Genomic DNA, 72089 nt, shown 5'->3' with positions numbered 1-72089 from the left:
GAGTCAAAGTCTGCTTTTCTGAAGTCCAGGGTCTGTATTCTGCTGCTCTCCTTTCTTCCTTTTGTCCGGATCCTGACCTCGACCATTTCATGGTCATTGCTGCCCAGGTTGCCACCCACTTCTTCTTCCCCTATCAAGTCTTCCCTATTTGTGAGCAGTAGGTCAAGAGGAGCATTGGTTGGTTCATCCAGCACTTGCACCAGGAAGTTGTCCCCAACAGTCTCCAAAAAATTTCTGGATTGTCTGTGCACTGCTATATTGCTCTCCCAGCAGATATCAGGGTGATTGAAGTCCCCCATGAGCACCAGGGCCTGTGATCTGGAAACTTCTGTTCATTGTCCAAAGAAAGCCTTGCCTACCTCCTCCTCCTGGTCTGGTGGTCTATAGCAGATGCCCACCACAACATCACCCTTGTTGCTCTCGCCTCTAAACTTAACCCAAAGACTTTCAACAGGCTTTTCTCCAGTTTCATACTGGAGCTTTGAGCAGTCATACCGCTCCCTTACATACAGTGCAACTCCCCCTCCTTTTCTACCCCGCCTGTCCTTCCTGAACAGTTTATACCCATCCATGATAGTGCTCCAGTCATGTGAGTTACCCCACCAAGTCTCTGTTATTCTAATCACATCATAGTTCCTTGACTGTGCCAGGACTTCCAATTCTTCCCGCTTGTTTCCAGGCTTCTTGCGTTCATGTACAGACACCTAAGATAACTAGCCGATTGCCCTACTTTCTCACTATGAATCAGGAGCCCGCCCCCCCGTTGCACCCTCCTCCTTGTGTTTCCTCCCGGTATCCCACTTCCCCACTTACCTCAGGGCTTAGATCTCCATCCCCCGGTGAACCTAGTTTAAATCCCTCCTCACTAGCTTAGCAAGCCTGCCTGCAAAGATGCTCTTCCCTCTCTTCATTAGGTGGATCCCATTTCTTCCTAGCAATCTTTCTTCCTGGAACAACATCCCGTGGTTGAAGAATCCAAAGCCCTCTCTCTGATACCATCTGCATAACCATGCATTTACTCCACAATTCAATGGTCCCCACCTGGGCCTTTTCCTTCAACAGGGAGGATGGACGAGCACATGACTTGTGCCTCAAACTTCTTTATCCTTCTTCCCAGAGCCACATGGTCTGCAGTGACCTGCTCAAGGTCATTCTTGGCAGTATCATTGGTGCCCACATGGAGAAGTAGGAAGGGGTAGTGGTAGCTTACAACAACTCCAGCTATGTCTCCACTGGGCAGAGACTGTTCTACATAAACCGCGGCTTCCACCCCTTTCTCCACCTGGCCACACCTGTTAACTCTGCCAATCCCATAGCCGTTGACTGGGTGAGGCAGATCCGTGAGGTTCGAGAAGAACTCAAGGTCCATCTGGACAAGGCCAAAGAACAATACAAACAATACCCTGACCACCGGCGCCAGGAAGGCCTGGCATTCACCATCAGGCAAAAGGTGTGATGTGACTCTCAGCCCAAAACCTCCGCGCCAATCGGCCATGTCAACTGGACCACTGATACCTTGGGCCATATTCCATAAGCCAGGTAATCAATTCAGTGACCATGAATCTTCAGTTACCTGGATCCCGCAAAACGCACCCAGTGTTTCATGTATCCTTGCGAAAACCCTACATCGACAACCCTTTTGCTCACCAAGCTCAACCACCTCTCCCTCCAGTGTGGAGCCAAGAATACAATGAGTACAAGGTCCATGAGATACTGGACTCAAAAATCCTACTTGGCTCCCTCATAGACTGGAAGGGCTCTGGCCCAGAGGAATGATCCTGAGAGTCTCTGTCCAAAGTCCATGCCCCTGACCTCATGGCAGCATTCCATGAGGCCATTCTGACAAACCAGGGCTGGCAGATGGGCACCCTTGGGTGGTGGTTACAGAGGGACCCAGGGATGTAGAACCAAGGCTGGCAGGGCTGCCAGGCAGCTAGCATCTTTGTACTGCCACCCAGCAGCAGCTGGGACTAGTTTGTGCTCCCCTGCCTGTGACCGGCTGTGGACACAGACCATGGGTCCCGCCTCAAGGATTCCAACAGGGAGCCGCCTCCTGGCTCCTGATTGGCTCGCCATCCTATATAAACCCAAGGGGCATTGCAGGAAGTGTCCAGACAATGGTGTGGATCTCCTGTAGCTCCCACGATGGTTCCTTCTCCCTACTCCTGGCTTCAACCTCAGCTTGATTTTGGACTTTACCTCCTGACCGGGACCTTGAAACCTGACTCTGACCCTGGGTATAGCCCCTGGCCTGGAACCTGGCAGCGCACTTCTCCGCTACTCCCAGACTCAGGTTTGACCTTGCTCTGACCCTTGCTCCTGACTGCCCTTGTTAGGGTCCTGACAGACAGGTAATTTGGATAGGGAATTGGAAAGCCAGTGAGCCATGGTCATGCAGTCAAAGGAGGAGACTCTGGGAGTTCAAGTGTTGGCAGCAGTGTGTCTGGCATTGCACTTGGCAAACACGACTCTTTGGAGTGCAGAGCAGGGGGCAGTTCAGACCCACGGCAGCAGCCGTCGGGTCCATAAAGGGAAAACAGACTGTATCTATTCAATATGCTGTGGACACACCAGAGTGGGTCCCGGAAGTAGCAGAAGCTTATCAGGAGGCATAGGCTATTTCTAAACCGGACTGTGGTTGAATGGTTACCCAGATAATACTAGAAGGGAGGATCCCCCCACTCCAAAGACAATAGCCAGTATGTAAGAAATCTATAGGGCCAATATAGGAGGTCTTAGAGGCACTGTTGGAACAGGGATTGATAAAGCGGATCTGTCCTCCGTGTGTAATTCTCCAGCACAGCCAGTGAAAAAGACAGCAGGTGGGTGGAGATTAAACTACCTAGTGATATAAAGGGTAACAAGCAAGCATTTTACAAATACATGAGAAGAAACAGGAAGACCAAGGACAGGGTAGGCCCATTACTCATGAGGATGGAAAGACAGTAACAGAAAATGCAACAGTGACCGTAATGTTAAATGGCTTTTTTTTTGTTTCAGGTTTCATCAAAAAGCTAGCAGCGACTGGATGACTAACACTGCAAATGAGGCTAAAATAGGAAAAAAACAAGTAGAGAATTACTTAGACAAGTTAGATGGCTTCCAGTCAGCAGGGCCGGATGAAATACATCCTAGAATACTCAAGGAGCTGGCTGAAAAGATCTGTGAGCCATTAGTGATTATCTTCGAGAACTCATGGAGGACGGGACAGATCCCAGAGGACTGGAAAAGGGTAAATATAGCGCTTGTCTATAAAAAGAGAATAAGGACAACCCAGAGAATTATAGCCCCGTCAGCTTAACTTTGGTACCTGGTAAGATAATGTAGCAAATAATCAAACCATCAATTTGTAAGCACCTAGAAAAAAATAAGGTGATAAGTAACAGTCAACATGGATTTGTCAAGAACAAATCATGTCAAACCAACCTAATATGCTTCTTTGACAGGGTAACAAGCCTTGTGGATAGCATGGAAGCAGTGATATACCTGTGTGATGTACCTCAACTTTAGTAAGCCTTTTGATACAGTCTCATATGACCTTCTCATTAACCTATAAGAAAAATTATTTGGACAGAGCAGTGGGGTTCTCAACTTATTTATCATTGTGGACAACATATGCCCACCCCAGGCATTGTGGGCCACCTGCCCACCCCGGATCCCCACCATGCAGGGCCCAGTGGCTGCCTGCCCCGGACCCCTGCTGCATGGCTGCCCCGGATCCTGGATCCCTGTCACATGGGGCTGGCCAGCTGCCTGCCCTGGATCCCTGCTGCATGGCTGCCCTGGATCCCGGATCCCTGACATGCAGGGCTGGCTGGCTGCCTGCCCTGGACTCCTGCTGTATGGCTGCCCTGGATCCTGGATCCCTGCCACACGGAGCTGGCCGGCTGCCTGCCCCGAACCCCTGCTGCATGGCTGCCCTGGATCCCAGATCCCAGACACAGGGGGCCGGCCAGCTGCCCCGGATCTTGTGGGGCTGGGTGGCAGCCCCAGACCCTGGAGCTTGAGGGACCGGGCAGCAGCCCTGGACTCAGGACCTCCAACCCTGTGGAGCCAGCCGTCTGTCTCAACCCTGGACGCCCGCCGCGTGGGGCGGGCCAGCAGCCCTGCTGCCACTGCACTGGGCGGCAAAGCAGCCCGGACCCCACCATGCGGACAGCCGGGAACCCAGACCACACCATGGGGGCTGGCCTTTAGCACACAGCTGAGCTGCAGGGCTGCAGCTCTGTGCTAATTGGCCTGCACGCAGCTCACAGTCCGCAGGTTGAGAACCACTGGGACAGAGAGTACATTTATAAGGTTTGAAGATGATACCGAGCTGGGAGGAGTTGCAAGGGCTTTGGAGGACAGGATTAGAATTCAAAATGATCTGGAAAAACTGGAGAAATGGTCTGAATTAAATTCAATGAGCACAAATGCAAAGTATTCCGCTTAGGAAGGAATAATCATTCCAGGGGCAGTGGTCACCTGGGGGCATTGGCAATCATTGCAAGCTAAGGCAGAGCGATTGCAGAGCATTCAACAGCAGGATTCAGCATTAATCATAGAATCATAGAATACCAGGGTTGGAAGGGACCTCAGGAGATCATCTAGTCCAACCCCCTGCTCAAAGCAGGACCAATCCCCAACTAAATCATCCCAGCCAGGACTTTGTCAAGCCTGACCTTAAAAACCTCGAAGGAAGGAGATTCCACCACCTCCCTAGATAACGCATTCCAGTGTTTCACCACCCTCCTAGTGAAAAAGTGTTTCCTAATATCCAACCTAGACCTCCCCCACTGCAACTTGAGACCATTACTCCTCGTTCTGTCATCTGCTACTACTGAGAATAGTCTAGATCCATCCTCTTTGGAACCCCCTTTCAGGTAGTTGAAGGCTGCTATCAAATCCCCCCTCATTCTTCTCTTCCGCAGACTAAATAATCCCACTTCCCTCAGCCTCTCCTCATAAGTCATGTGCTCCAAACCCCTAATCATTTTTGTTCCCCTCCGCTGGACTCTTTCCAATTTTTCCACATCCTTCTTGTAGCGTGGGGCCCAAAACTGGACACAGTACTCCAGATGAGGCCTCACCAGTGCTGAATAGAGGGGAATGGTCATGTCCCTCGATCTGCTGGCAATGCTCCTACTTATACAGCCCAAAATACCGTTAGCCTTCTTGGTAACATGGGTACACTGTTGACTCACATCCAGCTTCTCGTCCACTGTCCTTTTCTGCAGAACTGCTGCCGAGCCATTCGGTCCCTAGCCTGTAGCAGTGCATGGGATTCTTCCATCCTCAGAGCAGAACTCTGCACTTGTCCTTGTTGAACCTCATCAGTTTTCTTTTGGCCCAATCCTCTAATTTGTCTAGGTCCCTCTGTATCCTATCTACCTCTCCTCCCAGTTTAGTGTCATCTGCAGTTAGTTCCACTATGGAAGTAAGCTCAAGCCTGGGAGTAAAGGCGGATGGCCCAGCGTTAGTAACAGAGCAAGGGCTCTCGTGTGTGAAGTCAGGAGCTAGTTTAGTTTGGATAGTGCCAAGGGATATGCAAAAGGAACTCTTGGCATGGGTACATGCATTAACTAGGGGTGGTCATTCTAAACAGAAGGGAGCCCAGGGAAGTTTGGTAAAAATAGGACAGTGGCTCAAATGGGAATAGGATTTGAATGAACATCTTAATTCTTGCCTTGTTTGTGCTACATATGATCCAGCAAATAGAAAATGCAGAGGGGCACTCATGAGACAGGCTCCCAAGGACCCTGGGAAGAGATCCAGATGGATTACACTGGGGAACTACCCCTAACATCCCAAGGGAACAAATACATACTAGTTGTAGTGGACTCCTCCTCACACTGGGTGGAGGCATTTTCAACTCAGGTTACACTGACGAGAGCTAAACAATTGGTGTATGATTTGTTCAGTCGGGGGGTGGTTCTTAAGGTGATTGATTCAGACAATGGTAGTGGATTTGTTGGCTCAGTGGTTAAGAAAATATGGACACTGTTGGACATAGAAAAGAAACTCCACATTACTTATCATCCCAAAGCAGCGGGATGGAAAGTGGAAAGAACGAACAGAGCCATTCAAAGTGAACTCAGCAAGGGAGTAAACTGCCTGGGTAGTAACTGGGATGAAATATCGCCATCATTCTTAATGCCCACCAGAGCTAGTGAATGTGGATCGGGGGGTTTCCGTATACGAGGCCTTGAAGGGGAGACCAATGAAACTATGAATATGATTAACCCTGTACCAGGCCATCTGGCTGCGGAAGCCTGGTTGGAGGCCCAGATAAAGGACTTGCAGAAGCAGATTTTACAGGTGCTCAAGCGTGTGGTGGCAATGGAGGAGACAGACGTTCAGAAGACCAAGGCGAGGTAGGTATTGTAGGGTAATCAGGCCAAGTCACTTGTGTGTTCCTAGAGTTCAAAGGAGATGCTAATGGTATTGTTTTTACTTAGCTATAACCTGTTGATTGCTATTGCGTTACATGATGTATGTCCCTGTAATTAGATAATTCTAAATCCAAGTGTATGTTAGTGCTAAAACGAGAAGATGTTTGATGTGTAAACATCATGAAAACTAATGAAAGATTGTTGTTTGCTGGTACATTACATTTACATTGTATACACCCCTGTAATTACATTTACATTGTGAATACCCATTCCTGTAACTAAAAATTACCCATCAAGCACGATTGGAGCCCTAGAAATGCAAATGAAGAAAAGTGCAAACTTCAAAGCAAATGGCCGTGGAGTGAGTAAAAACACTTATCAGATTGTTTTCAGGAGAAGAAGCTATAAGTACTGATTCAAAGGAAGATCCTTTATCTCTGACTGTTTGGACTCTAACAGGGAAGATATCAAATGCAAAGTGGTGGTCCCCAGGAACATCTGAGTTCCCTGAAAAGACACTTGGGAAACTGGCTGATTACTGCATCAACAGCTAGGACTTATAAATTTTGTCTCACCTGTTAATGTATTTTACCTGCTTTAACTTCTCAATAACTCTCATTTCTTTTTCTTAGCTAATCTTTAGTTAGTTTACTAGAGAATTGGCTGCTTTTAGTGTGAGATCCAGAGTATCAACTTGATCTGGGATAAGTGACTGATCCTTTGGGATGGGGAGGAACCTGCTGAGGTGTGATTTTTGGTTTGTATAACCTTTTATCACAAAGTCTGGATTGTTTGAGTGGCAAGATATATTGGAGCGTCTATGAGGACTGTCTGTGACTCCATGGTAAGACTGGAACAGTGATCCAGGAGTTCACATTTGTTACTGGCTTGGTGAAATCTTATAATAGAATCAACCACCAGCTTGGGGTGTCTGCCCTGAGATTGGCACTTGTAGTTGTGAGCTACTCCAGACGGTGTGACAGAGGGCATGGAGATGACCCCAGGTTCAGACACACTCCAGTCAGTAAAAAGAAAAGGAGGACTTGTGGCATCTTAGAGGCTAACCAATTTATTTGAGCATGAGCTTTCGTGAGCTACAGCTCACTTCATCGGATGCATACCGTGGAAACTGCAGAAGACATTATATACACACAGAGACCATGAAACAATACCTCCTCCCAGCCCACTGTCCTGCTGGTAATAGCTTATCTAAAGTGATCATCAAGTTGGGCCATTTCCAGCACAAATCCAGGTTTTCTCACCCTCCGCCGCCCCCCCCCCCACACAAACTCACTCTCCTGCTGGTAATAGCCCATCCAAAGTGATTCACAAAACCACTGCAGAAGCACATCAGATCCAGCTGTAGAGTGAGAATAGAGGGAAAGATGATCTACAAACCACCGTCCCGGGCTAAATGAAATCGATCCACCTTTGCGGGAAATTTCTCTCATTTGGTCACTTGGGTAGCATGTGCAGCAATTTAGAGAACTACATGGGGCGTGTTTGGATGGTATCCGTGGGCCAAAATGGACAACTGGAGAAGAGGCTGTCTGGTTTGAGAGTTTATGGGCATAGCAAAAGAGACTTTGAAATTCTTTGGTATATAAATAAAATATGCGGGTTTTTTTAAGGCATAACCATTGTGCTGCAGTAGGGCCAGGATGGTTGGTGGACATATAGGTACATACAACCCAACTCTTTTGGTACAAATAACAAATGATATGCAACATCCCATGCCCCAGCCTACACTCATAGAATCATAGAAGATTAGGGTTGGAAGAGACCTCAGGAGGTCAGCTAGTCCAACTCCCGCTCACAGCAGGACCAACACCACCTAAATCAACTATGGTACCTCTATCATTGAGCCCCTCCCACCTTCCAAAATTATGCTTTCTCTGTGTCCAGTGACCACTCCATAGCCAGAAATTAGTTTTATTTTATACACCTCACTCATGGAACAGTGGGAGAAGATGTAAGGTGGTTATGCCTCTGACTTATTTTGGATTTTACAAAATACAGATTGCCCAGGACCTGCCTGCCCTGCATAAGAAATGATTTACTAATAATATTAAATCCCAGATCAGATTCTGGCAGAATCTGGTGGGAGGTATACAGCCAGGGTTTACAAGTACTAGGAAGAAAAGAGATACTTTGGCAACTATATTGAGTGGAGCAGGAGTTGGGGTTTCACTGTGCAATTCTGCGGATGCTGAGGGGTTGAATCTTAGAATTAACTCTTTAGTCAATGGTTTTGGAAACGCAATTGGAAAAGGAGGCGGAAGCAGTAGCCTAATGCTGCAGCAGCAGGTACTGACTCTTAGCACTGTGCACGCCATTGCACCAGCTTTGAAAAGGGTGACTATATCTGTAAATACTGTGATTTGTTTTCATGTTTTTCAAGCAATTGCTTGCAGCATCAATGATACTAAACTTGTTACTCGTTTAACTCAGGGGACAGAAGAAATTAAGTGGTGGGAGCTGGTCGAGACTGTTAAACAGCACACTGATCTGGACCACACTAGTGGAAAAGGGAATTTATAATATCAGGGAAGAACATTTGCAGTCTGCAAGACTAGAAGGTCCTGAGCCGTGGGCTCCACACACAATTAATAATGAGACTGTGCCGGTCATGCCTGTTATTCTCAGATGGACAGTGAGTCCTAGCGAATTAGTGTATGTTCACAGTATGAGCACTTTTGAGACTGGAACATATAAACAACACGATCCTAGTGATAACCTGGCAGCAAGGACGGCGTAGAGGTAAATACTGCATGTTGCCAAAGAAACCAGCATAGATGGTTCTGTAAATGCATCTATCTCAGAAGGAAGTAGGGCCCAGCTAGTCACCAAGGAGAGCATGAAGGAGGTGGTAAGGCTCAGTGATACCATGTGTGCGGTGGGTTACCGGTGCTTTTCAGTTGGGGCAACGCCATGTCAGGGGAACCTGGATGTGTTTTGCCTAAACCTCACCTCTCCGGCTCAGACTGGGACCCATGCCCCATGGCCAAGTGCACGGAATGAGGAGAATGTGAGGGAGGAAGTGATGGCCAACTCTGAATGGGAAACATTAGTGACTAATCCCTTTGATCCCAGAGTTTCCTTGTCCATAAGCACATCCGATTTAGTAAAGAGAAACATAGAGAAATTGCTGCCCATTACCCAGCTGGGAGCTGAGCACCAACAAATGGGGGACAATGCTGCACAGGCTGTGGCCAGACGCTGGTGGGCAGCCCCAGAGGAGGTGAGCTTGCACCCCCTGGTGCATGCTTTAAATTTAATTGGAATGGGAGTTCAAATGCTGACAACGATTGTGGTCATGGGGATGTGTAGCTGGATGATAAAATAGAAAAAGCAAGCACGGAAAGAGAGAAATATGATGTGAATGAAACGAATGCTAATTTAAGAGAATATGGCAAGTAGTGGAATGTAGGGCTGTCTTAGCAGGCCCAAGTTAAGACAAGACAAGATTCTGCCATAATCTGATCTGGGATTTAATATATTAGTAAACCATTTCTTATGCAGGGCCAGGCAGGTCCCAGGCAATCTGTATTTTGATTCTACCCCAAATCAAAAATAAGTCAGGGGTGTGGCCACCTTACATCTTCTCCCACTGTTCCATGAGTGAGGTGTATAAAAAAATACTATTTTCTGGCTATGGGGTGGTCACTGGACCCAGAGGAAGAGCATAATTTTTGGAGGTGGGAGGGGTTCAATGATAGAGGTACTCATTGTAGGCTGGGGCATGGGATGGTGCATATCATTTGTTCTTTGTCACCAAAAGAGATGGATTTTATGTACCTATATGCCCTAACCTGTCAAGCAATTGGTCCCTGTGCAATCTGCAAAATAGCTGGTTTTTACATGCAAGAAGTATAGATGTTAGTAGCTAGGAAAGATGTATATAAACAGTGCAGTGTCTGACATGAATTGGAATTGTGGTATCACCCTGCACCTGACCCCCCTGTGTCTGGGCCTGGCCAGCATGGGCAAAGAGCTGATACCCGCTTAATAAAGCAGCCTGCCTGATAAGCTGGAGTCAAGCAGAGGTTTTTTTGGATCCCAAAGGACTGGATGAAGTGGATGAGGTGCTCTGGAGAAGCAGAGTGGAAAAGGGTCTGAGAGGGAATCCAGCAGTGGGTGGAAAGTGCTAAGTATGGTTATTAATAGGGAAGGCCCTGGAATTCTAGAGACTGGTTGAACATTTCTGGCAGAAGATTCTCCATCTCTGCAACATTCTGCAGGACTTTCCCTCAAAGGTTCATTGAGTTTCCACAGTAACTGGGTAGATTTTTCTGGGGATAGCCCTTGGCAGAGTCATACATAGCATAAGCAGGGATGGCGTAATGTTCCTCCAGACGGCTCTGCTAGTGCCCCCTGCTCTTTCCTGGCAGCAGCCCTTGTCAGTCCAGTCCAGTCTGCAATACAGGGTATCCCTACCCCAACTCCCAGTTCTGCCAATGCTCCTGCAACTCTTTCCCCACCTCTAGCAGTCCGATGTTGAGCCCCCCCTGAGCAGTCTGGCTGTGCCTCTGTGTATGAATAGTGTATGCTCCAGGTAAATATCCACTAGGAGAACCACAGAACTGCTCCTGCTTGTGACTTACAGCAAGTACTGGTAAGCTGTGAATGTAGAACCTGGGTCTGCATATCCGATGGCCATAGGCTTCTGGGAAATGCACTGAAAATCCTGAGGCAAGTTTGAGCAGCATGAGAGAGGCAGGTGGGTGGCTGTTTCACCCACAGCTCTGACAGTGACTGCATCTGCATTTTCAAGGCTCTCGCTAGATTGTACTTGCCTTTGTGGAAGCAAGCCCATTCGAAAAAGGCTTTTGACTAATGATTTGGTTAGCCAATATGGGTGGAGCAAAACTATAATGAAAAAGAAAAGAAGCGGGGGGGGGGGGGGCCGGGACCTGATGATGATCTTATTCATGCAGTCGTAAATCAACATTAATTCCTCTGAAGTTAATGCCGTGTCAATAGAACTGGTTGGAAAATGGGGATTTTTTTTCCCCCCGTGTGGAAAATTTCAATGAAAACAAAACATTTTTTTGTTTGGGGCAAAATTTCCAGTAGAAAATGTGACTGTTTAATCAAAAAAACCCAAAGGTTTTTAATTTTGGCAACCCAAAACTACAGTTTTCCGGGCAAAACTGCCAGAATAATAACAATTAGAATATTTAGTCTTCAGCCAAACATTTTCAGTCGTCCAATGAAAGAGTTTGTGGTGTTGAAAAGCCAAGTTTCTGTCAAATTTGACCAGCCCTAAGCCTCAAAGTAGTATAAAAGTAGAATCAAATCTGCATATTCTTGATACTGGGCAGTAGGACGTTATTATTTATTGGAATAGTACCGAGGGGCACCAATTCAGGATCAGGGCCCTGTTGTGCCAGTCACAGTATATACACCCACATACAGTATAAAGACAATCCCTGCCCCAAAATGTGGAACCTTCCATAATGCAATTTTCACCTTTCAACTTGGCTGAACAAAAAAAAATCCAACAGCAAAAGTGATGTGAAAACTGCAACAATTTTGAGACTTTGCATTTAGAAGATCAGTTCAGAGGAAGAACCCTTTTCTCCCTGAACGAGTACACGAGTCTCCTGCTTTGGTGCAAAAGCCCAGTTTGTGAAACTGCACAAAAAACCAAAATGATCCGAAACAACAGTGGGAGACTTGTCCCACCAAGAATGCATGGCCATTTGCTTGACATTTGGCAAGCCGTTGCTAGGCAGGAAAAGCTGATTTCCTAGGATATTTCCTTGATGCTTGTCTAGGAAATTTAAGAGCACAGCTGAGCAACCATTCATAATTCCAGAGCTTTGTGCTTCAGCCTCAATTCCTTAAGAGGGCCAGTGCAGGATTCTGTGGACACTGGTGCCCTGACACAGCTACAAATACTATATAGTTTGTTACTGATCTAACGCTACTGGCTGAGCACCATCCAAATATTTATCCTTGTGAGGTAGGGAAGGTTTATTATGCCGCTTGTGCAGATAGGGAAATAGAGGTACAGCGGCATCCAAGGAGTTTGTGTCAGAGTTGCAGATGAATGTAGATGTCGTGTTACCCTAGTCCAGTGTTTTAACCACTAGGCAATTCTTCCCTTCGCCAACTCGTACTGGTGTCTTCTTATGGAACACTGGATGTATATGAGGCAGAAGACGGTCTCCTGCAGCAGCTTGCTAGGGATGTCTTCTGATTGGTGGAAAAAAAGCGTATTCAGAATTCCTCTTGGTTTATTTGGCCCTGTGTACTTGTAGATGAGAGACTTTCAACAAGCTAAACACACGATCATGAGAGCGGACATCCACCTGGCCTTGGGCTATGCTGCTGCCAGATATGATACTAGACCTCATTGCTAAGAGAAAGTGTGAGCAGCTTTACTGACACCATCCCGCTATAACACAATCTAATGGCTGGACGCTGAAGCTAGACAAATTCAGACCAGAAATAAGTGCTAGAGAGCTTATTCCTTCACTCTCCCACTTCCCTGGTCCTTCTCGCATGAACAGAGAGATACAATACCCGAAGTCCGAAGGTGCAAACAATTCGATGTTTATTGGGGTGAACTTCCAGCAAGCTTAAATACAAGTTCCCTTTTCCTTATTTTCGAATCCCAACTTACTTCCTGTTTGCCCCTAATTTATATAGTAATATTCTTAGCTATACCTTAACCAATCATTCTACTGAAATTTAACTAACCAATCCTAACATATTGTAACATGATTAGCTAACCAATTATATCCCACCACCTTAATTAGTTTACACCCAGCAAAATTAATTATACAGCAGACAGGAACAATCACAGAACCAGACAGAGACCATGCCAATAAACAATAGCAAAGTGGGAACTATAATGACAAAACAATACAGAAGTGAGGATTTCACAACTACATCTATAAAGACATAAGAGTTTCCCAGCTGTGTCTATTGATAAGTGAGTTCTTACCAGACAGAAAACTATCAACCGCAATTTCCTTTTACATCTGTAAGCAGTGTCAGGATGAGCTCCACCCTGACATCTGGTGGTGAGGTGTGGCAAGTTGTGGAAAAGAACTTCAGGGGCAGATCTCATTTGCATAGGCACACCCACCACGCCTAGAATGAGACCATAGCTGCCCAAATGGTCACTTTGGCCGCTGTGGGATCCCCAGTGTCTCTGTTATTGGGGCAGGAAGAATAAATTGTTATTACCCTGATTATGGGAACTGTGCTTGGAACTGTACGTGGCCTTTTGTTACGATGGAGGGATTCACCATCATCTAAGTAGCACTCGCTAGGCAAGGGTCATGGGTTCCAAAACTGTGTGAATGGAGAGAGGCTGGGGACAAGTATTAATACTTGGTGGCATGGGCCCCTTGGTGAGGGCCTTACATGCTGATTGTACTTCCTCCTCTCTCCACTGTGGAATATCAGAGCTAATTTTGATTTCATTAGAAGTCTAGTTATAGGCTGCTGAGCTCACTTTGGGCTGACAGTGCACCAGCACTGGGGCTCCCCTACTATAAGCTGAATTCACCTAAGAGCTGAAATCACTGAGTGTTGTGTTAAGTAGTGGGGGAGCCTGAAGATATATTGTGGAGCAGTTTGCGGGACGGCTGGTGAAGCAGTTCGACGCGGAGCAGTGTGTGGATGGCAGGAGCTGCTTGTGGGCCGTGGAGCTGAGTGAAGGAGTTCGTGGGGCGGCTGGCGGAGCGGAGCGCAGCTGAGCGAAGGAGTTCGTGGGGCGGCTGGTGGAGCGGAGCGCAGCTGAGCGAAGGAGTTCGTGGGGCGGCTGGTGGAGCGGAGTGCAGCTGCGCGAAGGAGTTTTGTGGGGTGGCTGGCGGAGCGGAGCGCCGCTATGGAGCTATGGGGCGGTCAGCTTCAGATCACGTAAGGTGCCTCTTACCCCCGTCCCATTTCCACCCAGGTTGGGAGGTAAAGCTCCGCCGATAAACTTTCGAACTCTGGGGCTGCCCTGACCAGGGACAGAGACTTTTGGGGCATTGGACTTTTGGGGTTGCTGGACTCAAGAACCAAAGGGAAAAGGGCATGCCCCAATTTGCCTGGGGTGGGGTTGTTTTTGCTCATGGGTTGTGTTATGAATCCGGTTGGTGGTGTTTCCCCAACATAATGCCACATTGTTTCTCTCTGTTATTAAAAGACTTTTGCTACACTCAGACTATGTGCTTGCGAGAGGGGAAGTATTGCCTCTTGGAGGCGCCCAGCGGGGGTGGTATATATTTGTCCCAGGTCACTGGGTGGGGGCTCGAGCCGGTTTGCATTGTGTTATTGGAATGGAACCCCTAGATATTGAACCCGGCCCTTGTTGCTGCCAACTCTGACGGGCAGAAGGGTTACACATCTTCTAGGCCCTTCCCTTTCTCTGGAGGTGATAGGCACTATCAGGACAGGGTTGTATTCCTAACAGCCCAATAGCACCTTCTTTCAATGTGACTACTTTGGAATGTGAGGAGGGGACCGGTCGCTTCCCAGCTTATGGCTGCCTCTGTCGCTTCGCCAAAGGCCTTAGCCTAAGAACAGGGCCTCAGACTGTCACAGTAAGAGAAGGCCCTTACACTGGCAGACAGTGATTTTGATTCTTTCTTTTATACCTCTAACTAGCCAAGTGATAAGAATACACCTAAATTCTTAAAGTACAGGCCTTTACAGACAGGCCTGAATATCTATATCCTAACACTCCACCCCTTTTTTTTTCTTTTTCTTTTGGGATCCTCCTGCCCAGGTATCCCTGGAAAAGCATAGGACATATGGCGACACATTTCCTGATAGGGCCAGGCATCAAGGTGGAAGGTGTCGATGCTCCATCTGTCCCACTGCCCCTTGTGTAGTATTGTGCCCTGCACCTTCTCTCGTACGGGCATACCACACCTGTTCCAGTTAGTGTTCCAGACTTCCCAGTATAGTGGGCCCGAGAAGGTTGGGTCCGGGTTGTCTAGTACACTTGGGGGGGGGGGCCTTACTACATTACTTATAGGTTATAATTAGTGGCTGTTCTCTAGGGGGTTGTGCCCCCCTTGATCGTTTCCATATGCAATGTAACACACATATAGTTAACAATACACCAGCTGCCATGATAATCCACAGCAACACCGAGAGTCCTGACCACTGCAGTATGGTCCGACATCCTGGCCACCACCAAAAACACTGCTTCTCCTCCTCTGATAAGGTTAAAATTTTGTCAGCGCCATCCCACCACCTTAATTAGTTTACACCCAGCAAAATTAATTATACAGCAGACAGAAACAATCACAGAACCAGACAGAGACCATGCCAATAAACAATAGCAAAGTGGGAACTATAATGACAAAACAATACAGAAGTCAGGATTTCACAACTACATCTATAAAGACATAAGAGTTTCCCATCCTGTAGTGTGTATTGTAAGTGTGTCCAACTGTTGGCGCGTGCAGCAAGTTGCTCTTGTAATCTTTGTGTGCTTTTGTTCATATTGTGTGTCCATTGAATATCCACAGTGAAATTTGGTATTGTCCAAACCAATTCAACTACTTGGTACGGTATGGGGTAGTAGGTGCTGGTTCGATTGTTTACAACGATTAGGTCCACTGATCCATTGGTGCACCACAGTCCAGGTGGCAGTGTATAGAAGTTCATAATTTTGTCATGCACTGGAAGGATTTTGCCTCCTAGTGTTATATTGCAGGATTGCATACATTCCCCACAGAATACACTGTTCCCCATACACATTACCCCTAAATGCCCCCCCTTTGCAATAGGCCATTGATCCTGCTCCTCCATAGTCATAGGAGAGGGGCACATCCATATTCCTCCTCTGGATATACAACTGCTTAATGTGATGACGGTCCAATTTACCCCATTCCACCACCACCCCACCTATTCCCTAGTGGCTCCCAATGTGCTCCCCCTTCCCTACTTACTCCCATAAGGCTCAAGGGAACCACCTTATTTGCATTTCCTTCCCATGGTATCATAGTAACAATTACACAAGAACTGTCCCCACAGGTCGGAGATGTTATTTTCCAGGTAGATGGGTATGTTTTTGCAATTGTGGATAAATATGGGCTAGCCTCCTGATTTAATACTGAAGGCCATTGTTCTGACCAAGCATCTCTCATAATATCCATTAACATTATTAACTGAGCATTTTGAATACTTATGCACACTTCTCCCCATGTTAGTCTTCTACAGCCATCCTCTACCCATGTCACCAGGTCCCCTGCCCAATGAGTTAACTGTAAGTTTACCTCTACTGCTGTCCTCCACCCTGTGGCAACTGCTGATAGATGCTGTGCCATTAATTCATTAATCTGTTGTTGAAATTTCACATTTTGGCTTACTAATTGTTTGGTTACCCACTCGTCCCCCAGATTCCATGTACCCAGCATAGTGTTCCCAGCTGCCCACAATCCCCTTTTCCGACGACGATTCCAGGTGTGTCCCCTCACCCATGCATTGAATTGTTGTTTCAATCCTTTTATGTACATACTACCATTAGGATGGATTTGGTCCACCCACCATTCCTTGGGGCGTCCCACCCATGTAATAGAGTGAAAGGGCACGTTAAAAAGTGCTGGCTGCACCTGCTCCCACAATGGCTCCCAGACATTTGCTCGTCGGGGAATATTCTTGGCTCCAGGCTGTGGCCACTTTAAATTTGGATTCTTCCAACTTGGCATCCATATCACCTGTAGGGTTACATTCTGTAAAATGGTTAACTCATCGTACACCCAGCGTCCCAAAGGGGATTTTACGCCTAATGTAATATGTACATAACAATCACACCTTCGGGGATTATCTTCCATGGAAGTACCATTGTGGTTACATATGGTAACATCACACCCTCAATGTGGGGCCCTATTTTCCCAAAAGGGTTCATTTGCTCCAGAAGACCCGAGGGTTATATTCTTTGGACTCTCCGTAACAAACCACATAGCTGGGTAACTGTGTTTTCCACTATCGTTAATCATGGCAGCACCCAGGGAGTACCATGCGATATTTCCTGATAAATTTGATATTCTCCACCTGGTTGGGATTCCCCCATCTAATCCATAAACCATATACTGACACTGCCAATTCCTGTTGGAGTATTAGTGGTACATCTTTCTATGGGGAGATTCTCATAGTCTTCATTAGCTTTATTACCACAGGTTGCATGTGTAGCCGTCCATGTGTTTCCTCCTTTTGACACTTCACATCGTGGGATCTGAATAGAATTTGTAAATGTGACAATTGTGATTAGCACTAGTAATTGTTCCATCCAGGACCAGGGAATTTTCATCCTTTTCTCCTTTTTGAATTAACCTGTAATACACACATAACAAAATTTACACGTCCCCTTTCCCAATCCCCTGTTTGTATCTTTTTATTTGCGTGCAGTGGACCCACTCCCGTCCTCCATTCTCTGTACCCAGTAATAGCATAACATTACCGGTCCCTCAGTTGTTAAGACACACCAAATCCCTTCCATTAGTTCCACCTTTGGCATATGCCTGTCCGTAAGTTTCATGATGCCTTCCAGTCCTGGGTCAGATTCCTGCAACTCTCGAATTCGCCCTCCCCGATCTGTATCCACCCCGCTTCTTGTGATCCCGGCTATAGGCACACTCTCTTCTGGCTCCCAGGGCCATGGGGGTGCCTCTGTTGCAGCCCGCTTGGCCTCTACATGGGCTAGATTATTGCCTTTGCTTAGAGGTCCTGTTTTCTTGGGTGCCTTTACCTTTACCACACTGATCCGTGTAAAACAGTGACTCAGCCCCTCCACTCGCTTCCACCAGGTAGCATGCTTGATTGTGGAGCCGTCTGTTGCCCTGACATGATTATCCGCCCACCATCTCAGCATTAATGTGGCCCCACGAAATACATCATCTGAATCTACCACCACCCAACATTCTGGCTCAAATTTGGGATCCACTTCATTTAAAGCTGTTAGCAAGGCTGCCAGTTCTGCCTCCTGAGCTGACCTTGCTTCTAGTGAGAAACCAATGGTGCTGACTGTCTCATTGCCTCCGATTCCCACAACAGCTAAGCCTGCAGTTTTCCGTCCCCCTTGATACCTACAACTTCCATCCAAAAACCATACCAGTGTCCCCTCCTTTACCTGATTGGGGTTAGCCGCTCAAAACACCTGATGTTGGGTTTTACCTGGGCTGGCTTCACATTGGTGTGGGGTGCCAGCCAGATGTAATCCAGCTACCCAGACTATGGGTTCCTTTAATACCTCTGCTTTAATGTTTTCTGCCTGTAGAGCCAGCAACCATTTAGCAATACGCTGCCCACTCACTTGTCCCTGTAAGACAGCGTGCATGTTTAACAGCCGCAGGGGGTCAGGATGAGATTGGACTATTACTTTCTGCATTCCCGGAAGGTATTTAAATTTCCCTACCCCCCAGTAGGAGCACAACAGCACCTTTTCACACCATCCATACTTCAATTCCACAGCACTCAAAAGTCGAGAGGCAAAGGCCACAGGTCGGTCCTTTGCTCCATACTCCTGTGTTAATGCACAACCAATGGTAGTGTCCAATACCAAAGGATACAGATAAAAGAATTTCTTAACAATGAGGGCAATTAACCATTGGAGCAACTTACCAAGAGTCGTGGTGGATTCTCCATCACTGACCATTTTTAAATCAAGACAGGATGTTTTTGTAAAAGATCCACTTTAGTTCAAGCAGGAATTATTTCAGGGAATTTTTCTGGCCTGTGTTCTACAGACTAAATGATCACAGTGGTCCCTTCTGGCCTTAGAATCTACGGATCTATGAAAATATCCAGCATTGCTCTCCATCTAAGGCCAGATCGATATTAGAAAAGTTTGCCATTATAATGTCAGTTAGAGGTGTTTTCTCATGACATTTTAATACCAGCAAAGGCCCTAATGCAATTATACTGTGACCACTTTTCTAGTATAGACTAGATGGCAGTGTAGATACTTTAATATTTCCAAAGTCTTGGCTCAACATGGCACTGGATCTCATGTAAACCTGGAGCCTTCAGGATCTGTTTCTCCTTCAGTTGTTCCAAAGTCCTGGTGTGGGACATGGAGAGGATCTTTACAATGGATGGATGCTGGGAGAGGGGAATGTGGTGGTACATCACTGATTTATTTTCATATTACTAAGTTAAATTAAAATCAAAAGCAACTCCTTGCAACTAAATAGAGCAAAACAGGCCCCTGATCTAATCAGCTCTTTTGACAGGAATTAAATGCCAATCTATTTTAAAATGCCTTTTGCTGAGGGCTTAATGAGGGCAACCCGGGAAAATCAATTGGTTGTGTGATTTGGAATTTCAGAACATAAACAATAAATGCTAATTAGAAACATTCTTATTAACGGCGTAAACTTTTCCGATAGTTTATAGACATGTAATTAAAGTTTGATGAAGCTGCTTTAGCAATTTAGGGCCTGATGGCAGCAGTACATGGCTCTGACCTTTGGGAAACCCTCTGTCTATATGGCCCTTTCACATAAGAATATACGAATGGCCCTACTGGGTCAGACCAAAGGTCCATCTAGCCCAGTATCCTGTCTACTGACAGTGTCCAATGCCAGGTGCCCCAGAGGGAATGAACAGAACAGGTAATCATCAAGTGATCCATCCCCTGTCGCTCATTCATGTGGGAGAATGACTCCTGGATGAGTCCATGAGGATGCAGCTGGTTGGAGGAACTCTGTGCCCTGAGCTTAAATTGTTTCATGGAGAAGCTGGGTATAGGGAGCTGTTGAGAATCCTGGAAAGTGGGAACTTCACTGCAACAGTGGGAACAGAGCTCAGATCTTCCTAGTCCAAAATCATAGGCCCCTTTCATTTGAGCTAAAGGAGAATCACTGCTAGCATTATAGGGCCTATGACACATAGGCGAGCAGTGCTGCTTCTATCCAGTTGAGGGCAGTGGTGCATATATGTATGAGCCAGCTCATTCCTGTCTTAGGGACTATTATCATAATAGCTGAGCAGACCACTGCACCCCTGTGATGCAACGAAATTCTACGGCTCAGAGGCACTTGCCCAAGGTTATGGCAGAATATCTGGCATGGCATAGGAAACTGAATCTGGGTCTCCTGAATCCTAGACGAGCACCATGATCCATTCTTCCTATCGACTCTAACTCTAGGATGAGCAAACCACAGAGCTGGCCAACATTTTTCAAACGTTTTTTCAACATCGGGAATTTTCCTGATTTTTTGGTTTTGTTTTTGGTGACTTTGCCAGGTGTTTTGATAAACAGAAACATGAAAAGCCGAATCATTTTTTTCAGCCATCAAATTTTCGGTTTATCATTTTTACTTTGGTTCCCCTATTTCTCTCCCACCCCATGAGACAGAGCAATGGGCAGCAACTGCTGATCCAGAGCTCTGACTACTGCAGCTTCTAACAGCTGCTTCGCATGCCCCAGAATAGAGGGAATGTGCCAGACTGATAGGCTGGAGAGAGTTAAAAACTAATGACCTCATTAACTCCGAAGGCACAAAAGCACAGGAAGGGTGAAGGGGGGAGAGAGAAAATGAAAGAGCTGTAGGCTGGGAGAATCAAGGGCACAGGTCTCTCCTCTGCTGGGCTCAGGAGCTTTAGAGGCCCGGGATTCTGCTTAAACACCGGCACAATGTGTAAAGGTGGTGGGAACCTTGGAATCATTGTGTAGATTTCTCTGAAAACACTCAATGTCCAGTGGGAGTCAAAAAAGTAAACAGAATAATGGGAATCATTAGGAAAGGGAGAGATAATAAGACAGAAAATATCATATTGCCTTCATATAAATCCCAGGTATGCCCACATCTTGTATGTTGCATGCAGATGTGGTCGCCCCATCTCAAAAAAGCGATATTGGAATTGGAAAAGGGCAACAAAAGTGATTAGGGGTATGGAACGGCTTCTGTATGAGGAGAGATTAATAAGACTGGGACTTTTCAGCTTGGAAAAAAAGATGACTAAGGGGGGATATGATAGAGGTCTATAAAATCATGACAAGTGGGGAGAAAGTAAATAAGGAAGTGTTATTTACTCCTTCTCATAACACAAGAACTAGGGATCACCAAATGAAATTAATAGAGAGCAGGTTTAAAACAAAAGGAAGTATTTTTTCACACAACACACAGTCAGCCTGTGGAACTCCTTGCCAGAGGATGTTGCGAAGGCCAAGACCATAACAGAGTTCAAAGAAGAACTAGATAAGTTCATGGAGGATAGGTCCATCAATGGCTATTAGACAGGATGGGCAGGAATGGTGTCCCTAGGCCCTGTTTGCCAGAAGCTGGGAATGGGTGACAGGGGATAGATCACTTGAGGATTCCCTGTTCTGTTCATTCCCTCTGGGGCACCTGGCACTGGCCACTGTCAGCGGAGAGGATACTGAGCTCAATGGACCATTGGTCTAACTCAGTATGGCCGTCCAATGATTTATTTACGAAGTTTGTTACATAAGGTGATTCACCTGAAGAGGCTCTCCAAATAGGTTTTTGTGGCCCAGTCAGGGGCACCGGAACAAGAGAGGTCAGGGAGCCAGGGTCCCATCACTTTTTTAAATGGGAGGGCTATGCCATAAGGGTGAGCAAAGGAGGGGAGGGGGCAGAGAGGTATGAGCAGGGGGCGGGATCTTGGGCAGAAGAGGCAGCATGGGAGTGGGGCCTCGGGGAAAGGGGCGGTGCAGGGGGTGAGGCTACAGTTTGGGCACCCCCCACACACTTTTCAGGAGCTTCCGCCACCCTGTCATATCCCATTTCCTCCCTTTTTTCACCGGAAAAGGAGAAAAAGGGGAAGAAGAGTTGGGGGCGCGGGCCAAGAAAATCTGAAAACCGACGACACAAAAAGTTTGGAAACCAAATATATTCAGTACCACGTTTGGTGAAGGCTTTCCTAGAACTGAAAGCTCGTTCACTGTCTAGCCCCGCAGGAAGGAACACAGCTTTCGCAGTCAGGAACATTTCCCCCCCAGATATGTTCTCTGTTGTCCGGCCAGCGCTCAGAAGCCATCGCCGCTCCCGCACGGAGAGGAATGATGCCAGCAGGAAGGGTTTCCCCTTTGGTGTTTCAGCCTGAGAAGAATTTCCCATTGGTACAGCCAGTGTGTGATGGGGGGGCACCATCTCAGCCTGCCCTCCAGGGACCTCCAGAGCTCAACGCAGATCTCTTGACAACTTGAGCTAAAGGGCCAGGCTGTGCATAACACACACCAGTGGGTTACACGTGCCCGGGTGTCGGAGCTGGTGAAAGGGGTGGGGCTGCCTCAGCCCCGACCTGGGACGACACGCCCTTCGGGCTGAAAGGGATATTCATTTTCTGCGCCTCGGCTCATCTTTGGCATCTCTCTGGAGACAGCCAACAAGGGGCTGGATTACGGCAGCAGGTTTTATTATGGAGACACCTCTCCGTTAGAAAATGGATTGAGAGGCACCAGCTTGTTTCACGCAGGTCACTGACAGCCTGTGCAGGGAACGGGCTCTTGGCCTGGAGAGAGTCTGCTGAAAGGCCCCGTTTCCTGTCCCCCGCGACTGACTTACTTAGCACCGCAGTGCCTCGCCTTTGGGTTTGCTGCATAAATAGCTGCAGCAAGAGAGAGTGGGAGCATTAGTGGCTCCCTGAGTCTGTTTGTCTTTTATTGTTGCCACCGAAAATGCGATTGAGCTGCAATTTCCATGGCGGACTGTTTCCATCAGGAGTTGTTCCTGGCGCGAGGCGTCGTTGGCTTTGATTAGCCCCCTTGTATTTCTTCTCCTCCCCTTGAGAGGCGAAAGAAAGGTTTGTCATCCCCTGAGCATGAGGCACCCCTCTCTCTGAGGGAAGCTAAACCAGCAACATGGGGGTTTTACGCCCTCCCCCCCCATGAACCCCACCTTCAGGACCGAGTTAGGAACCGACATGTACACGAATTGATACCATGTGCTCCCCCCGCCTCCCGGAGATTAGCCCCATATGGGGAAGGAGCTGCGTTCCCGTCCATTTGTGTGTGTGTGGGGGGGGGTTTGATCTAAATTTATAGCAGGCGTTTTAAAAATATATGTAACAACCCAGGAGATAGACTTCAAACATCGCCAGAATTGGCTGCTTCTCATGATATTTAAACTATACGGCGCAGTTCATTACGTTGTAAATCTAATGCTAACACACAGTGATATATACTTACAATATGTTCCTACCACGCTGTACTTTTCTGCAGTTTCCTGACTACATGTTAACCATCTCAACAGCCCCCTAGCTTTAGGAATGGGCCCTGTCATGGGTGAGGGTTGTAGATCTCGTTGAGCAGGGATGGTGTAAAATGGGATCCTTCGCAGTTCAGAGCTGGCTATCACAACGTTTGATTCTGGCCTCTGAAATTTTCCACCACTCCCTGTGCGTGCACTCTATCCACGACATGACGAGCTCGGGTATTAAAACGTTACCCCCTTTTATGCGAGACTGATCAAAAATTCAGGGCACTGGTGTCATGTTCCATTCAGGAAGAGAAATTGATGATGGAGTCTGGTTTTGGTTTGGTTTTGTTAATGCAATCTTGTTTGAGTACCAGGAAAGCACAAAGTGCTGTTTCTCTGAATGCCGGAGGAACCAGAAACCAGGAGACAGTTTCCCTCTTCGCAACAAACTCTTTCAGTCAGCTTGTTCAAGCTGCAGGAGTCTGACTTTCCTTCTGCTTCTCTCTGTCTTGTTTATCTGTGTTGCCCTGGGGTGCTTCGGTCTCTCTCTCTCAATCTCACATCCACACCCACACAGACCAAAAACACTTCCCGCAATCAAGGGGAAACCCCCTGGGTCGCATAATTCAGGATCTACGCAGCCTTTCCATGTGCCTGGGGTCTTGAGTGCTCCTGCTATTGCTCCAACCCCCTGATAACAACGGGTTCTTTACACTTACTCTGAATGGAAGGTGGCTGCCCCAGCTGATTCATAACAAGAAAGTTTAGCCCGGCCAACAACGATATACTAGGATTGCCTGAGAGCTTCGTCCCTGCAAGCAGGGTGCTGTTCTGGAGGGGAAGTCAGCATCAGGCCTCCTGTAGACTGGGAATACAGGTCACCTTTTACAGAAAGCAGTATACAAAGGATATGAGCCCTAGGAAAGGGAAGGAGAGGAAGAGGAAGAGGAGATGGAGATGAAGGGAGGAGGACAGGAAAGGAGAGATGAAGTAGGGGCCGAGGAAAAGGAAAGAAAGGTAGGAGAGATATGGCGGGAAAGGGGTACCACAATCCTGCCAACCTTTATGTTTTTTGCAGTTGCCTGCTGATCCACTGTAGCTCACCCAAGGCTAGATTTTCCAGAGCTTGGCTCCCATATGGCACCTAAATAAGGACCAGATTCACAGAAGTGCCCAGCACCCAGCAGCTCCCGTTGTGAGATTTGTGAGCACCCAGCGCGTTCCCAGTGCACAAATCTGGCTACTTATTTAGGTGTCTAGATAGGAGCTGGGCTCCTTTGGATTACCCCACCCCCAAGAGTGAGTGTTTAGCACTCAGAAAATGAAACTGAAAGGTGGGATATTAAATCTGATAGAAGGAAATATATTTTCATGCGTGATTAGACTGTGGAACTCACTACCACTGGAAAAGTCATGAAGCACAAGAATTTAGCAAGATGCAGAAAGGGCTTGGACACTTACGTGCATCACAAGACTATCCAGAGTTATAATTAACAACACCATTTTTGGCGGGGATTTAAAACCTCATGCTTTGGGGCTTAGAGACCAGGATGAGACATTAATGGGGGCGGTGGGGGGGAACAAATCATCCCATATCTGCTATTGCAGGGTTCTCACATCTTCCTCTGAGGCTCTTGGGGCTGGCCATTGTCAGAGACAGAACACAGGACTAAAGGGACCGTGATCTGAGCAAGTCTGTCAAGTCCTATGCTCCTATAAAAATTCCAACCATAGCGGCAAATCTGCTTTCAAGCTAAAAATCCCCAGGATTTTGCTGAAATTCTGCAGAAAAGATCTACACCCCTGAGCTGAGCTAAACTAAAGCATGGAGATTTTCTGCTAGCAAGGATTTTTCAGCACGTTATAAGGATGGGAAAATAGGGTTATAATGACAGTCCAGACGTAACCTTCTAAAGTGCTTGAAGGGCTATATAATGGTATGATACTATTAACCTTTAAACTGCCTGCCATTTGTTATGTTTAACTACACCACCTTAGTGTTGCACTAATGAAGTCATTATGCTCAGAATTCCATGCTTTGATTTCAGAGAGCAAATGAGTCAGAAGAAAAAAAAAAAGCCACTTGCAACTATTGGTGGACCCCCGATTCCAGTGCTGCCAACTCTCATGATTTTGTTGTGAGTGTTGAGATATTTGGTGTGTTTTTGTAAAGCCCCAGCTCCAGGAGTCACGTGCTAATGGGAGACACTCACTTTCATTTTAAAAAGGAATTTTTTCGAACTCGTGAGTGTGGAAAAAAATTTGAAAATGGGATCACGTTTTCAAAAACTCAAAACCCAGAAGGAGAATACAAGACCCCAACATTTACTTTTTGAAAAAAAGAAAGCCTGTGATTTTAGGTCAATCTCATGATTTTGAGGGACCCGACACTTGTGATTTGTGAAGGCTTGCCATTGGCAATGTGGTGATTAAACTCACCAGCTGCAGGATCAGACACCAAGCATCTACCTTTTGCTATTATTACTTCCCTAATCTTCAGCTTTCCCACTAGTCCTCCTGCCCTGTACACCAGAAGCAAAGGTGTAAACCATCCCCTCTGCTGCCCCATTCACGAGGTGTGAATTTCCAAGCCCAGGACAGAACCATGGAACTCCTTGCCAGAGGATGTTGTGGAGTTCCACAGGTTGACTGTGCATTATGTGAAGAAATACGTCCTTTTGTTTGTTGTAAACCTGCTGCCCATGAATTTCATTTGGTGACCCCTAGTTCTTGTGTTACGAGAAGGAGTAAATAACACTTCCTTATTTACTTTCTCCACACCTGTCATGATTTTATAGACCTCTATCGTATCCCCCTTAGACATCTCTTTTAAAAGCTGAAGAGTCCCAGTCTTATTAATCGCTCCTCACACGGAAGCCGTTCCATACCCCTCATCATTTTGGTTGCCCTTTTCTGAACCAAGTCCACTATATCTATTTTGAGATGGGGCGAACAGGTCTGCACGCAGTATTCAAGATGTGGACATACCATGGATTTCTATAGAGGCAACATGATATTTTCTGTCTTATTATCTCTCCCTTTCTTATGTTCTTATAAAAGAGACAGCTTTCTATCAACTCCTAAAAAAAAAAGCATAGCCCAACTGAGCATGCTCAGAAGTGATCTTTCAATTACTCAATTTTTTGTTGTAAATATTTCTCTCATCCCAAGCCTAGCAAAGGGCCATCTCCTCAGTGAGGACAGTTTCCATGCAGAGCTCAGAGAGGTGCTCGTCTAACGCTAATTTTTAGACTCTGAGAAGAAAATCGAGTCTGAAAATGCCCGAAAGTGTAATTTTCCTCCTACCTTCCAATAACTCAAAAATAGCAAAAAGGATTTTTGTCAAACTGTGTGTGTGTGTGGGGGGGGAATCATTTCTTCTTGCTTGAGACAAAGTGTGGAAAGTTTTATCCCTAACAGTATTTTTTCCACAGAGTTATGACCCTGTGAACCTAAGACGTTAGAATGAAAAGCCCAATGTAAGGGTAAACTATAGCTTTTGCTATTGTGAAAGCTATAATATATGAAGCACAATAAATCTATGGAAAATATATTCTTTTCCATGAAGGGAGTTGTCAGAACCCAGTGTCTAAGTACCAAGATTGACGATAGGGGAACTGTTTTTCCAGTTGACATTTATTTTGCAGAGATATTAATGAGAAAACAGTTTCTTTTCCTGGAGTTCAATTTTAGGGCATTTCCCAAGTCTCTTATCAACCAAACCAGCCCATCTGAATGCATCTGACGTGTGAACTTGAGACAAGGACTACCAGGCCTTGGAAAGAATATTTAAAGGGCTGTGTTAAGCCCAGATTTTGACCTATTTTTAAAGTTCTGTAATCAGGTGAGAATGTTCTCTGCTGAAAAGCAAAAAAAAAAAAAAAAAGCCACCCACAGAACAAAACTAGAGCCATTTTTATATAGGACCTACAATATTATGTGGCCGAGTCTTTTCATCTAGCCAGCAGCAAGAGGGCATCTTTGATAAGACTGACGTATGAGAAAGGACGTAAACTAAGCTGGTGTTGATGGGTGCATGGCAAGGCATGCACCGATGAATGCAATGCGGGTGTAATTATTATAGCTGGTCTGTGCTGGAGTGCATCAAACCCCTAAGGTACCAGTAACCTGCCAGCTGTACCATGACTCAGAGGCAAACTTTGCAGGTATTTCAGCAGGTAAGCCTAGAAGTCGCTAGCCCTAGCGGGTCCCAGACACATAGCAAAGGGAAAGTGTATTTTACTAGGGCTGGCAGGAAAGGGGAAGGTTGCGGATACCCTAGGTACAGATGCTGGAACAGTTACGGCTCAATGTGAGCAATCGCAGTTCTTGGTTGGGTCCCTTGGGGAGCCCATTTGAGCGTTCCGGCTCTCAGGCCTGGGCTGCCCTCTCCAGTCCGGGCTCTCGTCCAGCAAATAGGCGCGTGCAGGCTCCCAAGCCAAGATCACTTAGCTGTGTGTCTAATTGGGATCACTCTGCCCGGGCTCCCTGTCCAGCTGCTGCCCCCTAAGCCCCACACAGACCTGCACCCAGCTGTGATGTCCAGCCATCACAGCCTTCCGCACGGGACTTCGCATCCAGGCCCTGGGGGTTCCTCTTTGAGACCAGCTTCTCTGCAGCTCCTGGCTTGCCAGGCGGCTGCTGCTTCCTCTAGGTGCCCAGTCAGGTCCTCCGACCCGGCCAGGAGAAAGGGAATGTCCCGCGGAGAGAGAGCTGATGGGGAATGTAGTCTCCTGCTTAGCAGGGTCCTCACAGGGCTTTTTACCTTAGAACAACAACTAATCTTTGCCCTAACTACACATCTGAACATCTCAATGCACAATTGGCCAGATGTATACTGGGATATTTTGGGGGTTCAGGGTGTTGTTTTGGGGTTTGTTTTTTGCCTTCTTCTGACGCATCAGAGATTGGCCACGGCTGGCGACGGGACCCAGCATGGACTAGCGTTCTGAGGTGGTTCAGAGAATCCTCTTAGATGCCTGGCTCGCATGCTCAGGGTCAAACTGCTCACCAGATTTGGGGTCAGGAAACAATGTTCTCCTAGGGACTTCAGAGGGGTGTTTTGCCTTCCTCTGCAGTGTGGGGGAATGGATCAGCTAATTAACTCCCTCCCATCATAAGGGCCTTGGGCATCTGTGGTTTTATAAAGGGATCACATAGTGCAACAAAAATAAATCTACTCAAAGGACTGCAGGCTGGGAACTTGTCACTTCATTTAACTGCATCACAATAGAGCAGGAGGCAAGTCCCACTGAAAATAAGGAGAGATGGAATGTGGCTCCCACCCATAATATTCCAAGTAACCCTATTAATAGGGTGACCTTACATCCCATTTTGGCTGGGACAGTCCCTTTTTTAAGACCTGTCCTGGCTGTCTGGACTTTTTTGGCAAAAGCAGGGTGTGGAGGAATGTGTGAAGGGGCCGGGGGGCGGGCAAGTGGTGATACCAGCCCCGTGAAGGTGGGGAGGCAGGGCTCCAGTGTGGGGCAGGCAGGGCTCAAGTGAGCAGCAATGCCAGCCCCAGGGAAAGGTGGTCATCTGTTGTACCAATAATAAAAACCAGCAGGATCTTATTAAAGGGAAAAAAGGCAAAATACCACATTTACTGTGTATACAGAAAGAATCATAGTAAGCAGTTAGTTATAGCTATAACATTCCATTCAATCTCATATTTATTCACACATTCATTCATACACACACACACAGGGTCTGCAAGGTTGTTATCATAGTTACTAGCCTTAGAGTTGCTCATGCCAAGCCACTGGCCTGGACATGAGGAGGGAGCAGGGCCTTGTCAGATGCTCATCTGATGCTCCTGGAAGTTGGTTTGCAGAATCAGACCCCCAAAGTTCTCACTTTCTAGAGTCCATTTTTATAGGAGTTTCTTCCTATGCCAGTCTATGGGAATTGCTTCATCATGCTGTTGCTGAATCAATCAGCAGATGGCACATTCCTGATGGCTCTGTGCTGCTAGATGTTATCTTGTTCTTTGGTTCTCCCATTCTTGAGGCTGTTGGGTGGATTCCAGTCTGCCCTCCAGGGGTCCTCTGGTTATTTCCACTTGACGCCTTCTTCAGCCGATGGACACTGGATTCTTAGGCTGGCACCTCCCTGATCATTCAGTTATTATGCACACCGAGCATCCATCCACATACATCCTCTATCTCTATTTTAGATCACAATTGTTAATACAACAAAAGGGCAGCGAGTTGTTACAGAGTATTGCTTTGAGTCTCTCTGTGCGAATTGCTTTGAGAACAGACTCTGTCTTAGAATGTACTAATGCAATTAGCAGCTTGCAAGTTTCACACACAGAGGGAGAGAAACAGCACCAAAAACCAAGAGACCTCTTAATTAGTAATACCCTGGCATTTAAACTCTGGGGAATCAAACTCATTTGTGATTTTAATACAGAACTTCTTTAATATGATTCAACATAATCATCCTCCCTCGTTTGTGCGTTGCTGCTTGCCTGAGCCCTGCTAGTCCCACGTGGGGGGGCGGGGGGAACTCGGGTGCATGGCTCAGGCCAGCCCTGTGTGGGAGGGGGGAGGAGGAAGGCTTGGGCCAGCCCCATGCAGTGTCCCCTTTTTCCTTTGGGAAATATGTCACCCTACCTACTGGGAGTTAATCCCATGACAGTCCATTGTAGGGTTCTTACCCCTTGCTCTGAAGCAAGTTGTGCTGGCCTCTATCAGAGATGGGATATTGGGCAGAATGGAGCCCTCCTCTGATCCACTCTGGCTACTCCTGTGTTCCTACCACGGGCCCCCTGGTCCTTCTCATAGGACTGAATAAATCTTAGCTACTAAACTTCCCGCGACTTCTTAAAGGCTGGTCTCTATAGAACAGGGCTGAGGCAGTATGGGAAAGGGATTGCTGCTGTCTCTGCTGCTCTCTGGATAAACAGAGGACTCTGGCCCATCGCGAGGCGGATCCAGCCCTAAATTCACTGCAGAAGGGAAAGAAACATTGCAGCCTGCGTGTGAAGGGACTCAGCTTCCCTGACAGTGCCTCTGCTCCAGGTTTACAGCATAAACTTTGCGGCCCCATCTCCGGTAATTCAGCTGCGTTTTTCTTGGCACACTCATTCCCACTGGGCATCATGCATGTGCTCCCTGTAGTGGAAACTAAAAGGGCTGAGAAGTGGCCCCTTGAAGTTCAGCTCAGCCAGGCTGTTTTTGTTGCTGACAAGCACATCTATCTTTCTGTACCTCCCAGAACGTGAGCTGGGAGAGCCTGGCTGTGCGCGCACGCTCTGCATGGTTTCAATGTGGGAAGGGTTGCTATGCAGCATGTATTTGGGTTGGAGACCTTGTGCAGGGATGAGGATGACAGAGGAATCTGCATTTGAGTTACACTGGTACAAATCTGGAGTGACTCCACTTCCTTCGGGGCGGGGAGGGGGGGTTACACCAGGTTTACACTGGTGCAGCCGACATCAGGTTCTGGCCCTTTGTTTCTCTTTTGATTCCTCCTCTCTCTCCTACTGTATTTTAGAATCTCGTCAGACAACCTACGCTAATTGTGTCTGAGTGATGCTTACCCTACAACTGCCCCATTGTAACCAAACTGTCCTATTCATAGGGCCACTTTGGCATCCCAGCCACTTAAAGGGGCTCTGCAGGGGATGATCCAGTGGTAGAATGACCCTGCTGGTTAGCTGACCCCTTCCCATTCCAATGGCAGTTCCCCACCTTCCCCATGAGGCAATCCCCACCCATTCCCTACCTTAACTCTCACTCAAGGCCATGCTGTGTATCTGCATCCAGTCCCCAAAATGACCCTTTCCTCATTGCACAGTAGCACACGCCAAGTGTAAGCAAGGCGAGGCCTACGGCAGAGGCCAAGGGACTTTGAGATCAGGGGACAGAAGGAGACAGGGAGGTTAATGGGGGAAGTTTGCAGGCGATATCAGCTAACCCCCCAGCCAAGACTACCCTCTGTAGTACGTAGCTCACTCCATCATTATCTGGGTGGTTAGCGGGCTGCGTGCAGTGCCTCCAAACACAAAGCATCCTGCCCGGTTACAAAGTGCACAGGGACGGGTTTCCTTCAGAGGCAACAAATCAAAACGCAATCACCCAGGTCACAAATTTGATCTTACCAAAGCAGGCCATAAGTCAGCTGGCAAGGATTGTTCACCGGCTTTGCTGCTGTATGGGATGAGATCATAAGAGGGTCTGAGATGGGCAGGGGGGATTAGAGGGAATTGGGGATAGCAATATTTTGACTGGCATGGTGTAAACAGGGTACACTCACCTCTCATGAGCACCCCCTTGAGCAAGTGCACACATGCACTCTCTCTAAATTGTCCCTGCCCCAGAACAGAGCAGACCCCTGGAGACAGTGTCTTCACCCTCTTGGGGCTTCCTGGCTACAGCCCTCCAGCTGGGCCACTATAGTTCAGTTCCCCCTCCGGGGTGCCTCACTGTCCAGGCCACTTCCCCGCAGTGGCTAGTGGGGGTTGGGAGGGACCCAGGCCTGCCCACTACTCCCTGTGGGTAGCAGCCATCTGCTTTGTCCCTTTAGCTGGGTTGCATCACTTCTCTAATTCCCTGGGCCACTTCCCTGCAGCTCCACACCATCTTCACCCTTATCTCAGGGTCTTGCCCTAACAGAGCCCCAGCAACCCACTCAGGGCTCCTTCTGGCAGCACTGCCTCATCTGGGGAGCTGCCGCAGCACCATCAGCCACATACACTCCAACAGCTCCAGCAAGGAACTGAACAGCCACAGGCCCTGGAGCTCTTCTTATATTAGGCTGCTGGGCCCTGATTGGCTGTGTCCCACACAGCCACTCTAGGTAGCTTGGAGGACCCTCTCCACTGCCCTTTTCGGGGGCGGGGTGTGGCAGGGCCATGAGGTCTCCAGCAGGGGGCCTCAGAAGGTCTGGTGCACCCAGTCACACATGGGAACACAAGCGGTGGAAGGCTCAGGGCTGCTAATGGGGTGATTGCGACAGGAACACTGGGGGAGTTACACTCCTCTCTCTTCTGGGCCATTGGTGGGTCCCATTTGGAGAATGTCTGGAGGAGATCAAGGGACCCTCAAGCGGGAGAGAACTAGCTGGTCTGGCCAGAATTCCCGTGATTCTAGGATGGAGATAAGTACAGATTCACATAGCTTGTCCATGTCTGAGACTATCCGATGCACCCAAAATGGTATCAACATGATATGAGCCACAGTGCTGAACTCCAGAAGGGCTGTGTCCCACGTGGCCTTGGCTAAGGGACATGGCTACGTTATGGGACAGAAAGGGGCTGGGATCCATCTTCCCCCATTATCTACCCATGCTAGCTCTGTTGTATTTATAGGATGCCAATTACTGTAGCACCTAGGTGCCAAATACAGTAAAAAGATACGTATAAAAATGACACAAAATTGATTGTTCTATTGTTGTCCTCAAGTTTGGTCATTTCTTTCTGTCTTTTCCCCAGAGGGCCTACTCCAAAAGCAAATCAGGGGGTTCAATCTGGCTGAATAACCCAAAGAATACACAGACCGTGAGCTGGGCCCACCTATGGGATTCTCTGCCACATGAAGGGGTTGGGGACTTTGAAAACTCAGCTGGATAAGCCCCGCCTGCAATGTTCTTGCAGGGAGCTTCGGGAAGATGAACTAGATTATCGACTAGAGCTTTGCCATCTCTAACTTCCATGACTCATAGATTCCAAGGCCAGACGGGACCACTGTGATCGTCTAGTCCAGAGGTGGGCAAACTACGGCCTGTGGGCCACATCCAGCCCGCGGGACTGTCCTGCCCGGCCCCTGAGCTCCCGGTCAGGGAGGCTAGCCCCGAGCCCCTTCCCCACTGTCCCCCCGCCCCCGCAGCCTCAGCGCCATGTGACGCCAGCGCTCCGGCCCGCCGCACCTGCTGGGCAGCGTGGGCGGCGTATCTGAGCAGCATAGTAAGGGGGCGGGGAGCGGAGGGGGGGGGTTGGATAAGGGGCAGGGGGTCCCGGGGGGCAGTCAGGGAACTGGGGGGATCCTGGGGGGCAGTTGGGGGAGGGGGTGGTCAGGGGACAAGGAGCAGGGGGTTTGGATGGGTCAGGGGTTCTGAGGCAGGTAGTCAGGGGGCGGAAAGCGGGAGGAGGTTGATAGGGGGCGGGGGCCAGGCTGTTTGGAGAGGCACAGCCTTCCCTACCCAGCCCTCCATAAAGTTTCGCAACCCCAATGTGGCCCTCGGGCCAAACCTTTTGCCCACCCCTGATCTAGTCTGGCCTCCCATAGAACACAGGCCAGAGAACTGCCCCACACTAATTCCTAGAGCCGAGCTTTGGGAAAGCCATCCAATCTTGATCTAAAAATTGTCGGTGGTGGAGAATCCACCACGCCCCTTGGTAAACTGCTCCAAAGGTAAATTACTGTTAATAATTTATGCCGTATTTCCACTCTGAATTGGTCTAACTTCCAGCCATTGGACTGGATCGTGTTAGACCTTTGGCTGCTAGACTGAAGAACCAATTATCAAATATCTGTTCCCCAGGTAGGTCCTTATAGACTGAGATCAAGTCTCTTGGTTAAGCTAAATAGATTGAGTTCCTTGAGTCTAGCACAGTAAGGCAGGTTTTCTAACCCCTTCGTCATTCTCTGGGCTCTTCTTTGAATCCGCTCCGGTGTATCAACATCCTTCTTGATTCCATGACGCAGGCACTCAGCTGTGGTACTGAGTGTGGGGAGAGGTGAAGGCAGGTCAAAGGTCAGTTTTGCATTTTGCTAAATAATTGCCTTGTATAGCCCGGGCTGATTTCCTCCAGGCTGGGCAAACTGGCTTCAGGGCCAGACGATGCAGCAGCGCAATGCAAAGGGGTTCTGCTTCTCCTGAGAATCTTGCCCCCATTACGGTACATTTTAATAGCTGAAGCACTTGACAAATTTGACACGTGCTGGGATCAGTCACCCACCACTGGAATGTAACCACCTCTGGGGGGGCAACACAAAGCAGTTGTTTAACAGCACAGAGCAATAATCCACAATAGTTTAAGAGAGGCCGTGAAAGAAGATGCAAATTTGCAGAAGGAATTTGTTGAGTCAGGAGGTAATTATCCAATTGGAATTTTGGGGGGATGCAAAGAGACCAAGCCAGCAACCCACACTCATGTGAGTAGCCCCTATTAGCCCCAGCTGCCCTGTTGTCATTAGCAAGGCTACTGGCATTAGTGAAGGTAGTAGGATCTTTAGTTCTCTCCTACTCTTAGGAATAGTGTCACAGGGTCTAATGCCTCAGTTGTATTATCTTAAGGATGGTGATATAAACACTTCAACCAGAGCAAGATGTGCAATACGGGAAAACAGAAAAACTCTCTCCTGCTGTCCCCAAAAGATGCCGTAGTATCTATATATTGTGCTGCTCAGAGGCTAGAGAAATGCCTTTGAAACCACTCATGAAATCAAACCTCCTTCATTACTTTCTCCTGAACTCTTTAATATCTTCCCCGCCTGTATAACATCACTATGCATTATCACTCACCAATAACAGCTGGTACGCTACCTTCTCTGACGTGGCCTGCCAGGGCAGAAGTAACTAAGTCACATGGCAAGGTTTCCCGGGGCTCTGAGCTTCAGTCTGATTGTCTTAGAGTTTACAACAAAGTTATTAAAGGCTTGTCTACATACAGAACTGCTGCTGTTTAACAGAAGAGGTGAATTTTAAACCAATTTAATTAAACTGGTGCAGAAGGCCATGTGGACTCACTCACTTTGGTTTAAACTAGGTTTATTTCAGTTCATCTGAAGTCGATTAGGAACACGGTTACGTTAAACTGCAACAAGCCCCTTTTAAACGGAGTGTCCAGAGAGGGTGGCACTGGCTTAACTGAAACAGGTATACCTTAGTTATTTACCCTGCCTCATAACTAACCCCTGTATACAGCACTGATGAGACCAATACTGGAATACTGCACCCAGCTCTGGAATCCAAGGTTTAAAAAAAGAGGTTGAAAAATTTGAGAGGGCACAGAAAAGAGCCACAGAAATGAGTCAAGCACTAGAAAAAATGCCTTACAATGAGAAACTTGAGGAGCTCAATCTATTTAACTTATCAGAGAAATCAGGAGGTGACTTGATTATGGCATATAAGTATCTGCATGGGGAGAAAATACCAGTTATTAGAGACTCTTTACTCTACCAGAGAAAGGTAGAACAAAAGGCAGTGACTAGAAATTAAATTTGAATGAGATATAAGGCATAATTTTTTTTACAGCGAGGATGTTAACCACTGGAACAAGCTACCGAGGGACGTGGTGAATTCTCAGAGTCTACATATCCGGACTAGATGCTTTTCTGGAAGATGCTTTATTCAAAAACAAGTTATTAGGTTCAAAACAGGAGTAACTGGATGAAATTCTCTGGCCTGTGATAACCACGAGGTTGGACTAGATGGTCTAATGTTCCCTTCTGGCCTTAAAAGCTATGTGTGAGCTAGTTGGACTCTATTAAGCTCTATGAAGGTATTTTTTCATGCTTTGTGTGTATAAAAAGATCTTCTACACTTTCCACAGTATGCATCCGATGAAGTGAGCTGTAGCTCACGAAAGCTTATGCTCAAATAAATTGGTTAGTCTCTAAGGTGCCACAAGTCCTCCTTTTCTTTTTGCAAATACAGACTAACACGGCTGTTACTCTGAAATCTGTGAAGCTCGTTTAATTAAACTGGTGCATGTTTATATGGAATTAAGTTATTGGAACAAACTATCCATCCAGCCCCTTTGCTTTAGTTCATCTCTACTTTCCTCAGCCAATATTCACACCACTGAACCTGTGTTATAACTCCATACCAGAGACTGAAGATGCTAGGAACTGCTGAGATATCTATGGATTTGGTGACTAGGGACATAGGAAAAATTCCCATTGTCAACAAAACCAAAGAGACATCAACTCAGGGGAGTGGGGACTGTGCAAAAGCAGAACATTTCTGATGTTTGTTGCAGATCTCTGATCAAATTGAACGGAGCTTCTGATGAGCCATTCTACTGAGATACAGCTGGCAAAACTGGCTGAAAAAAATAACGCTTTGTTTTTCTCGCTTTGTTCTTACTCATTCAGCGAACACTGGTTTTTCCCCATGTCCTCCATGCTATTACAGAGATGAAGCCGATTAGATTATAAGCTGTCTGGGGCAGGTCCTGTGTCTTATTTTGTGTGTGTATAATGGGGCCAGGATCCTGATGTCAGCCTTTGGGCACTACTTGGACAAGTAGTAAATTAAAATGGTGAGGCAGAAAAGCCCAGTGAGTGGGGTGATGGGCTTGGAGTCAAGAGAACCACATTTCCTGCTGGGCTATGCCACAGACCTGCTAGATGGCCTTGAACAAGTCACAGCACACACACCCCTGCCCTCCTTTGTGCCTCAGTTTCCCCATCTGTAAAATGAGGATAATGACACTGCTCTTTCTTTGCAAAGTACTTTGGGCTCTGTGGATGAAAAGGGCTATGTGAGAGACAGGACTGGACCATGTGTGGGTTAGGAACGTGACCAGTTCTGGGAAGATGGATTGTCATTTCTACCATGGCTGTGGCCAGGCCAGTGTCAGGAGCTCACACATTGCTCTTTTGCTGTGTCACACTGTTTGGTTGTTTTAAAAATGTTTTTTCGCCGACAAAATTGTGAATAGAAAACCAACCAGTGACAGAGCAATGAGTCTGCTCACCAGATCAGAGCTGTCTTATACAGAGGGAAGTGAAACCTGGGACCTAATCCTTGGAGACCCCCAAGACATCTGGGCTGATTAATAATCAATTATTATTTCCACCATGCCCAAAGCTGGGTCAGGCACCTCACAGAGCAGAGACTGTCACAGATCCTTGCCCTCATGAGCTGACAGCTGAAACAGACAAGGCGGGCAAGGTAATATCTTTGACTGGACCAACTTCTGCTGGTGAAAGAGACAAGCTCTCAAGCTCCATAGGGCTCTTCTGATCACTGGCAGTTTAGACCTAACACGCGCACTTAGACTGTAAGCTCCTTAAGCTGGGGATTGTAATTTACGGCACCATGTACAGTGCCTTGCACTGTCCTGGTTAGAGCCGCTAGGTGCTACTTTAATACAATACTTTAACACAAATGAATAATAATAAGGCATAGACAAGGGAGGGACACGTGGGATTGGATGGGGTCACACAAAAACACCTACCACGCACTTCTTAGTGAACAAGCTTTTTTTTGTTATAAATTTTAAATTAAAGTTGCAGTTCGATGACCTCCTCTAGGCTTGGCAGCAGGAGGCGGGAGTCTGTAGTGGGTGGATCTGAATGTGGTAAGGCTTTCAGGTGTTGCTTTAACATAGCTGGATGGCCAGCAAGTGTTATCCTCAGTGTCGTGGCACAGGTTACAATGGGAAAGAGTTGACTATACTTGTAATAAATATAACCCCACGTTTGAAGCATGGGTGGTGATGTAGGGCCTGATGTAAAGCCCAGTGAAATCAGTGGAATGTTCCCATTGGCATCTGTGAGTTTTGGGTCAGTCCCACACACCGCCGAGCAAGCCAGTCACAGCCAGCTATTTAGCCACTGAATTTAAACCAGCACAACTTCAGAAGGCTTCAATCCATGATATCACCTCTGCTCCCTGACTGGATAATTGCCAAAGCCACAAAGGGCTCTCAAACGGGCCTCACAAACGCTGCTAGCAGAAGACCTTTTGTGAATGTTCCCCCAGAACTCACTGCGGGTGCATGTATTTGCATGAGTACTCCCCTGCCAATAGACCTTTGCACAAGTATTCCCTTCAAAATATTCATCCACACGCAGATTTGCTGGATTTACATGCGCACAACTGAACACTATGCCGTCCCTGTCCACGAACACCCTTTCAAACAGAATTTTGCTCGCATGAGTATTTGCAGAAAGCAAGCAACGAGGTCCTCAAGCACCATCAAAAGCCAATTCCCAGCTCTTATTTGGATGAATACTGGTGAGTTCTTTGCCTGATAGCATCCTTCCTGGTCCTGGGATATGCATACCTTTCTATATATTTCCATTGGAGTCCTGAGAAACTTTGCTGATTCCCCCCTGCTGCCCATGAGCCGTGAAGGCTATAAGGGAAAATAATTAATATAAACAATGGCTCAGCCTGAATCTGACTCCTCTTTACTGGGGACAGCCAAGACACACAGATGTCGAAATATTATTGAATTCCTTTGGATACATTTGATCTCCTGAGCTGAAGAATGTGGGACATTTCAGCTTATTTTTAAAACACTGAGCTACAAATCAGTAATTCAATTAGCAATAGCACCGTATGCTATCACCACCCCGCTTCGGAATAAGGGGGGGTATTTTACTGGGCCATGAGCACACAAGTGCCTCGTCCAACTTACATCTATTGTAAAGACAGTGTCCCGTAAAGTCTTTGATGGTTAAAAGGAGAAGATTTTTACAAAACAGGGTTTGCTGGATTCATTGAATTCACCTATGCACAGATGGCCCTGCACAAATCCCATTGAACCACTTTGCCTCACTTAAGGCTAATTTGAGGTTGTAAACGGTGCATAAGCCTTACACTGGCCCCCTGCACAGAGATAAATTTCTCCCAATTTAAGGTTTCAGAGGAGCAGCCGTGTTAGTCTGTATCCGCAAAAAGAACAGGGGGACTCGTGGCACCTTAGAGACTAATTGTTCGTCTCTAAGGTGCCGCAAGTCCTCCTTTTCTTTCCCCCAATTTAAGCGGCACGTTCCCTTCCTTGTACTTTGCTTGCCTTCCACAATGCAAATAGGTCAGTCAGTTTCACGGCTGCAGCTAGTCCTGGGCTGGGCAGCTTCACTTTCGGGTTCTCAAGCATTAGCTCAGCGCTGTGGTGACTAGGTGGCCAACCCTCAGGGGCAGAGTTGTTTCAAAGATGTGCTTCCGCTGGAATAAAAAAAAAAATTCCCCCCGGCCTTCGGTTTTGTAAAAGCTGCTTTTCTGGACCGAACGGGAACTGACAGCTTTCCTGTACTGCAGCTCTCAGTCTGAGATCTTAATCTCATTGCCCTCAGGAAATTCCGAAGTTGAGCTTCCCCCAGAAACCTTAACTCTGCCCCCTAGCACATATGCTTTACAAAACAGGCTTTCATTCCATTGTCACCCAAACTGAGGCCTGTGCAGTATTACAAAATGCCATAGATATAATCTACATGCATCTGAGGTTACAGGGGAAAGTTCATTTTAAACATAAGACAGAGCAGACAATGAGGGTTATTTAAAAAATAATAGTGGAGACACATGTGAAGGTAATCTGATACCTGAACACTGTTGGGGCAGTGCCTTCAAAGTGACTAGGTAGATTGATTAAATAAACTGATAGACCTCTCAAATGCTTGTTCAACACGCCAGGTTCAGCTTCAGAAAAGCAGACTTTGACTCCCTTAGGGAACTGAGGCGCAGGATCCCCTGGGAGGCTAATACGAGGGGGAAAGGAGTCCAGGAGAGCCGGCTGTATTTTAAAGAAGCCTTATTGAGGGCACAGGAACAAACCATCCCATGTACAGAAAGAATAGCAAATATGGCAGGTGACCAGCTTGGCTTAACAGTGAAATTTTCAGTGAGCTTAAACACAAAAGGGAAGCTTACAAGAAGTGGAAACTTGGACAGATGACTAGGGAGTATAAAAGTATTCCTTCCTTTGAAGTTTTTAAGGTCAGGCTTGACAAAGCCCTGGCTGGGATGATTTAGTTGGGGATTGGTCCTGCTTTGAGCAGGGGGTTGGACTAGATGACCTCCTGAGGTCCCTTCCAGCCCTGATAGTCTATGATTCCTCCAGCATGCAGGGGTGTAATCAGGAAGGCCAAAGCACAATGGAAGTTGCAGCTAGCAAGGGATATGAAGGGGAACAAGAAGGGTTTCTACAGGTATGTTAGCAAGAAGAAGAAGGTCAGGGAAAGTGTGGGCCCCTTACTGAATGGAGGAGGCAACCTAATGACAGAGGATGTGGAAAAAGCTGAAGTTCTCAATGCTTTTTTTGCCTTGGTCTTCACAGACAAGGTCAGCTCCCAGACTACTGCACTAGGCAGCACGGTATGGGGAGGAGGGGAGCAGCCCTCGGTGATGACAGAACAAACTAAGGACTATTTAGAAAAGCTGGACATGCACAGGTCCACGGAGCCAGATCTAATGCATCCGAGGGTGCTGAGGGAGTTGGCTGATGTGATTGCAGAGCCATTGGCCATTATCTTTGAAAACTCGTGGCGATCGGGAGGGGTCCCGGACAATTGAAAAAAGGCTAATGTAGTGCCCATCTTTAAAAAAGGGAACAAGGACAATCCGGGGAACTACAGACTGGTCAGCCTCACCTCAGTCCCTGGAAAAGTCATGGAGTAGGTCCTCAAGGAATCCATTTTGAAGCACTTGGAGGAAAGGAAGGTGATCAGGAACAGTCAACATGGATTCACCAAGGGCAACTCATGCCTGACCAACCTGATTGCCTTTTATAATGAGATAACTGGCTCTGTAGATATGGGGAAAGCGGTTGATGTAATATACCTTGACTTTAGCAAAGCTTTTGATATGGTCTCCCACAGTATTCTTGCCAGCAAGTTAAAGAAGTATGGATTGAATGAATTGAATATAAGGTGGATCGAAAGCTGGCTAGATTGTCGGGCTCAATGGGTAGTGATGAATGGCTTGATGTCTTGTTGGCAGCTGGTATCAAGCGGAGTGCCCCAGGGTTCGGTCCTGGGGCCAGTTTTGTTCAACATCTTCATTAATGATCTGGATGATGGGATGGATTGAACCCTCAGCAAGTTTGCGGATGACACTAAGATGGGGGGAGAGATAGATACACTGGAGGGTAGGGATAGGGTCTAGAAAAATTGGAGGATTGGGCCAAAAGAAAGCTGATGAGGTTCAGCAAGGACAAGTGCAGAGCCCTGCACTTAGGAAGGAAGAATCCCATGCACTGCTATGGGCTGGGGACCGACTGGCTAAGCAGCAGTTCTCCAGAAAAGGACCTGGGGATTACAGTGGATGAAAAGCTGGATATGAGTCAGCTGTGTGCCCTTGTTGCCAAGAAGGCTAACTGCATATTGGGCTGTATTAGTAGGAGCATTGCCAGCAGATTCAGGGAAGTGATTATTCCCCTCTATTCAGCACTGGTGAGGCCACATCTGGAGTATTGCATCCAGTTTTGGTCCCCCCACTACAGAAAGGATGGGGACAAATTGGAGAGAGTCCAGCAGAGGGCAACAGAAATGATCAGGGGGCTGGGGCACATGACTGATGAGGAGAGGCTGAGGGAACTGGGATTGTTTAGTCTGCAGAAGAGAAGAATGAGGGGAGATTTGATAGCAGCCTTCAACTACCTGATGGGGAGTTCCAAAGAGGAGGGAGCTGGGCTGTTCTCAGTGGTGGCAGATGACAGAACGAGGAGTAATGGTCTCAAGTTGCAGTGGGGGAGGTCTAGGTTGGCTATTAGGAAACACTATTTCACTAGGAGAGTGGTGAAGCACTGGAATGGGTTACCTAGGGAGATGGTGGAAACTCCATCCTTAGAGGTTTTTAAGGCCCGGCTTGACAAAGCCCTGGCTGGGATGATTTAGTTGGGGATTGTTCCTGCTTTGAGCAGGGGGTTGAACTAGATGACGTCCTGAGGTCTCTTCCAACCCTGATCTTCTATGATTCTATGATTCTATGGTAGTGGCTGAAAGTTGTTGCGGTGTGATGGCGGCTCAGTGGCTTCTGCAAAATGAATTTTGCAGGTCTTTGTTCTGTTCTTACTGCACAAGCATCTGCATGACAAAATTTGCTGCCAGGTGTAGACCTCTTTGCACCCAGTCTCAGAAGAGAGGTTCAGAACTACAAGCGCCATGGAGGCTGAATGCTCCTCTGCAGTCCTCGTGATAATCCGCTGGCAGCCTGTGTGATGTGACTGCACCTCCTCCCAAATCCACGCCGGGTTGAAATGTACCTTGGAACCTTGATGTGGGAGAGCAGTAGGGCTTCCTGTAGCTTCTTCACTGCACAGTTAACCCGGGTCTGAGCACTCAGCTTAGCCTTTCCCAAGTGGGACTGCCCCCACCGCAGACTCCGTGTCTTCCTACACTCGCCCTTGCCTCTAGGGGTATATCCCCTGGGTCTTTGTGCTGAGATGTGCTAGGATTCTTTCCCGGGCAGTCATATCAGCTACAAGAGAATCGCTCTGTCCTTGTGGGGGGGGGGAATTGTGGGAAGGCACTGGAGGACTATCGGCACTCAGGGGATTTAGCCAGCGTCTGTACTGCACAGTATGTGGCTGCCAGCCTGAGCTGAAATGGAGCATGGGCTCGAACCGGCTCGCCCAGCTCAGTCAGCTAGCCCAGGCTTAAAGCCCCTCCAAACCGAGGGCAGAGGGTTCCCTGTGTGCCTGGGGGAGGGGCGCTAAATCACCGGTAAGATCCCAGCTGAACTGTGCGGTGAAGACATACCCCAAAGGAGAATCATTATTTTCTGCCATTCGTGTCGCCACGAACATCCACTTCCAGGCATCCAGGCACTGCCCCGCCAGTGGCGATTCTTTGCTCCGGCGAGGCTAGTCCACACCCCCAGGTACACTTCAGCAGGCACGTGGTTTGCGTGTGTGACTCTGCCGTGCGCAGTGGCGTAAAGCACGGCATGGGTGGCACGATGAGATGTGACGGGGGAAGCTGAGGGAGGTTATTGTTCCAGGGAAAGCACGTTGAGGGAGTGTGTGTCGCTTATTAGTGTGGTTATTATTGTTAATTAGTGTTACGGTAGGGCCTGAAGGCTGCAGTCAGGGATTGGGCCCCATGAAGGCCCACCACCTTCAGGTGCGCCTCCTTGTGGCTGGGTCTGGGAATTAGCTTTCACCCCACCTGGTGTCCAGTTGCATCAGTTGCTCACGCTGTGGCCCCTCTCCTCCTCTGTGATTCGGGGGTGCTTCCTCTTCATGACTCGGCCCTCTAGCCAGGTGAGTAGGTAGTCCCCCCCTTCTGGGGTAATAAAGTCCCACCGGACAAGCTGTCTGACGCCGTCTCTTCCGTTCCAAGTCTCCAGGTCCTGTGCCACTTTCCCAGTAGCTGGTAAGGGAACCCAGGCCAACCTACTATGTGGGGTTCTGCACAGCCCCACTCCTTGCTGCTGTTTCCCTGGGATACTTCCTGCTCAGGCTTTCTGAGGCTTTCTTCCCTGAGTTGACCCTTCTTTGGGATCCCAGGACTTATTCTCCCCTTTGGATGTCCTCCTCACCATCTCTCCGCTCCCGGCGAGTGACTGCCAGCTCCTTCCTTGCAGCCCCCTTCTGCTCTCAACTTTCTGGGTTTATACTAACCAGCCCACTCCTGCCCAGCTGGGCTTCATGTTCAGTTAAGCTTGGCTCTCCCTCCTGGTGCAGCCAGGTGCCGTGACCAGGTTCCCAGGCCCGCATTAACCCCTTCCATGGTAAACTGGGTTCAGCACAAAAATAGTCTGGCAGCTTCACACTGGTCGTCAGCCTCCCAACTCTTGTCTCTGGGGGCCTGCACAGCACCATCCTTGGTGGTTCATAGAGGAACCAAGACCCACCCTCTGTTCTGAGTTCCAGCCCAGAGACCACTAGTGAGCAGCTATGGTCTGTCTATTCCTCCCTGGGCTACTTCCTACCATGGCCTGTCTCTAGGCTTTTCCCCCCAACCCTTCTTGGGAGCACTCCTCTGCAAACCCCAAAAGGAAAGTAGATTAGCTATAGGGAACACAGCAATTGTAAAGGTCCTGTGTCACGCCTAGCAGTCTCTGCATAGCCCCTGGCCCCAGCCCAAACTTCCTCAGGAAATCTCTAGGTTTCCTCTGGCCCCAGGCAGGCTTTGTTTCAGGGGTCATCACCAAAAGTCCATGCTTTCTCCCAGCCAACCCTTACTGAGCTGGGCTTTTCCTTCAGGCTGGCTCCTCTCACAGGTTAACCCACAGGATCTCATTAACTCCTTCTGCCCAGTTTGGGGTCTGTAGTCCCCATCACAAATACCCAGTCTAGTGTGCAGGTCACTCCCTTCCCCTGCCGTACAGCAGGCTTGCAACTTGTTCTCTGGCAGAGTGACAGCCTATCTCCTTGTTTACTGCCTCACAGTGCCGGATCCTCAGTGGGTATAAGCTGACCTCACCCCATGGAGTGACAGTGATTTGCATGACTGCAGATTGTCGTCTCTTATCATCCAGTCTCTTCCTTGGGGAATGACTGCGTGTTGGAGTGACTGACTGCAGAGGTGAACTTCTGGGGTTTCCCCTGCCGGAAGGACACCATACTCATGCCGGGCTATTTCTAAAACTCCAGCACTCTCTTACAGTATCTTCAAACCAGCAAGACACAGCTGCATTCCACCAGCAGGGCCAGAGGGGACGGGATCCAATGGTTTAACACCAAACCCTGGTGCAGTTATCCAGAGTGGGAGGGGAGGGAAACCACGGAGCATATTTCGACTGGGGAAGAAGTCACTTTCCTCCAAAGCTCCAGAATGGCTGGATGGGAAACTCTGGACCAGTGTGTGACATTCTGGGGGAATCTTTCTGTTATCACCATGTAGCTATGGATCAGGCAGGATCTACCCTATGTGAGGCACTTCTGGATCCCCATTATCACAGCCTTTGAGCACCCCACCACCTCCAAACTCTTTATACTCACACCCCTGTAGCTTAGGGAAATGCTATTGTTCCCATTTGTCCAATGGAGAACTGAGGCACAGAGAAGGCAAGTGGTGTAGCTGGGAATTGAACCGATCCTTCACCTGTCCTAGGTTAGCACCCTAACCACTGGACGTGCAAAGGCTGCGGGTGGATCAAGGAGCCTTCAGCACCCTAGCACCACTGGTCTAGCTGCCCATGGTGCAAACCTGCTCAATGGGGATCGTGAGGCGGCCGGGTCATGGTCCCTTGGCCCCCACAGGCTGACTGACCATGCCAGGGAGCATGCCCTATGCTCCTTTAAAGCAAGCTCTCCAGCAGCACGCTGGGGTGCTCCAGGAGGAATTGTGACTCCCTAATGCAGCGTGCCCCCTGGAGTTCCCACTGGAGGTGGGTGACTGCCTGCCATCCTCTCCCATGAAGGCTGAGGCTATGAAATGCACAAAGCATTTCACAGAGCCCTAGGAATTCCCTGGACTTCGCGATGACGAGACACAGCGACAAGAATGAGGCCACAAAGCATGAGCTTAAAAGAGATTCTCGTGGCTGTGCAAAGGCCTGGAGCATTCAGTACATGGGTCAGGATAAAAGCAGCCACACCGGCTTCCTTTTGAAATCCAATCTCTCCCCAGCCTCACATCTCCCTGTGCCTGGGGCTCTTCTCAGCTCCCCACTCCCCTGCCCCCCAGTACAGCCAGTTCATCCATCTTAACCAAGACCATGGCTGGAATGCAGTGTCCAGTTCTGGTGCCCACCCTTCAAAAAGGGCTTTGCATGAACTGCAGAGAATTCAAAGAGCCTCAAGAGTGAATCAAAGATGGCGAAACCAGCCTTACAGTGAGAGTCGAAGGACGCTCCATCTATTTAGCCTAACGACAAGAAAGTTAAGCGGGGGCTTGATCACTCTCTTTAAGTGCCTACACCGAGAGAAAATTTCTAACAGTGGAGAGGAATCTTTAATCTAGCAAAGTTAGACTTGGGATCTAGTGGCTGGAAGCTGAAGCGAGACAAACTCAGACTGGTAATAAGGCGCAAATTGTGAATTGTGGGGGTGATCAACCATTAGAACAATCCCCTTATGGGTGTGGTGGATTCTTCATCACTTTAAATCGAGACCAGGTGTCTCTGTCTAAAAGATCTGCTTTAGCTCAGCCACAAGCTGTGGTGATTACCGGGGAGAAATACTCTTGTTTGTGTTATGCAGGAGGTCAAAGCAGATGATCACACAAGTCTCTCCTGGCCCCGGAAATCTATTCATCTATGAATCTCAGCTCAAACAAGACATCTCAGGAAGAAAAAGTGAACCCCAATTTCTTCATGTAGAGCCAGTAGATATGTTTCACAGGGTGCCCTGAAGTTCACCAAACTGGGGGCTCCCGCTCAGAGCAAAGGGGAAGGAACTTCCACATCGAACTGCCGCCTTGCACTCCCTATCCCCACCCTCCAAGCACAAAAGTGGAAGTGTCCCAGCTGGCTTCAAGTGCAGAGGTGGTTGTAGATTGTCCATCAGATAGGTGGTGCATAGTGGGAGAGGCGATGTCTAAGGTCTGAAGGACCTAAATCATCTGCAGCTTTTAAGGGCAAAACGATCACCTTGAATTGCACCCAGAAAACATATGGGTGGCTAGCGCCTGCCTTTGGAGCCTGGCTGTGGTTACATGTGGCATCAGAAGTGCAGCTAAGGGAATGAATGGCTGTGTTCTGCAGTAGCTGATGTTTCCACGTGGACTTCAGAGGTAGCCCGCATGTAGCGCATGCAGATATCCACATTTTTTAAGTGGGTAACAGTGGTGAGGTCTCCATCCAAGAGGGAAGTTCTCAAGCCTCTGGTCATATGCAAATAGACAGGAAGTGCTCATGGCTACCTGGGAACCCAGGAACACAAGTGGATCCAGAAGAAACCCCAGGTTGCTATATCCAATAACAAAGGTGAATTCTGCCCCCATGTAAAATGAGCAGATGTCACCTCTACCAAATCCTCTGCTGGCCCACCAGGAAAGCCGATTCTGATTGAGCTTTGCCCAACTTGCTCTTGCCCAAGTTCCGCTTTTGTTCGTTCATTGGGAAAGCCAAATCACTGTGCCTCTTCACAAAACCAGTCAGCATCCAAAGTGCCACTCTATAGTGTCTGTATTTACAGTCTCCAAGTCTAACTCCTCTCCCACTCTGAGACAGGGCCCCTCTAGGCCAGGTTTGAGGGTGGTCCACTGGTGAACAGGAGCTTACACTGCTCTTGCTGTCCATGTTCTGGGGAAGAGAACTTCAGTCTCTTGAACTGTCCCATCATCAGTACCTAATTCACTTTAACCCCTTCACTTCTGGGTAGAGCTGGCTGGGAAATGATTTTCCTGTCTCTCAAATATGTTTGAGTGTTCCAAGTTTTCTCCCACCTCGCACTGGGACAAAAAGGCAAAATCTTGAAAAGTTTTGTGAACCAAAAAAATACTCCAAACAAACCAACAAACAAAATCGGGTCCAGGTTGCTCAAAACAGTTCATTGAGAGAATTTGGAATCATTTTTCCAACTTTTTTTTTCAGTCAGGAGATTTGTCGACTCTGAACCTGTTTTGTGACCTGCATTGGTGCTGGCAGATGGGAATTATTTGATGAAAACTTAGTTTGTGGAAAAATTCCCACCCAGCTCTGCTCCTGGGTTCCTTGTGCACACGTGCAAAACACGTACCACGTTGGAGACTCTCAGGGTATGTCCACTCTGTGGCTGGCCCAGGGACAGCTGACTTGGGCTCGGGCTAAGGGGCTGTTTAACTGTGGTGTCGACACTCAGGCTCGGGCTACCACCTGTGCTCTGGGAGCATCCCACTGAGCCCGAACAGCTTCACTGACATTTTTAGCCCCGTTGCCTGAGGCCAAGTCAAATGATCTGGACTCTGAGAGTGAGTGCCATGGGGTTTTTATTGCCACGGAGGTGTACTTTTTGTGTTGCACACACACAGAGTGAGGAAAAGACCCTCTGCCACAGAACTCCCCATCTGCATAGGCGAGAAACAAGAGGGGAAGTGACTTGCTGAAGGTCCCGTGGAAGGTCAGTGGGAGAAGAACCCAGACTGCCAGCGTTCCACTGGGCCAGGCTGCCTCTTGGCCCGGCTCAGGCGTCTCTCCCCTCACCCTGTCAGCAGCCACTAGTGTCTCTGCTATAAAGAAAAAGGCTGCCGGGGCTTGTGCCTTCTGCAGGGTGGAGGTGGGTTTGCACCAGAGATAAAAGAGCACAAATACCCATCAGTGCCGTTTACCATGTAATCCAAGCTGGGAGAAGAAGCTAAACATCATTAATACCCGAAAAGTGGGAGGAAAGGGACTAAAAGGATGAACAGCAATAAAAAGTCCATTAGATAATCCACCGTCCCCAGCACGGGCTTTTAAGCACTCGGGGCTGGGCCTGAGCATCCTAATGCATACAAGCAGCAGGCTGACTTCATGCAGCCATTCAATTAACGCCAGAAAGGACCCACTCCGGAGGCCGCATGCATCACCGCGGCGATGGCATATTTAGAGAGAGCAATTCAGGAGGCCGTTAGCATAATCAGAATGGATGAACCTACCTCGGGGAGAAGAGGCACGGCTTTTAATAGACCCATAAGTGCAAGCGTGATGAATATTTATCGCGCTCTTCCTTTCAGAGGGGCGCGCAATGAAATATTCAGCCAGAGCTGGGCCAGGCGGGGTGGGGACGTGGCAGGAAGCCGGGCTGCTGGCTGAACGGAAGGGCACTGGGCCGACAGAGCAGCCAGGGCTGCTGTCTATGTTCCCACCTGCTTAGAGCTTGGGCCGCTGGAGTGCAAAGCACACCAGCACAAACCGTAAGGAGCGGTTAAGTTAGGGTGACCCGTTTTGGCCAGGTCAGTCCCTTTTTTAAGTCCTGTCCCGGCCGGCCCGACTATGTTGGCAAAAGTGGGCATTTGTCCCATTTGCTCTTCCTGACTTGATCAGCTGGCAAGAGCAAAGAGTGGGGTGCAGAGGAACACGTGGGGGTGTGTGTGTAAGCGGTGATGCCAATTCCGCGCAGGGAGGGAGGCAGGGCTCAGGCAGGGGTCAGGCAGGGCTCGAGCGAGCAGCATCACCAGCACCGCAAGGGGAGGGAGGGGTGGGCAAGGGTCTTGGGCCAGCCCCGTGCGCGGGGCGGGGTCTCGGGCCAAACTCTCGTGGTGTCCTGTTTTCTCTTTGGGAAATATGGTCACCCCAGTTATATCTTGGCTGCATCAGTGACCTTAAGCTAGTCCGTATGCCTCCTCTGTTTCTCCTCCCACCCCTTGTGTATTTTGGGATGATCTACAAATGAATAGGCACCAACCTAAAGCAACGGAAGCTATTTTTATTCTGAAATATCAGCGTCTACACGCAGACCTGTGCCGAAATAACTAAATCCGTTTGAATTCACGCCTTTCGTTACTTCGCTGCAAGTTTGTGTCTAGACCAGGCCTAGACTACGAACTCTTCCATCAGGGCTTCTCCCGTACAATGTGTATGTACAGCGCCTAGTGCCACGGGGCCCTGATTTCACCTGCAGCCTGCAGGATCATTATAAGAATAACTGCCTCCTGCTAACCACAGCCTGCCCCATTCCACTCTCAGCTGCCAAGGAAACTTGGAATGCCAGCCGCAGTCTAACCTGCTCTTAAAAATCTCCAATGAGGGAGATTCTACAACCTCCCTGGGCAATTTATCCCAGTGCTTAACTACTGTGACAATTAGGAAGTTTTTCCTAATGTCCAACCTAAACCACCCTGGCTGCAATTTAAACCCATTGCTTCTTATCCTGTCCTCAGAGGTTAAAGAGGACAATTTTTTTCCCTCCTCCTTGTAACAACCTTTTATGTATTTCCTCTCTGTATATATGGCTGGGTTTATATATGTATATTTGTGTGTGTGTGTAGATAGATAGATAGATTAGATAGTGACGGAGTCAGACCAGACAGATAGAAGAGAGTGGTGGAGGGCAGGTATATCAGCCTCAGGATGAGAAGGTCCCTGTTCCTTGGTTAGCCAAACAAAGCCTACTCCAGGCCAATCAAGACACCTGACGCCAATTACCCAATTAAGGTCGTTAGGCTAATGGAGGCAGGTTGAACCAATCTAGGTCTCACTCAGACTGCTTAAAAGGTCTCCTTTCCAGTTCCCTCCAGGGAGCCCAGGTGAAAGGAGCAGGAGGAGGAAGCATTGCTGTATCCTGAGGTAACGGTGAAGCTAGGAAGAGGGGACCACAGGGAAGTGGCCCAGGGAATCAAAGCAGTATTTAGTGGTGGAGGGAAAGCCACCAACAGCTGCTACCATTAGGGTCCCTGGGCTGGAACCCAGAGTAGAGGGTGGGCCCGGGATCCCCCTCCCCCCTATATTCTATGGAGATCCCCTTGAGAGGGAAAGCAAGACTCGGTCCATTCAGGAGGCCAAACTGTGCCTACTGAGCTCTACGGAGCAACACAGACTGTGGGGTATTTCCCCGTCCCATCTCCCATACTGGCCTGTGATGAAAGTAACTCAATAGGCCGTGACTCTGGCTACTACACTGTGAAAGAAAGGTCACATTTGGGGCCTTAGTGAGTTTCTGAGGCCCCTGGATCTGCCAGGAAGCGCAGGATCCACAATTACAGGCTCAGAACTTTGTCACAACTGGTGTCAGCGGTGGGATAGTTGGCTTATCATTCACTGTGTGGTAGTAGAAGGGGAGAATTAAAAAAAAAAGTGCACAGGGTTTAGGTTTCCTCACTGCAATGGAAGATGTAATAAAAGCACTGATACAAGCCACTGCAGCCCAGCAGGAGGCTACCCGAGTCCATGCGATGGCACAACAAGAATCCATGTGGCTACAACAAGAGACTAACCAATTATTGATAGGAAAGGCCTCCCAGGATCGAGCCCTTTTACAGGAGGTGATAGACCAGCTGAAAGTCCTCACTGCCAAAAAACAAGGGTCTGACGGGTCACGAGTATGGAGAGCTGCTGGTTGTCTACCAAAGATGACAGCCAATGATGACAGGGAGGCATATCTCCTCTCCTTTGAGAGGACCGCCTTACAAGAGCCATGGCCCCAGGACCAGAGGGCCAGCATCCTCACTCCCTTTTTATGTGGAGAAGCTCAGAAAGCCTATCATGACATGCCCACTGAAGCTGCCTGAGACTACCCTCAGCTGAAAGCAGAGATCCTTGTACAATCAGGGGTAACAACCGCAGTACAGGCCCAGAGATACTATGAGTGGAGATACCAGGAGGGCAAGCCTCTGCGGTCCCAATTGTTCGACCTCATCCACCTCGCATGAAAATGGTTACGACCCAAGGCATGCAACACAGAGGAAATGTTGGAAACTTTGGTCATAGACCACTATGGGGATCACCTCCAGATCTTCATGCATGGATGGGCCAGAATGACCCTGCCACCTACAATGGGGTGATCACGTTGGTGGAGAGACGGATAGCGGCCTGAGAGCAGTCCCAACTACCCAGAGAAGCCCCCTCCCGAAATAAGTATCCGGGCCTGACCCCGAAAGGTCAGATAACCAAGAATCCAGAGAGCCCCAGGTGGAAGAGGGTAGTGGCCACAGAACAGCCGGGAACCCAGAAATAGCTTGAGAGGGAATAGCTTGAGTGGGGGGAACCATGGAGCAAAGACCCCTAACCCAAGAGACAAAGGAATACCTAGAGCCCCTTATAGATGTTATGCATGTGGAGAATGGGGACACCGAGTGGCCCAATGTCCCAATATTGAGGAGCCCATGCAGTGTAACCTGGGGGATTGGGCAGACCCATGCACCCTAATCAACCTTGTGGGGGTTGCAGTCACCCCACACCAATATACAAACCCAGTAAAACTGAATGGGGTAGAGACTATGGTGCTCGTGGACTCTGGCAGCGTGGTCACCCTGATTTCAGGGAAATTAGTGAAACGCAGCCAGTTAATACTGGCCAAGCATACGGAAGTAACATGTGTACATGGGACTGTTAGTTATTATCCTGTCATCCCAATAAGGATTGAAATCCAGGGAACCATCACCATGCTAAAAGCAGGGGTGGTCCCATAACTCCCATACCCAGTGCTCATTGGAAGGGATTTCCCGGGATTTGGAAATTTGCTCCCGCCAGAGGGACAGGACAGAGAAGAAGTTCCGAAGTTAAGGAGTCATCCCTAATAGAAAGTCACTCTCCCTTCTTTGCTGAAATATCTCCAGAGTTGTTCCCCACCCCCGGGAAGGGCAGAAAAACTAAGAAGGAAAGGAGGGCGGCAAAGGCTTTGGGCACCTGGATTCTGCTTCAGGGCCACAACATGGCCCTGGTAGGCCGACGGGCACGGGGAGCTGAGGGAGAGACCCCGGAGGGGAGGAGGAGGAAGCAGAGTCTAGTCCCAGCCCCAATGCCACCGAACTGACCGAGGAGGTGGAGGCCAGTCCCACAGAGTTCGGGTCGATAGGTCCCGAAAGAGAGACTTTCAGGAGAGACCAGGCAGAAGACTCCAGGTATGATAATGTCAGAAAAGAGGTGGCCGAGATAGATGGGGAGCCTGTGGAGGGAAAGGCCCGAGGGCCAGCACCCTATTTCATGATCAAGAAGAACCTCCTGTATTGGGTGGTACAAATGCAGGAACAATTGGTAAACCAGCTCCTGGTACCCCAAAAACATCAGAGGGCAATATTAAGACTCGCCCACAGTCACCTCTCTGGGGGATACTTGAGGGCAGAGAAGACTCAGGCATGGATCTTGCGCAGATTCTTTTGGCTGGGGGTACATGAGGATGTCTGGTGGTACCGCACCTCCTGCCCCGAGTATCAGTTGCACAGCCCTCGCCCACATCTAAGGGCCCCGTTGGTACCCCTACCAATCGTCAAGATCCCTTTTGAGCGGGTGGCCATGGACCTGGAGGGGCCTCTAGAGAAGACAACTCGAGGTCACCAATATGTGCTTGTCATCTTGGACTATGCAACCAGGTATCCAGAGGCCATTCTCCTACGAAATACAGCCTCCAAGTCTATAGCGAAGACGTTGGTGCAAATTTTTCCCCGAACAGGGCTACTGAAAGAAATTCTAATGGATCAAGGAATGCCTTTCATGCCTAAGCTGATGAAAGACCTCTGCTCTTTGCTCCATGTCCAGACTCTGCGAACCTCAGTTTACCACCCGCAGACCGATGGCCTGGTAGAGAGATTCAACCTCAACCCTCCTTACAAAAAGGAGGTAAGTAGGGATGGAAAAGACTGGGATACCCTGTTGCCCTACCTTATGTTTGCCATCTGTGAAGTTCCTCAAGCCTCCACTGGATTCTCTCCCTTTGAGCTCTCATATGGCTGCCACCCCTGGGGCATACTAGATATAGCTAGGGAGATCTGGGAAGAGGAGCCCAATACGGGGAAGAATATAGTTGAGCATGTATTGCAAATGACAGCCCATGTAACCTGAGTCACTCCTATAGTGCGGGAGCACCTGGAGAAGGCCCAAAAAGCCCAGCAAACTCACTACAACCACCAAGCAAAGGTTCGGCAGTTCCAACCTGGAGACCCAGTAATGGTGTTAGTAAACTCTTGGCCCAGTGGCAGGGGCCCTATGAAATAGTTGAATCTATAGGAGAGGTAAATTATAAGGTACAACAACCAGGATGTAGAAAACAAGAACACGTGTACCACATCAACCTTCTAAAACCCTTGCGTACCCAAAAAGCATGTGTAGTTGCCCAAAAGGACCCACCGCAGGAAAACAAAAACCCCGAGCAGGTGAAGGTGTCTCCCGATTTGACACCAGCCCAAAGAGAGGAGGTGGTCGAGATGATCAACCGGAACCAAGATGTATTCTCGTTTCAGCCAGGTGGAACAACTGAGACATATCACCACATCACTACAAACCCCAGGGTGAAGGTGACGATGAGGCCTTACCGGGTGCCAGCAGCCAAAAGAGAAGAAATCAGAGCAGAAGTAAAGAAAATATTGGAGTTAGGGGTAATTGACGAGTCCCCCAGTGGTCTAGCCTGATCATGCTAGTACCCAAACCAGAGGGCTCCACAAGGTTTTGCAATGACTTCCGTCGGCTGAATGAGGGGTCCCAGTTCGACACATATCCTATACCCCGGATAGATGAGTTAGTGAACCGACTAGGATATGCATGGTTCCGGATCACTCTAGACTTAACTAAAGGGTATTGGCAGATCCCCCTTGCTGAAGATGCAAAGGAGAAGATGGCTTTCTCCACCCCAGAGGGTCTTTTTCAATATACAGTCCTCCCTTTCAGTCTGCATGGGGCCTCAGCTACCTTTCAGTGCTTCATGGATAAGCTATTGCGCCCCCATGCCAGTTATGCGGCTGCCTACCTGGATGATGTGGTTATTCATATCTCTGACTGGGAAACCCACCTGGAAAAGGTGGAAGCTGTCCTAGATACCCTAAGGCATGCTGGCCTTACTGCAAACCCCACTAAGTGTGCCATAGGATTAACAGAGGCTAGATATCTGGGCTACATTGTGGGGCGAGGTGTAGTGAAACCCCAACTCACTAAACTAGAGGCCATCCAAAACTGGCCCTGACCGGTTCGCAAGAAACAAGTCCGGGCATTTTTGTGGGTAATGGGGTACTATCGATGCTTTATCCCCCATTTCACCACCAGGGCAAGTGCAGTGACGGACCTAATCAAAGCTCGGGGGCCTGAGCTGGTACGATGGACAGACACAGCAGAGAGGGCATTTACAGATCTGCAGACAGCCCTTTGCAGTGACCCTGTACTTATAGCCCCAGACTTCACTAAGGAGTTCATCTTGCAGACAGACGCATCCGAAGTAGGACTAGGGGCTGTCCTATCCCAGATGGTTGGAGAAGAAGAACACCCAATCCTCTATCTTAGTAGGAAACTCCTCCCAAGGGAACAGAAGTATGCTGTGGTCGAGAGGCAATGCCTCGCTGTTAAGTGGGCCATGGAAACACTGCGATACTACCTGCTAGGGAGGCAGTTTATCCTTGTGACCCACCAGGCCCCTCTTCAGTGGATGCAATGGAATAAGGAGAAAAATGCAAGGGTGACCAGATGGTTCTTATCCCTCCAACCCCTCCAGTTCCGGATACAGCACAGAGCCGGAAGTCGCCACGGCAATGCAGATGGCCTTTCACGGGTGCATTGCACGACGACCCAAGTTGCCCAACCCCTTGGTGTTGAGCAGGGGGGAGGGATATGTGACGGAGTCAGACCAGAAGGATAGAAGAGAGTGGTGGAGGGCAGGTATATCAGCCTCAGGATGAGAAGGTCCCTGTTCCTTGGTTAGCCAAACAAAGCCTACTCCAGGCCAATCAGGACACCTGACGCCAATTAACCAATTAAGGTCGTTAGGCTAATGGAGGCAGGTTGAACCGATCTAGGTCTCACTCAGACTGCTTAAAAGGTCTCCTTTTCAGTTCCCTCCAGGGAGCCCAGGTGAAAGGAGCAGGAGGAGGAAGCATTGCTGTAGCCTGAGGTAAGGGTGAAGCTAGGAAGAGGGGACCATGGGGGAAGTGGCCCAGGGAATCAAAGCAGCATTTAGCGGTGGAGGGAAAGCCACCAACAGCTGCTACCATTAGGGTCCCTAGGCTGGAACCCGGAGTAGAGGGCGGGCCCGGGTCCCCCCCTCTCCCCGCCCCCATACTCTACAGAGATCCCCTTGAGAGGGGACGCAGGACTCGGTCCATTCAGGAGGGCGAACTGTGCCTACGGAGCTCTACGGAGCAACACAGACTGTGGGGGTGTTTTCCCTTCCCATCTCCCATACTGGCCTGTGATGAGAGTAACCCAAGAGGCCGTGACTCTGGCCACTACACTGTGAAAGGAAGGTCACACTGGGGCCTTAGTGAGTTTCTGAGGCCCCTGGATCCTCCAGGAAGCACGGGACCCACAATTACAGGCTCAGAACTTTGTCACACTATGTATTACTTTTTACTTTCATTACTAGAAATGCCAGCTTGTGCAACACCCCCTACATTGTTTCCAAGTATCCTTGACCTTTCATAAGCAAGTCAGGTGGCTTGACAGCTAGCGCTGTTGAAAAGCCCAAGGAAATCCTAGCTGGATTAAAGTTTTAGTCCATTTCATTTTCATCCACTGCTTACAGCGAAGCTGTACGTGGATATCAAACTAAAGACAGCAATTTGGGAGGCAATTTTCTTGAATTGCTGGTACAGCAGGATACAGGGAAAGGTAATGGCAGGATCAGGCAGTTAGAAATGGCATAAACATTTGAGCGACTGGAAAGATGTATTGGTTTTTCTTTCATTCACTTTTCTTTTTTCTTTTTTTAAATCATCCATAATGGAAAAAAAAAAAAGAAGAAGAAGAAGACGAAGAAAGCAGCACAAGATTTCACCTCGCCCAACAAAGGGTTACATTACTGGCCTCTCCTCTCTTTGAACCAGAGCCTGTTCCCCCCATCAATGATAAACATCTCACCATGGCATCTGCTGGTTAATGTTCAGGGACTCTGGCACCAAAATTGTCTCCACTTCACCATGGTTTGGAAGCCCCATCTCTGGAGAGGTTTAACATAGACCGGACACAGCACTAGCTGGGAGGGCTCCACCGTCTGCCCCACTTGCTGAGGTTATGGGGCCCCTGGGGTAGCATCAGAATCTGCAGAACTGATGGTCGGGAGGGAGAGAACCTTTCTAGCCCTCATGGTGGTGAAAAAAACACTGTGGCCAAGATTTTCCAAAAGTGGCTATTGATTTTGGTGGGCTCTCCATTTTTGGGTGCCCAGCACACATTAAAGGGGCCCTCTGGACATTAGGCCCCTCTGAGGTGTCTGAGTGTGGGCAACCAGACACTGAGGTTACGTCTACACTGAGATAAAACAGCCTAGCTCAGGTGTGGCTGGCCAGCGTCACCAGAGATGGGCTCGCGGGGCTTGGGCTGCAGGACTGTAGATGTTTGGGCATGGGCTGGAGGCCAGGTTCTGGGACCCTCCCCCTCATGTGGTCAGAGACCAGGATCTGGCCCGAGCCCAAATATCTGTGCTGTAATTTTATATTCCCGCAGCCTGAGCCTCACAAGCCCAAATCAGCTGACCCGTGCCAGCCATGGGTCATTTATTGCAGGGTAGATGTACCTGGACTAGTAAGTTCCAAAGGCAGTATTTACTAGGGCTGGTTGAAAAAGTTGGTATAAAATATAAACCCATCGGACAACAGGGTTTCCTCAAAATTGAAATTGGTTTCATGTTGCGTCAGGTTGACATTAATTTCTACATCATCACAGGAATCCCACGACGCACCACAGTGGCTCAGCTGCACAGCTAGACGCAGTAGGTCATGAGAGACTCAGAATGGCTGAGGAATTGGCTCCATAGGGAAAATGGGGGCATGAACGACCCAGAACCACAACCCCCAGGAGGCTCGACAGCAGTGCAGGCCGACACCAAGATGACCCAACTTGAAACAAATCTTTTCGACGTATCTGAACTGAATTTTTCAGAATTTTTCATTGCATGGAAAGTTTCCATATTTTGAGGTTTCGTTCCAGTTTGGGGGGAAAAAACAGATGTTAAAATATTGGAAGTTCCCCTGGGACAGAAATTCATTTTTTGATCCGCTCTGCCACTGAATCAGCTTGGGCCATTGAAAATGTGACCTGAGCTGAAAGCGATGCCTGGGCCCTGAGAGTTGTGAATTTCCTGGCTGCACATAAGCCTCATTGGGGTGCTAATTTCAGTGACTGATGGAGATATTTCAGATGCGGACGTGAACAATGTAATTGTGGAACCTTTTTGTGAGTAGAATGGGTGGGGGGGTGGGGGGCTTGGAGTGAAGCCCGGGAGGGCAGATGGGCGTCACTGGCAGGAGGGACATGCAGAAGAGGAGAAGAGAGACGTGGGGACAGGGAATGGGGAGAGACCTGAAGAAGGGGAAGGAAAAGAGGCAAAGGGCAGGAATCGCACTGGTCCTGAAGGCGAGCAGTTCATAGATGTTGAGGCCAGAGGGGACAATTGTGACCACCTCATCTGGTCTCCCATAGAACACAGGCTGGAGAACCTCACGTGTGCATTGTGCAACAAGCAACTACTTGGGGTTGAGCTAGGATTCATTCTTATCCTTATTTGCATTCTGGCAGTAGGGCCCCATTGATCTGTACAAACATATCACAAAGAGACAGTCCCTGCCCTGAACACTATAGACAACAGGTGGATACAACAGCCAAAGGGAGCGCAGGGAAACTAGGAGACACTCCAGGCAATCAGCGGTCGCCACGCCCCAGCGGCCTGCAGCATATCTTTTAGAAAGACCTCAGATCTTGTTTGGAAGCTCCCAGGCGGTGGAGAATCTTCCACCTCCCTTGCAGCTAATCCATTCCAGTGGTTAATTATCCTCACTGCTGACAAAAATCTGCACCATGTTTCCAGTTTGGACACTGCTGACTTCAACTCCCCGCCACGGGACCCTGTCACCCCTTTGCCTGCTTGATGCAAAAGGGTTCCAAGATGCTCCCATGGCCCGCAGAGTGGGGCTAAGGATGCAAATGGTTTCCACCCTACCAAGGGGGAGGTTCTCCCCACAGACAGAGCATTTCCGCACCATTTTAGATCGCCTCAAGCCCTCAAAACGGGGCTTACACCGGGCATTTGTCTGGGTGGGTCTCTCTGCGAGAGGAGATTCCCGCCCGGAGAAACAGCCAGATGCCTTGCTGGAAATGTGACAAAGATGAGACAGCACATCCTATTTTAGAAACCCTGGATCTCAGTCTGAGCCAAGACGTGTCAGGTTCCTTAACAGCCTGGAGAGTTTGGTCCCTGGCCAATGATTTTGTCTGCCCTGATGAACCTGGCACCCTCCAGTGTGTTCGATAAGCCAGAGCCAGGATATATTTTTAGGTTTCAGAGCAGCAGCCGTGTTAGTCTGTATCTGCAGAAAAAACAGGAGGACTTCTGGCACCTCAGAGACTAACCAATGTATTTGAGCATCAGCTTTCGTGAGCTACAGCTCCCTTCATCGGATGCATGCCGTGGAAAATACAGTGGGGAGATTTATATACACAGAGAACATGAAACAATGGGTGTTACCATACACACTGTAACCAGAGTGATCAGGTAAGGTGAGCTATTACCAGCAAGAGAGCGGGGGGGGGGAGGGAGGGGGGAACCTTTGGTAGTGATAATCAAGGTGGGCCATTTCCAGCAGTTGACAAGAACGTTGGTGGGGGGAGGGGGGCAGGAGGGGAGAGGGGAATAAGCATGGGGAAATAGTTTTACTTTGTGTAATGACCCATCCACTCCCAGACTCTATTCAAGCCTAAGTGAATTGTATCCAGTTTGCAATTAAATCCAATTCAGCAGTCTCTCGCTGGAGTCTGTTTTTGAAGTTTTTTTGTTGAAGAATTGCCACTTTTAGGTCTGTAATCGAGTGACCAGAGAGATTGAAGTGTTCTCCGACTGGTTTTTGAATGTTATAATTCTTGATGTCTGATTTGTGTCCATTTATTCTTTTACGTAGAGACTGTCCAATTTGGCCAATGGACATGGCAGAGGGGCATTGCTGGCATATGATGGCATATATCACATTGGTAGATGTGCAGGTGAACGAGCCTCTGATTGTGTGGCTGATGTGATTAGGCCCTATGATGTTGTCCCCTGAGTAGATATGTGGACGCAGTTGCCAACGGGTTTTGTTGCAAGGATAGGTTCCTGGGTTTTTAAAGTCCCAAGTGGTATCTTCTTTTTGCATGGCAGGAATGAAACCAGCAGCAATGGGATGCTTTGCCTCTTCTGCAACTTCCAATTAAAGTCAGCGCCATGGTTTAACAAGAAATCGGTCTGAGGGTTATCCTTCCTCTCACATCAGTGCAGAGGGGATTTACATACAGAACTCCCCTGGGGGCTGCATAAACATAATAGCTTATCTTCTCCTTACCCCTCTTCTCCCTGGATGGCAGAGGGCTTGTTGAGATAAGAGATTTTTGCACCAGTCTAAGCCTCCCCAGTGTTGATGCACTGTGCCAGTTTAAAGTGGGGCTAGAATCAGTATAATTTACCCTGCCTTCAGACTCATTTTACTCCAGTGCCATACGTCTATACTGGATGTTTGCACCACTGTGGCTACATTGTGCAGAAATCCCTAATGCAAACAAGCTCTTAAACTAAAACCTGATAAGATCAATCACAGACAAAATCAAGCGTGTTTTATTTACTACTGTGTGGCAGGCCAGCTGACCCAGTATCTCCGCAGGAGAGTGATACTGGCGGTGGAGCCAGCCCCTTGCAACTGGAGTAATTCAGTTCTCCCCCCCACCCCCCGCCACACACACAGCTTCTGGAGCACTGTCACCAAATTGGCACCCGAACGTCACTCAGGGACATCCCCGATTGAGCAGCAATGAAAATAGCTCGCCTTCAAAAAGGACTTCTCCCAGAGCCGCTTTAAGAGAACTGTAGACCCGGCAACTGGAGCATTTCACTGCATACTGGCAGAGTCCTGCATGGACACAAAATTTGTCTCCGCATCCGATCCACGATCCGCAAACATGCTGCACAGATACACAGCGGCCGTCCGCAGATTTGCAGGGCTCTCCATCTTGGTCCATTTTCTATCAGACTTTTCCCCTCCAGAATGACTTTGGCAGTCAAACGGCTGATCAGGCAGGTGTGTATTTTGGCAAACTGTCCTGGAAACGTGACATTTTGGGGGAGGTTAGGAAAGGGTGAAAATGGCTGACACTAATGGCAGAAAACGAAGTAGATTTCCCTAGCCCAGGCTGTGGTGGCTGTCAGGAGAAAGTAGTTGTTCTGACTTGTGAACGGAAGAGGTTTGAGGTAGACCAAGGAGGCAGAAGAATGACAAGAGAGCAAGATGCCATTTCTGCAGAGCGGGTCTTCTGCCCTTTTTAGGATTCCTGGGAGTTCACTGCACCTAACGGCGCCTGCCCCCAGCTGGTGCCTGGCCTTGGTGCCCTGTATTGGCTCCCAGGGAGCTCTCCCTTTCTGCGGCATATGGCTAACTGAGGCTAGCTTTCCGGGAGCCCCACTTTCCCCTCCGGCACCACCTGGCATAAAACCCCACCGCACCTAGGGGGCCACAGCTGCGGTTTACACCCATTTCACACTCACGTTACACGGGTGTAAATGGTGACAGAAACATGCGTGACGGGAGACGCAGACCTGGGGACCGATTCTGGTCTTGGCTTCGGCTGGGGTAAATCAGGAGTGACTCTGTGGAAGTCAGTGGAGTTGCGCCGGTGTAAGTGCGATCAGAATTGGGCCCAGGGGCTTTTACATTAAACCCATGCTAGTACTCAGAAGAGTCCTGTCTCCCCTTCTCAGGCAGCAGGGTGAGATCCTGCTCCATCCCCGGCACAGGTGCAGACCCCCTTCCATAGCCAGGCTGCAGAGACAGGAGAGCAGCATGATAACGGGTGAGGCTGATGCCTCGGTTCGCAGCCTGGCCTCCTGCAGTAACTGAGCCACCTCTCCCTGGAATGAGGCCTGGGTGCTGTCCCTGCAGCCTATGGGACACAACAAAGCTCTTCGCAATGCTCTTTCAGTGACGGGTGTGCCGATGAATGGCAGGGCAATTACACCATTTATCCAGCGGGTCTCTTGCTTGGGCAAAAAGCGCTACCGTCCCGAAATGAAACCGAGCGGAGAATGAGCAAAGAAACACATAAGCAATCAGCAGGCACCCTCACCCAGTGTACAGACATGCACAGCCAGGATCCGCACGTGCACGCACAATACACACAGAGCACTTAGCTACACAGACGACATACCTGCACAATCAGTATAGCTATGCACACCTTCCACGCATGGAGACACACTCAGCCAGCATGTCTCTTCACACGGGTGGCATGAACCACTCATGCAAGCAGAATGCACACACTGTCAATGAACAGGCTTCCCCCCCAGGATGCATATATCGAAAACCTATATACTCACAAGCAAACACAACACCAGCATGCAGCCTTACATAATACACACACACGGACACAATCACACACACAAACATAACATGCAACATTGCCCCAACGTGCTCACATATAACTAAGTCTAAGGGCCAGATTCAGCAACCTAAATGTGCCCTACACACATGTAAGTTTGGAACTGAGTTGGAATCTGCTAGCGGGCACGCTATTTGTGTGCTCCCCTGTGACACAGCAAAACAACAGCATGAAGCCATGGGCCAGTGGCCAACACAAGGGGGTTGGAGTCTGCAGTTGGAAATGCCTGACATGCATCTTTAACGGTGTTTGAAACCCCGCTCAGAGTTGAATGTTAAAGTTGCTAAGTGAGAACTGAGAAGGCAGGAAATAGTAAAGTGAAGGATTCCTGTGTCACCTTAACTCTGTCCCCTTGTCACTATTGTCTGGCTTAGGATGCAGGATACAATTTTCAAAACTGCATGCGTGATTGAGGAACTTAAGTCTTCTAGGGCATTTTTGAAAGTTTTCCCCTCGTCTTTAATGACACAACCAAGGGCTATTTTTCCTGGTGGACCCTGCCTCAAACAGTGCACATGTTGGTTGGTGTGCAGTGAGCGAGGCAGCTGCTCAATATTCACCTTTATCCTCACTGGCCAATGAGTGGAGCCATGCAGCATCCAACCTGCATGCAGCATACACCCAAGAGCCTGATCGTTGAGTATTGGCTGCAATCCCAGCAGCTGCTGGCTTCAGTTCAGACCATTTTACTCAGGTGCCTAAATATGCAGGTAGGTGTCTTGCCTTAGGCACTCAAGTTTGCAAAGGTGGGTTCATAGAAACCTCCGTCACCAACTAACTGCAGCCTTGGCAAACAGTTCATGGGCTGAATGGTACAGAGAGAGACCAAAGTCTCTTCTTCATCCCTAGACAATGTTTGCTTAACTAGTCTCCACAAAAGCCTTGTGAGGTAGGTAATGCTTGTTGTTCTGATCCCAGATTCTGATCTCTGTGACTCTGGTATCAATCCAGAGCAACTCCCTTGACTGCAGTGCAGTTATTACACCGGACTAACTGAGATCAGAATCTGGCCTGTGAAGTTACATGAGAGCCTTGAGTGTTCTTTTTGGAGACAGCACCTCCAGGTCAGGGGCTGAGACCTTTCGGTGAGACAAGGTGTGCGAGGAAAGTCTGCCTGCGGAAGAACCAGAGGCTCTGATCCTGTTCTCTCCCCTGCCCCCTGACTGTCAATCTGGCATCACTCACCAGCATTGCAGTCAATCAGAAAAATGTAAGAAGAAGAAAACCTGTCAGGGAAAGCAAATCAATGTTTGCCAAAGGAACAGGTGCTGAGCAAAGCAGTGTTACTTCCCAGCGTCTAGCGAGGTGTCACAGGCAATGGAGGGCTTTGAGAAAAATGAGAACAGAATAACTCTGAAAATCTGGCTCTTGGTAGCGATCTGTGGGTGTGTGTGGCGGAGGAAGCATCCTAAGGCAGGAGCTGAGGTTAGCATTCCCCAAAGGCAAGGTCTGTTCTGTGGCACAGACAGGAGCGGAGAGGCTGTGCAGGATGCTCAAGGGCACCATCCCACTCCTGGATCCCGTTAGCCCACACCCTGGGGTGATTTTAAGTGATCATTTTTGTCTGGTGCTGTTACATCGGCTCATTACAATACCAGGAGCCATTCCAGCTGCTTTGTGGCACCGTGATGGGGCCAGCTGTGGACCTCTGAGCATTCCCAGTAAGTATGCCCTCGCCTCCTCCTGGCTCCCAATGCAGGGTGCATTCCTAGGGGAAAGAGGGCCTGGGCAGGACCACCCCCCAGTGATGCCTAGTGACATAAAAAGTCCTTCATGCTGCTCTTACAGCTGCCTTTGTCTTGCACAGAGTCCCAGAGGGCATGGCTCTTCAGGTGAGCTAAGGTACGGTTAAATGTATGGAATAAGCCTACAGAAACCCGTTGGGTAGAAAACCAAAGGTCGACGAGCAGGACCTGCTTCAGGGTTTCAGTGCAACTTTGCAGATAGGGGTTGGGGGATCTTTACGAAGCCCCCAAGGAGATAGGAAAAGTCACCTGAGGAGGAAGTTCTGTTGCTTGGACACTGTTGCCTAAGTGTCATGCTAATGTCTCCTCTGATCAAACAGGAAAAGGGTTAAGAAGTGATGGGGACGTCAGCCATTTCCATGTGTTTGTGTTGATCAGAAGCCAAGTGCACCCACGACCGGAAAAGGCAGAAACACAGGGACTTACCGACAAAGTGATGCGATACAAGGGCACACGCCTACTGTGTGATCGAGTGGGGTTCAGGAGACCTGGATTCCGTTCCCAGGGCTGCTGCATTCCCATCTCATTGCCTCTGCTTCTCCTCCCACCCTTTGTCTGGCTCATGTAGTTAGCCTGTACTGTGTCTTGTTATGTCTGCAGATACACAATGGGGCCTCTTTCTCGGCTGGGGCCTCTTGACCCTGCCACCGAACAAAGAAATGTTCTTAAAAACCGCTGGAGCTAAGGTACAATTGCTTCAGCGGAAGGGATCAATCTGGGGTTGGTTCACAAATAATCGCTACAGATAACAGCCTCTGTCACACAGACATTGTGTCCTGGACACTGCTGCTGAAAGAACTTTGACTGGCTGGTGAAGAAGAACAGCCAAGACTCCATGTTGCTTTCCACAGACGTCTGTAGCCAGAGTGGAAACCCTGACATATTTAGAAGGGAAACGACCGAATCAGAAGCAATTGGGGTTCAAGCTGTGTGGCAGGAGGTTTGAACACACAAAGGGGACAGGCTATGGAAGCAGTGTTGGGAAGTGGGTTGCTGAGGGGATCTCCAGCAGCTGATGTCTTGAGTTGTTGCCCAGGGTGTCTGCACATAGATGAACTTCACCATAAAGTGACTGGCTACAAATATGAAACCACAAAGACTCTCTGGTTTCTCATGAGGTGGGGAAAAGGAGATACACAGGGCGCACCATTGGGTTGCCTCACCGCTTTGTCAGAAGTGAGGATTTTATTCTGATTGTCCGTCCTAAAGGAGACCTAGTCAATGGAGGTGCCCAGCAGAACGGACTGGAAAAGGTCTGCTGCGTTCATGGGAGAAAGACTCAATCCTGAGCAGGACCCCTGAAGGATCAGGGAGCATCAGCTGGATAGAAATGTCAAAAGAACTCTGCAAAAAGAAAAGGAGGACTTCTGGCACCTTAGAGACTAACAAATTTGTTTGAGCATAAGCTTTCGTGAGCTACAGCTCACTTCATCGGATGCATGCCGTGGAAAATACAGTGGGGAGATTTATATACACAGAGAACATGAAATAATGGGTGTTACCATACAGACTGTAACAAGAGTGATCAGGAAAGGTGAGCTATTACCAGCAGGAGAGCTGGGGGGATGGGGACCGGGGACCTTTTGTAGTGATAATCAAGGTGGGCCATTTCCAGCAGTTGACAAGAATGTCTGAGGAACAGTGGGGGGTGGGGACGGGGAATAAACATGGGGAAATAGTTTTACTTTGTGTAAAGACCCATCCACTCCCAGTCTCTATTCAAGCCTAAGTTAATTGTATCCAGTTTGCAAATTGATTCCAAATCAGCAGTCTCTTGTTGGAGTCTGTTTTTGAAGTTTTTTGTTGAAGAATTGCAACTTTTAGGTCTGTAATTGAGTGACCAAAGAGATTGAAGTGTTCTCCGACTGGTTTTTGAATGTTATAATAAAAGAACTCTGCGTTGACCTTCCTCTGCTCCCAGGGACATCAATGGGAGTTTTAGCGCTGCCTTTGATGGTGGCAAATTTGGGCCAGCAATAAGTGTGTATGAAACTCCCGTCCTCCCCTCCCTGGACCTTTGTCTCTGTAGGACACCTTTACCTGGTTCCTGTCTCCTTTCCCTGCTAGTGAATCCAAGAGAAAGGCTTTTTGTAGCCATCACCTTCCTTGCCTGTGCTCGCAGCACCTGAGGGGGTGAGCTGTATCCAAAGCGAAGGCTGAGCAAAGATCTGGTGATAAGTAACATAGACTCCTTCCTTCAGGGGATGATTTAGTTAATCGCTCCCTGAGTCGGGATAGATAATCCATATGGAGATTGACTTGGATGTGCATGCTTGTGGATTAAAAACTGTCACTTGGAGCCAGGCATTTCCTGCCTACACTTGAGTGAGAAATTCCACTCAGGGTATTGATGAGCAACTTCTTGCGAAAGTCATAGAATATCAGAATCACAGAATATCAGGGTTGGAAGGGACCTCAGTAGTGAGCGGCTGAGATTGTGGCACGCTGTCCTTCGTCTGAGGGCGGTAACTGGAGGGGTAACTGGAAATTTATCCCATGGACTCTTTTCATATGGTCTGGATAGTTATGGGTGATGGTTATTATTCATTATTTGCACCATGGTAGCATACAGAGACCTCAGTCTGGGTCCAGGGCTCCATTGTGCCAGGCACCCGCACATGTAAGAAAACAGACAGTCCCTGCCCCAGAGAGTTTACAGTCTGAGCATCCGATCAGAGATAACAGGTGGACACCACCCTGTAGAGCAGTGGACTTGCCATTGGAGCACCCCCTCATGGCTGGGCGTGGCATTGCAGGCTGTCTTCATCAGGCATCCCCAAATGACAGTCACTCCGGCCCTGCAATAATCTGCCTCTTCTTGTGACTCAGTCCTCTGGCCACATCAGTTTTAGTCCCACCCTTTCCAGGGCAATCGACAGTCCAATGAACAATAGCCCCATGGCCTCAAGCCGAGTCTTACGCCCAAGTCCTGACTCACTGGTCCTTCTACGTTGGTTCCTGGGGTTATTGTACCACCTGATCCAGTGGGCGAGCAAGGAACCCATAGAATTTCACCCACTTACACCATTATTGAGCCCAGTAACTTGTGTTTGATTAAAGTATCTCTTCAAGAAAGGCGTCCACTCTTATGTGAAAGCACCAAGAGATGGTGAACCTTTGGTCGTTTGTTCATTGGTAAGAGTACGGTTCTATTTTGAGGCGCTTCTGATTAAAATGAATCGTCCAAGACCCCTTCCCAGATGTAAGTTGTTTTATCTATTGTGATGAGTTTGATCATGTTATGTTGGTTTTGGAAATCCATATTTTCACCACATTGACATCATTCTCGAGTTCACATTAAATTCCTAATCACGGTCTGATATGACTTTGTTTTCCTGTACAGTATTCCATTAGTCGCTGGCAGGAGGGGAAATGAATGCAATGTAATAAAAGCCAGAAGTCTTGAAGGAGTCTTTCACTGTGGGCTTGCCTACACTAGCAAATAGTAGTGCTTTCACAGTACCAGGATCGTGAAAATGATACAACCCACACAGGGTGGACACAATTATATGCTATAAAGATCCTTTAGACTGGCATAGCTATTCCCATGTGGGAAGGGAAGTAAGTATACATGTAAATGTCACCTTTTTTCTGGTATAACTCTGTCCACACTAGGACTTTTATTGGTGTAACGGTATTAGTAAAAAAGCATACATAGTTATACCAGCAAAACTTTGAAGTGTTCACCAGGCCTAAGCAATAGAAATCCTGTGCAGGCTTGCCATGGATGAAATACCCTTGGAAGTGGCGTTTTCTAAAGTGCTCATTGGGGGCTGTCCGATGACTGGAGCAGAGTTGACAATCCCACCTTGTGTCTTTCCGCTGTAGTTCTCACCGCTGGCACCTGCCAAGGTCTTGCAGCTTGTGGGCATCATGTGTACAATTGTGGGTGTGTTTATTTTTTTTTGTCTAACACATTTTTTGGTGCCCATGAGGTGGGTGGGGAGGCTATGGGGTGACAGTCACCCCTGTGCGGAGGGGTGCACAAGGCCTCGGCACCACTTAAGCCCTCAAAATACATCTTAAGAGGGACTTTGGTGGTCTGTTTTCTCTGCACAGGAATGAATTTCATGCATAGTTTATGAGGGAGACAAGATAGGTGAGGTAATATCTTTGTTGGACCAACCTCTGTTGGTGGAAGGGACAAGCTTTTGAGCTTCACAGAGCTGTTTCTAAGTACTGGAGAAGGTAATAGGGTGTCTGAACTAAATACAAGGTGGGACAGATTGTTAAGTGTAAGGGCTTCACATATGCTGCAGGAGACCACTTGATATGAGTGGGCAGTTAAGGGTTAGCAGGAAGAAAGATGTGTTAGGAATGGTTTTAATGAGCCATAAAACCAGAGATTCTGCAACTTTAATAACTTCCCCCAAATCACCATCTTTGCCACCATGGATGTCCCTATACACCAACATCCCTCACCATGATGGCATCACTGCTTGCTTCCCATACCTGTAAGACGGTGTACCATGCTCAGACATCCAACCCAAACACTTCGCCAAACTCATCCATTTCATCTTCCCCACAACAACTTCACATTTAATATCACTTTGGTCAAACCATGGGAACTGCTATCTCCACTGCTACAATGATCAATACCACCCACAACACACCTTTCAAGATCCATGGGTCCTACACATGCCTATCACAACAGGCGGTGTTCCTCACCCAGTACATCAAATACCCCAGTAATAACTGCATGGGTGAAAACAGACAACCACTTCGCTCTCAAATGAAATCACACAGAAAAACGATAAAAGACAAAAACACCATGTCGCCCGTGGGCAAACACTTCCCAAAGTGATCACTCCATATCTCTCCTCTCAGTCCTCATCCTCAAAGGAAACCTGCAGAATGTCTTCAAAAGATGAGCCTGAGAGCTTTAATTCATAAGCATGTTGGACACTAAAAACCATGGACTTAATAGAGACACTGGTTTTATGGCTCATTAAAATGTATAACACGCCCTACTGTCTGCTCACCCTTAATTACGCATGTCATTTTAAGAGGTCTCCTACAGCATGTGTAAACCTCTTATGCTTAACAGTCTGTCATAAGAACATAAGAACGGCCATACTGGGTCAGACCAAAGGTCCATCAAGCCCAGTGTTCTGTCTTTCAACAGTGGCCAATGCCAGGTGCCCCAGAGGGAATGAACAGAACATGGAATCATCAAGTGACCCATCCCCGCTCACCCAATCCCAGCTTCTGGCAAACCGAGACTAGGGACACCATCCCTGCCCATCCTGGCTAATAGCCATTGATGGACCTGTCCTCCAGGAATTTATCTAGTTCTTTTTTGAACCCTGTCCCACCTTGTAGTTAGCTCAGACACTCTGTCACCTTCTCCAGACCTGAGGGATCTCAAAATCTTGTCTCTTATGCCAATAGAAGCTGGTCCAATAAAAGATATTACCTTGCCTACCCTGTCTTGCTCGTATCTTGGGAGCAACATGGCTACAACAACACTGCAAACATGCATAGCTTATGAAAACCAAGGCTTGTTTGGATATGTGTGTCTTTCTTCTATATAGTTCTATCAGAATATTACAATAAGGGAATGCAAGAGCCTTGTTTTTTCAAATATCCACCCTGTCATAAACTATATTATCCTCGGATTTTCAAGTATCCCTCTCACAGACATCTCTCTTCTTGCACTAACTCAGTCTCTTGAGATCAAGCCTTTTTTCCTTAATTGCTCCATGGCGATCATCACCGTTATTCTTCATGAAAGAAGCAGACAAGAAACCTCATCTCCTTTTTGTGAAATTGCGGCCCTTATTTCCAAGCCCCAGACAGCTGATAGGAAATAATTAAGCTCCTATCTGCACAGCGTGGGGCTGGCTGGGTTGCCAAGTTGCAGGTAGTTTGTTATTTTCACTTTATCACCCTCTGCAGCAGGGGGACGGAGATTCTTTAGAGAGCGCTGCCTGCGTGTTTATCGCTACACATTTGATTAAAGAGTCCTGGTAATTATTTTATTTTATTTATTTGTAAATAAAGCAGTTCTTTAGCCTTGGTGATGGAACTGACAAATCTTGTTCTATTACAGAGAGATTGTTTAGGGGCTGAGGGACTCAGAGAGTGGGGCCTGGACAGGAAGGGTGGGTGCTAACTTGGAGACAACGGATCAATTCCCTACCCAGCCACAGACTGCCTCTGTGACCTTCAACAAATCACACAGGGTCTGTCTGCACAGCAACTAGACACCCGTGGCTGGTGTGGGCCAGCCGACTAGGGCTCGTGCGGCTTGGCTGCATGGCTGTATGGACGTCTGGGCTCGGGCTGGAGCTTGGGTTGTAGGAGCCCAGCTCAGGAGCTGCTTTTCTGTGTAGCTTTGTGGCACTGGTTGGAGCCCCGAGCCCAGGCTAGTGCTGGGGAAACCAGCACTGTCATTTGATGGATGAGTCGCCACCTCTGCAAAAAAAGCTGGTGGTCAGGGGGCAGGGTGAAGTGCTGTCCCTTCCTCCATGCACTGGGCTGGGACCACCAACTGATTGAAAAGAAACCACTGGCCTGGGACAGCCGGAGCAGGGCGAAGTCCCACTGGGACGCAGCTCAGGAGTGGGTGGGAGGGTGGGGTTCCTTGGGGCTGGCTGGTTTCCTAAGGGAGATTCCCTCGGCTCCATCTCCGATGGATGCTGTTGGCAAAGCAAAGGGAGATGGAGACCCCCAGGTCATAGGGTGCGCCCTCAGCTACCTGTGCCACCCCGCCTGTTTCTGTGGCCTCCTGGGCACAAACGCCCACAGCCTGTGTCTTTTGTCACCCCGTGCCCCTTTGATCCTCACTTCCCAACGTGGTGGGACGTAGCCCAGGATGCGGCGGGAGAGGCCTTCCACAGCTTTCGCTCCTCCCGCCTGCTCCCCCTTACTTCCTGTTCCTCCCCGTCACTGAGCCAGTCGTCTCAGGGGCCCAGCAGTCAGCAATCCGCACCAGTCACCAGCTGATTCGTCCCAGCGATGCCTACAACCTTCTGTGTGCTCCCGCAACCTCCATGCTGAGGGTGCTCCAGCTAGCCCTCTGTTACAACCCATAGGTGGGACCCCATAACCACCCCGCCCTGCTCGGTTTGCGTTCACCCTGCCATGCTCAGGGCAGTAGCGCTGGAAGGAGAAGTTGGCCGTGGGAAGTGTGGGGGCCAGGGGAGTGGGTCTCTCCAGCACTTGTATTTCTCAATCAATCGAGCTGCATTTCTGACCTGGCTCGGAACGCAGCGTTGCCGCTGACCCAACAAAAAGCAGCTCCTGGCTCTAATTCTGCCAGAGCGGAGGCTCTGATGAAGCGGGCTCTTTGCTCTCCCCCAGGGCGCTTTGGAGACGGTACGTGCAGCCCGGCTCCCCGGTGGTGAGGGAGCAGCCCATTTCCGACCGGAGCCAGGAATGCTAATGGACTCATTGCTTCTCCCAAGTCAAGGACATTATTTCTGCCCCCGCCTGACCCCTGAGCCACAGAGACACCGTAAAACAACAGCAGTGTGTTAAAAAAAACCAACACAGCCAGGCGGCAGCCTCCCTGGTTACCATCCCTGGAGCAGGGGCAGCTTGGGCCGTGGGTAGCAGGGTGGGACAGGGGAATGGAAGTCATAACCTGGAAACAGGACCGGCCTCATCATACGTGTGTTCTCCTAGGCATGTGGAGAGGAAGAACAGGTTATGGTGACTCCACTGAATGGGAGCCTTTCTATAGAGACCGGGGCAGGTGTCTCCGGACAAGAGTTTGGGAAGGATGGGATATCGGGCGGGACTTTTTAATCTCACAGAGGGCCACTGGTACGGGGAAGAGGGGACCTTGTGAGACAGTCAAAGCTGGGACCTAAGGAAGTGGAGGCTATGAGGGATCAGCATGTCGAAGGAAACAATATTATTATTAGCAGGATTTCAATAGTGCCTAGAGGCCCAAGCAAGCTCAGAGCCCGATGGTGCTAAGCGTTGTTCATACACATAGCAAGAGACAGTCCCTGTATCTGCTTATCCCATTAAGAACCTGGGTACTGATGCCCAGAGGTTGGGCACAGGGCTCTTTGGGTCATCACAGCTCTGTCCACATGATTTTAAGGTCCATATTTAGGGTACAAACTAAAGGCCTTTAGAAATCTGGAAAAACCTCGGTTGCATTTGGGCTTTGCTGTTTTCTGGCGAGGTTTACATGGCAAGATAGGAATAAAGACCCATACACCACACAGCATGAGCTTAGAGAGGTCAAGACTTCACAACGGGATTTACCCACCAGGATTTTGCCATTGGGCAGGCTCCAGTGTGATACAGATCAACAGGAACACGGGCTCGGATTTTCAAACGGAGCACAGAAATGTGCGCACATCTTTGCAGCCATCCATTTGAAAATCTGGGCCACTGTA

This window comes from Lepidochelys olivacea (genome assembly GCF_965140295.1).
Source record: "Lepidochelys olivacea isolate rLepOli2 genome assembly, chromosome: 5".
Lineage (NCBI taxonomy): Eukaryota > Metazoa > Chordata > Testudines > Cheloniidae > Lepidochelys > Lepidochelys olivacea.
This window is presented reverse-complemented; position numbering follows the sequence as displayed.